This window comes from Salvia splendens, chromosome 10 (assembly GCF_004379255.2).
Source record: "Salvia splendens isolate huo1 chromosome 10, SspV2, whole genome shotgun sequence".
In the NCBI taxonomy this organism is placed as follows: Eukaryota; Viridiplantae; Streptophyta; class Magnoliopsida; order Lamiales; family Lamiaceae; genus Salvia; species Salvia splendens.
In genome coordinates, this window is record NC_056041.1 from 29,018,291 (window position 1) to 29,090,379 (window position 72,089).

At 49.8% G+C, this 72,089-nt stretch overlaps 2 pseudogenes; both read right to left on the minus strand.

The window, feature by feature from the left end:
* Positions 1-29,491: 29,491 nt before the first annotated feature.
* Positions 29,492-30,432, minus strand: LOC121750573 (annotated as a pseudogene).
* Positions 30,433-49,780: 19,348 nt separating this feature from the next.
* Positions 49,781-50,721, minus strand: LOC121751487 (annotated as a pseudogene).
* Positions 50,722-72,089: the final 21,368 nt, after the last annotated feature.

Below are 72,089 nucleotides of genomic sequence, written 5' to 3' on the forward strand. Positions count from 1 at the left end.
CCAATTCGGGCAAGTTGACTATCTCACTCCCCAATGTACTTTTTGGCACACATGCTACGGTCAAATCCTCTTGGGATACGTTTAGGGGTCCGACATCATCCCCTCCAACGGTCATCTCGCTCATGACGGGTCCATGGTCGAAGGGTGGCGCCACCTCCGCCGCCGGTGCATCTCCGTGAACCACCACTTCCATTTGGACCCCATCCTCGGATGTGGGGGCTTTAGGAAGGGCTCCTAGGCCAAGTGCTTCCTTGCTATCAATGGAGCAAGCCGGAAAAAGATTTACCTTGGATTTAAGGCTATCAAGGTCGGGGCTCGGGACGGATGACTCGGGCTCGGAGGTCTCCTCTTCTCCAAAGTCGAGCTTCTTCCTAAGTTGTTTGTCCTCCGGGAGTGGAGAAGGTACGAACCTTTTCCGGCCATGACCTTTTGTGAGAGGTGCCGGCGTGCTCTTCCTACTCTTCTTGCTTTGCATTTTCAAATCTTTGGCCGAGACCTTTGGTGTTGGGTCATCACATGAGTGAAAAATCATAAATTGGTCCGGGATGGACCTAGCCTCCTCGGGGTCTGGTGGGGCCGGGGTTGGGTTCGTGGGGGGGTCCGGCATGGCCAGCCGAGGGTGTGACCGCAGCGCCGAACCAAGGTGGGGAGACGGTGGAGTTGAGGAGGGATGGTGACACGACCGGCGTGGAAAAGGTCTCGGCGGGTTGTGGGGGGGTGAGGTGTGGTGGTCGGCGTGAGGGAGTCGCGGCGGGTCGTGGGTGTGAGTGGGTGGACGGCGAAAAGGATCAAGGTGGGGGAATTGCTAGAGAGAAGGGGGAGCGTCTCTCTCTAGAAAAAGATGGCTTCCAGAAAAACAACTTTATCCATGCAAAAAGAACACTTTTTGAGATTTGCATACAATGATTCTTTTCGTAAGGTATTTAAAACTGCACGCACATGGTTAAGATGTTCATACACATTTTTGCTATAGACAAGAATATCATCATAATAAACAACCACAAATTTTCCAATGAATTTTCTCAAAACATGGTGCATCAATATCATGAAAGTACTTGGTGCATTAGTTAAACCAAAAGGCATTACTAACCTCTCATATAGACCAAATTTTGTTTTAAAGGCTGTTTTCCATTCGTCTCCTTCTCGAATTCGAATTTGATGATAACCACTTTTCATATCGATCTTACTAAACACAAAAGATCCATGCAATTCATCAAGCATATCATCTAGCTTAGGAATAGGATAGCGATACTTTACCGTGATTTTGTTGATTGCTCGGCAGTCGATGCACATCCTCCATGATCCATCTTTCTAAGAAACAATAATTACCGGAACATCACATGGACTCATGCTCACACGGATTTTTCCTTTGTCCAACAACTCTTGCACTTGCCTTTGAATTTCCTTGGTCTCTTCGGGATTGGCTCTATAGGCTGGTCGGTTTGGTAGAACTGCCCCGGGAACAAGGTCAATTTTTTTTTAATCAAACACCTTCACGGTGGAGGGTTCGTGGGTCCCTCATCCCTATATATCAACAAAAGACCATTACAAGTGAATGATTACAATTGGACCAATCTTTCTAATGCTAGGGGAACAAAAAACAATTTACATCACACCCTATTACAATTACACCACAAGAGTAGATAGGGGCCAAGCCGAGGATGGACCGACACCCACATACTCTACGGCGTCCGGTACGAAGCAAGATCGGTGGGCCACATTCCGAGCCTCGAGCTACTCACGGTCATCATCTCTCACCCGAAGATTGGGGACTCCCAATTCATCCATTCGGATGATGGCTCTGATCATTCTTGGAACATTCTGTGGAGACATATGTTGGAAAGTATCTTGTTCCACTCCCATTTTGGCGAGCATATCAGCCGCTTTGTTGCACTCCCTATGTATGAAGGTGGCACGAAATATATGTCTACGTTTGAAGCCATGCAAACGGGCCATGACGCGGCGAACTTGTGCTGGCCCCCAAGTAGTACCATTGAGCAACTTAATAGCTTGTTGTTCCGCATCCGATTTGATCCATATGGGTTGGTTGAAGGCCTTCGCTACCTCTAACCCATGGTGTATGGCCATGAGCTCGGCCTCTAGAGCCGATTGGGCGACGAGGGGGGTTGAGAAGGCTACTAGTAGCTTCCCATCGTGGTCCTGAACTAACCCCCCCTCCCTTGTTTGTTGCCTCGAAGAACGCTCCGTCCGTGTTAAGCTTGATCCACGTGCGTTCCGGGGGGTTCCACTTAACCGACATGACTAGCGGTCTCGGCCCCCTTGTCTCGAAGTGATTCGGGGGATTCATTCTGAGTTTCACTCCCTTCCAATGCTTCGGCTTGATGTGTTCATTGGCCATGTTGTTGTGGATGAACATTTGAACCTGCCAAACAACGTTGTACGGTTTGAACTGGTTTGCTCATGTCGGCTCCTGTTCCTCTCTGCCCAAAGAAACCACATAATGAGGTATGGCATGACTCGACTAAGGTGTCTCCTATCGTGTTGTTGGATCCTTAAAGACCACACTTGCAACCTGTCCGGAATGGTGTCGCTCGACCTAAGGGATGGGCCGAACCAATCGTCGAACTCCCTCCATACACATGCTGCTCCCCACCCCCAGATGAAGAGATGTTGGAGGGACTCGGTGTTAGGCCTCCGTGGGCAGCATTGACATTTCGACGCAAGCTCTATCTTCCTCCATTGGAGCTTGGAATCGACCGGGATCCTATTTGACAAGAGTCGCTAATTAAAGATTGCAATGGATTTTGTGAGGCCAGCCCTCCAAATGTTGTCGAGACCTTGGATTCTCGGCCTCGCGTGCGTAGTCTCCCAAGTAGTAGCCAGTGAGAACTCCCCGAGCCGAGAGAGCTTCCATCGAGGGACGTCCGGTTCTCCCGCAACGATTGGAGTATCAAGGATTTGTGTGATAACCTCTTATGGCATTCCGGCCTGGTTGTGAAGTTGGAGTAGCTTAGCCTCGTCCCAAGTTCCATCCCTAATGTAGTCCGAGACCTTGGCCGTTGGGGCACCCCTATCGTCAAGACAGATTTTTTTTTTTTTTTTTTTTTTTTTTTTTTTTTTTTTTTTAATCAAACACCTCTACGGTGGAGGGTTCGTGGGTCCCTCATCCCTATATTTCCACAAGAGATAATTACAAGGCGTGGCCACACCCAAAAGTGGTGTGCCGTAACAAAATCAAGAGTAGTATGCGGTCCGATCCCACAAGGTTCGGACCTCATCATACTCCTTTCCAAAATACAATTAACCACAAAGCTAGTCACTATTGTCTCCCATCGTCTCATGATCAACTTTGATGCCCGTCCCCGTCTAGGTTTCGGATGTGCGACACTCCCATCTCGTCCAATCTAACCAAGTCCAATAGTTCTCTCGGTGCTGAGTTGTAGTGCATTCGTAGGCCACTGTCTTGGACTAGCCCCATTTTCGCAAGGAAGTCCGCCGCTTTGTTCCCCTCCCTGTGTATGAAGGTGGCTCGGAATTTGAGTTGGCGTTTGAGAATGGTTAGCTGCGCCACCGCTTGCCGAGCGAGTGCCGGCCCCCATCCCGTCCCATTGACCAATTTGATTGCTTGCTCTGCATCTGACTCAATCCAGATTGGTAGGCCGTATTCCTTGGCTATATTTAGCCCGTGAATCATGGCCAACAGCTCCGCTTCTAACGCCGAGTGGGCTTCAAGGGGTGTGCTGACGGCGACGAGCATCTTACCCGAGTGGTCTCGAATAATCCCGCCAGCCCCTGTACTGCCGTTCGCTTCATTATAGGAGCCATCCGTGTTGAGCTTTATCCACGGCTGATCCGGGGGGTTCCATTTGATTGCCATGGCTAGGGGTAGCGCCCTGATTGCCGCCGCTTGTTGAGGAATATTGATTCCAAGTTTAACTCCCTTCCAATGTTTCGGCTTCAAGCTTCCATTAGACATAGCATTTCGAATGAACATGTGGACCTGCCATACCACGTTTTGTGGTTTAAACTGTGTGCCTTGGTGGCGGCTCCTGTTTCTCTCCGACCATATAAACCAAAGTATGAGGTATGGAGTGGCTCGGCTAAGGTGTTTCTTGTTCGGCTGTTGGCACCTTCGCGCCCACACTTCGATTCTCGTAGGGATTGTGTCATTGATATGGATGCGTGGGAACGGGCCTGTGAACCAGCCGTCGAACTCACTCCATACTCTGCGAGCTCCATATCCCTGGATGAAGAGGTGTTGGAGCGACTCAGTGTTCGGTCTGTGGGGGCAGCATTGGCACTTAGAGGCTAGCTCAATCTCCCGCCACTGAAGTTTCGTGTCAACCGGCACCCGATTGGAGAGAAGCCTCCAGATAAAGATGGCTATTGAGTTGGTGAGGCCTACCTTCCAAACGTCCCCCAAACCATGGATGATCGGGTTTCGTCCTCGAAGTGTGTCCCATGTCGAAGCCACCGTGAATTCCCCATGCTTAGAGAGGTTCCACCTCGGGATATCCTGTTCGTCATGGAGGATCGGTGTATTAATGATGCCATCGATAACATGCTGAGGGAGGCCGGCCTGATTGTGAAGGAGTTGAAGCTTGGGCACATCCCAACCACCATTTATAATGAACTCCGAGACCCGGGTGGTTGGTCTTCCCCTATCATCAAGACTAAGTTCCCTCAGAGGGCTATTGCCAAGCCAAATGTCATCCCAGAAGTAGATGTCCCCTTGTCCCACTAGCCATCTCATGTGCAGTTGCGCGAGGGGCCATGCTCTTGAGAGCCTTCTCCACGTAGGGCTACTCCTGCTCGGCAATCTCAAGGTGAGCGGTGTGGAGTTGGAGCAATATTTTGCCATCATGTATCTTGCCCAAAGGGAGTTTTGCTCCCGAAATGTCATCCCAAAAGTAGGCCTCACCCTGACCGATCACCCATCTAATGTGCGGATTTGCTTGATTTCTCACTTTCATTAACCGTTTCCATGTCAGGCTGTTTCTCCCCGAAGGGGAGGCCGCAAGGGGGGAGTTGTTATGACAATACTTGGCCTTCATGTACCTAGCCCATAGGGAGTTTTGCTCTCAGAACCTCCACCATAGTTTGATACTGAAGGCTCGTAGGACTTCATTGGACTTACGAAAGCCGAGACCCCCTTCAGGAGTGGGGAGGCAGATCTGATCCCACCCAATCCAATGTGTCTTTTTTTCTCTCGGTTGACGATCCCCAGAAAAATTGAGCCATCTGCTGATCCCATTGTTTAAGGGCCCCGGACGTTGGTTCGATGGCCTGGAAAATGTACAGTTGCACTGCTTCAAGTGTGCTTTGGAGTAGGGTAAGCCTACCTCCAAAGGAGAGGTGTCGAGGAGCCCACCCCGAGATTCATGCAGCAATCTTTTCCTGAAGGAACATAAACATATTTGTACGTTTGACACCACGATAAATAGGAACTCCAAGGTACAAAAAAGGGAAGGTACCTCGTGCGAAACCTCCTTCATTTTGTATTAGGTTGGCGCACCCTTCATGTTGTTCGACAATGTAGAAATTGCTTTTTGCCAGGTTAATCTGCTGTCTGGAAACCCCCGCGTATGCCTCCAAGTATGTCCGAAGCTGCCGAAGAGGTCCCTCCGCTGCTTATGTGAATATCACAATGTCATCGGCGTAGGCGAGGTGACTTATTTCAATGCAGTGGCGGGTAGCTCTAAAAGTCATCTCTTTCTTTCCCAAAATGAGCTTGTCTAATTCCCTTGAGAGGTAGTCAGCTGCAATCACGAAAAGTGCCGGGGATATTAGATCTCCTTGTCTGAGGCCGCGGGTGGACTTAAAAAACCCGGAAGGGGCGCCATTGACCAGCACCCACGGGGCCGGGAAACCCATCCGGTGTAGCACTTTCAAAAGGAAGGGCCATTGTACTCGGTCGTAGGCCTTAGCCATATCGATTTTGACCGCGACATTAGGGGCCGGCGCACATCTCGAGAGCTCATGGAACATCTCCTGTGCCAAAAGGACATTGTCATTGAGGAGCCTTCCCTTCACAAATCCACTATGGTTTGGTGAGATAACCATAGGGATGAGCGAAGTCATTCTCTTCGACATTATCTTTGTGATAATCTTGTTGACGACGTTGCCCAGGCTAATGGGGCGGTAGTCGCTCCACGACTCCAGCACTAGCTTTTTTGGGATGAGGACTATGCTTGTGGCCGTGACGCTACGTGGGAGGTAGGCACCCCCGAAGAATTGACCAATTGCCGCCACCACGTCCGACCCAACCGTCACCCAACAGGCCTGGTAGAATAAGGCCGTGAATCCATCCGGCCCTGGGGTACTATCCCCGAAGATGTCAAAAACAACTTTTCTAACTTCATCTGAAGATGGGGGCTCAGGTAGTGCAGCCACTTTATCCGAGGGTGGAGTTGGTGAATCAAACCAAGGTATGGCTCGAAAAGTGTGAGGGGGCCCGGGGCCAGGAGGTCTTGGAAGAACTCCACCACCGAGTTTCTGATCTCCATTTCATCCGAGATCTCCCTGCCGCCCATATTGATCTTGTGGATGCGCATGCAAATCCTTTTTTGCTTGACCCAACTTTGGTAGAATTTAGTATTCTTGTCGCCCTCCCCTAGCCATCTTAGGGTAGCCTTTTGGCGCCAGAAATCCTCCTCCATTTTAAGGAGTCGAATGTACTCGGAGATGCATCTATTGATCTCTGTCCTGTTTTCCGGGGTTGGCCTTCCTTCGAAATCACTTTGGGCCATTGCGATTTTCGCCTCCATATCCCTGAGGTTGTTATGAATGTTCCCTAAAGTCTCCTTGTTCCACACCTTTAGGGTTCTCTTTAACCGAGCAAGTTTGATTTGGAAATTGAGGAGTCCTTCGGACTCCGTCGGTTGGATCCAATCTCCCCGTACAAGGTCCTCAAATCCTTCGTGCCTAATCAACATGTTTTGGAATGGCCTTCCCCTGATGTTGTTGCTTGTCACTTTGCATCTTACCAACACAGGCCCGTGGTCCGAGGCAATCCGGGGCAGGTTCGTCACCCGAGTAGTTTCCAAACTTTGTGCCCACCGTTCGTTCACAAGGATTCTATCCAATCTTTCGAAAAGGCCATTCTTGGCCCACGTGAACTCCGACCCAACAAAGCTCGGGTCTAGTATCCTGCAGTCCTCAATGGCCTCCGCAAAGTCCACCATTTCGGCTTGGCGGTTTGTGTCACTCCCTACTCTATCTCGAGGATGGAGAATGGTGTTGAAGTCCCCTCCGATCATCCAAGGTGTGCCCTCCATGAGTATAGAGCACTCCCTCAATTCATCCCATAAATGGAGTCGTTCGGACCTAGTGCATTTTGCGTAAATCGCCGAGACACACAAGTGGCTAGCTAGGCGAGGGGATCCAAAACGGCCGAATAAGGCCTGATCCGTATCTCTCTCGGCCACGAAGCTGACCCCCTCCTCAACGAACACCCAAATCTTCCCATTTCTATTCGAGCCTTGAAAAGCCAGCCCCAAAGCCTTTGAGAACTTCTCCGGGTTAGGGCTTGTGAGTGGCTCCATTATTGCAAGAAAATGAATATTATGAGTTTTAATTAATCTTTTAAGAATATTTTGGGTAGGCGCGTTAGCAACTCCCCTAATGTTCCAAAACATAAAGTTGACAGACATGATTAAAGGGGAAGTATCTTACCCGGTGACCGTGAGAGGTCCCCCTGAAATTCCACCATTTGTAGTTGTTCCTCTCCTAGGTACTCCTCCTCATTCATGAGCATAGGATCTTCCCCATCGGCTGCATGAATGGTTCGGGGTATCCCCTCTACATCTCCCTCCCCCTCCAATCCATCATCATCTTCTAAGAAATCTTCATTCTCCATGAGAGAGTAATATTGGTTGGAGCTTAGGACATTTCGGGATGCTTGGGACCCTCGCCCCCTTGCCGAGGATAACCTCATCGCCCCCCATCCGCGGGAGTTCTCGCCGCGCCCCGTGCACCACCCCTCCAACTAGTGAATGCCCCCCGTCTTGAGGGCGTGTATCCATTCGTTGCTCCATGAAATTCACCTCCAAGAGGGGTGGAACTAGCGAGCACTCCAATGGTTTTATCGAAGATTTCTCGACCATAGGAGCTCTCACCACCCTCAAGAACGCATGCGTCCGGGACCACCTCAAAGTTACCATGCACTTCGCCCATGATATCCGGACCCGACCACTCCCTCGGCTCGGATTCATTAGCCGAGGTTCCGGCTTTGGCTGCCCCTTCGGCCCTTTGTTTCTCTTTTGATGTTTCCACTCGTTAGTACTAGCCATTTGCTTTTGTTGTTCCTTTGTGTCCCTTCCACCTTGACTTTCATGGTGTGGCTGTCTCGGTGTTACATTATTGTAGTTCCTCTTCGGGGGACGCTCAACCTTGCCCGCCGCATAACACACCTCACTTTTATGCCCAACATGCCTACATTCCATGCAATAGGCCGGGATCTTGTCCCATTTCACTTTTTGCACCGTCTCACGTCCACAAATATCTAGAATAAACTCCTCGGGAGGTGGCTTCATGATGTCAATCTCAATGCAAATACGAGCAAACGAGAGTCTCAACTTGTTGGCCGTAGCACGATCCACTTGTATCGGGGTTCCAAGCAATTTACCGATGGCAAAAAGGGCGGAGTGATAAAAAAGGTGGATTGGGAGGCCAATGAGATTGCACCAAATTGCCGCGATCGGTGACTCACAATACGCATCAAAATCCGGGGACCATTTGAAAACCCTCATGGGATGACGATCAATAAACCACACCGGAGTGCCTTTCGGTCCACTAAGCAATCGGGCATAATCCGCCATATCCTCAAATTGAACAAGTATATGCTTAGCATTAATATATTTCCATGTATAACCTCGAGTGGGAATAGAGTGGGAGAACTTACCCACAATGGCGTGCCCAAGGCTCGTGGCTAGCTTTTGGACTTCCGCTCCGGAGAAGTAAATTGCCGTGATGCCATTGGAAGTGGTCGCAAAGCCAATATTTGGAATGTTCTCCGGCTCAAACACTTTCGGCCCTTCGGGGTTCGGCGACACCCGAACCATATCCGCCATGTTCTTGGGTGCGCTTGTGTGCCACACGCCATCCTCATTTCCTTCGGGTCGGAGGTTACTCAATGGGGCCTTCTGCCGTGCCACCCAAGCGTTGCCTATTGGCTCGGAACCAGCCAAAGCTTGGGGCCCAACCGTGCTCGAGCACGCCGGACATCGACGTGTCATCATCAGTCGGGGAACCTGCCGTGACTCGATGTGGTGGATCGTCCGGATTTTGCGGCCGGATGCGGCCGACCACTTTCAAAGGCATCTCGGATTTTGCGGGTCCGGCCTCGTTCAAGGGACGGGAAATCCTCCAACGATGGGCCATTTGCTACCGAGGGAGGTTCGGGGGAAGGTCCGAAAGCCCATGGGAGGAAGAGGTTCGGTCCGGCATTTCCTGCTAGGTCCGCCGGCCAATTGTCTCCGAGAAGGGGCTGCGCATGGGCTGTAACGGCTATGTGCTCACGTGATGTCTCGGCTTGGCAAGCCACCAAACAACTTTCGGAAAGTGATTTTGTTGTTGTATCCATTTCGGGCAATTTGACTTTCACATCCAGGACACTTGTACCTTCTTTGGACTATCCACCATGCACCTTGGTACTAGGGGAAGTGTGTCCCTATCATCGCCGGTGAACTCCACGTCGCCGATGGGGTTCTGATCGAGGTCCGGCACCGCCGCGGCCGCCGCGGCTGTTCCGTCACCAGTGGAGGTTTCGTCCACCAAGGTGACTTCCTCGTCAATATTTGTAGTCATGGTGCCCCTAGGGGAAGAGTTCCCCATTTCATCCATGTGGTGGCTCGCCAGAAAGATGGACACCTTGCATTTTGGTGACCCGGTGGTGGGACTATCTTCTTTACCAAACACAAGCTTCTTATGGAGCTTCTTGTCCTCCGGGAGTGGTGAAGGGACAAATCGGGGCTTGTCGCAGGGTCCGGCGGAGGTTCCGCCATGGCCGAGCCGAGAGCACCTTCACCGAGCAAGGGGCAAGGTTCGGGGGAGTGGAAATCAAGGGTGGCGACGGGTTTTGGGGTGGATGATGGAGGAGAAAAGCACGGAGTAGTAAGGGCGCACGACGAGATTGGAGCCGTGTGGTTCAATGTTCGGCGATTGGGGAGGGAAGGGGTGGTGTGGTGGCCGGCGTGGTGAGAACCGTGGGGGGGTCATGGGGGAGAGGTGGTGGGAGGCGGCGGGAGTTAGGGTGAGGGGATTGTTAGAGAAAAGGAAGAGCGTCTCTCTCTAAAATCGAAGCTAGCTAAGAGAGTAGGATTGATTAGTCTCACTCCTGGGAACAAGGTCAATTTGGTGTTCAATACCTCTTAATGAAGGTAATCCACTTGATTCTTCCACGGGAAAAACATCTTCGAATTCCTGTAAAAGAGACACAAAAGTACTTGGCAAAGAAGTGGTTAATTTGTTAGTGGTAAACAAGGACTGTTTGTACACTAAGATGAAAACACTCTCTTTTTCAACTATTGCACTCTTTATTTCTTTTGCTCCCACATAAAAATTCTTTTTTTTTCATTCTGACTCTTTTCCAATGCCCTCGCCTTTTTTTCTCTCATTCTTACTTTTCTCTCGACTCTTTTTTTCACTTTACTCTTTTTCAATGCCCTCACTTTTTTTTCTCTCAACCTCACGAGCTCTCCTTGATTGTGAAAATTTCTGTTGGTCCTCTTGAACTTGTTGATGTGTCAATGAGACAAGCATAATAGACTTGTTGTTGTGCTTGAAGGTGTAGTGGTTGTGAAATCCATCATTAGTCACCCTACGATCAAACTGCCATGGCCTCCCCAAAAGAATGTGACTTGCATGCATTGGCACAACATCACGAAGAACATCATCTTTATAATTGCCAATTGAAAACGAAATTAGAACACTCTTAGTCACTCGAATTTCTCCACATTCATTAAGCCATTGTAGCTTGTATGGATTAGGATGTTTTTCCATTGTTAAGCTCAACTTTTCCACCATTTCAGAACTTGCAACATTTGCAAAACTACCACCATCAATAATCATTATGCAAAGTTTACCTTGGACCAAACACCTTGTGTGGAATATGTTCACTCCTTCCTTGGAATGTTGGGATCTTCAGTTTGATGCTTATCGAATCACCATCAACTTCATTGGTACGCCCTCTTCTACCGTTTTCATGTCTCTCATTTCGATGCCTATATGAAGCATTATCCTCTCCTCCACTCTCTTCTTCCTCGTTATTGTTTGCATTTGCTTGAAGTTCCAGCCTCTCCAAGCGCTCTGAAACACTTTTCAGAACACGTCCAAGCCTTGTAAAATGTTGTTGCATTGCTTGCAACGTAGGATCAATTTGATTGTCATCAGTAGAATCCATCCTACAGTTCACTCGTGTATCACACAAAAATACACCTCACAAAACACTCATGTATATCGCTCGTTGGCTTTTACCTCCCCTCAAATAATCTCACCACTCAAGGCTTTTACCACTCTTTCTCTTTTGCAAAGATAACACAAGTAAAAAATAAATCAAGAACAAACAAGAACTAATAACGACCAACCAAACTTCAACCCTTGAATGAAGGATGAAAGGAAATGGTCAAGAAAAAAATATGAGGTGAAATATGTATTTGGGGTTTTATTCGTTTTTTTTTTCTTTTTTTTGTTTTTTTTTTCTTTTTTTTCAAGGATATGAAAGATAAACAATGTAAGATAAAACTAAGGATAGATCAATACCAGTTGGCTCTTGATACCAAATAATATAGATTGGGATACGACGAAGGACCCGTTGGATATATTGATCCAAGAACCCCACGTATAAGGTTTGGCAGCGGACTCCCTTGATTGATAATTTGGTTTGATCCACTTCCAGAGCTTGGAAAATCTCGACCCGTTGGCTATATGATTAGCCAAGAACCTCGGTATGGTTGAACGCCACAAGAACTTCAACTCACAAGAAAAAGTCTATTTTCGTATTTGAGCAATAGTTTTTTTTTTTTTCAAAAGCACCACGAGGGTGGAGGGTTAAGGCGGACCCACACCTGTGCATTAAAAAGGGGCAATTGCAACAACAACCATAAACACCGAGCCGTCCAAAAGTGACGACTCGTCACAACCAATTAGAGTACAACGAGGGCCTCTCTAACAACTAGAGTGGTCATCTATATACTCTTAGGGCACCTATTACAATTACTATGATGCAGCCTTTGCATCAACAAAATCCTGAGTCGGCCCTCAGTTAAGGCTCTAGAGAGAGACGCTCTTCCTTCTCTCTAGCAACCCCCCCTCCGTGAACGGCCCCCACCCCTCCGACGACCAACCCGCCCCACGCCGACCTCCACACCCCCTCTCGGCCACTATCCACCACCCCTCAAGTCCCAAAAAATCATCGCTCTCTGGCCGTCTCGTTCCCGAACAAGGCTCCACCATTTTTCCTTTCATTTTTCGGCAGGGTTGTGACTCGCTCCTTGCGCCGCCATGCCGGACCAACCGCGGGACCCCTCGCCGGGGTCCGAGGAACCTCGCACCATCTCCGACAAACAGATGGTTTTCCGGTCGGCTGAGGATCCACTTCCTAAAGCCCCGAGCAAGAAGTTGAAGATTAAGGCCGCCAAACTTCGAAGCCACACCCGTAAAGACACACCGGCACCGCCCTCAAAAGGAGATGGACGTAAGAGATTTGACAACTCTCCCCTCGCGGAAGACAAACAACTTCGGAAGAGGCTATCGTTTGGCATTGAAGATAGCCCCGACCTCAAGAACTTGAAATGCAAGGTAAGTCTTGCTTCGTCCTTCTTGGAACTTGATGAGGATATGAATCCGAATATGGTAGGATGAGCCTTCTCCACCGACGGTGGGAAAGTGATCCTGGATCCCGTTGGCCTAGCTAACAAGGATGATGACGTGCCGTCACCGAAATCCGGCCAGACGTCCGGCGGCTCAATGATTCTCGTCGGCCAAGGTGAGGACGACTCCCCATGCTCTCCACAAGAAGACAAGGCTGCACCATGTGAAGTCCAAGAGCCCTTGGTGGAAGTGCAAGTCAACTTACCCCAATTGGACAAAAGAACAAATGCTCCTTTTGAAAGTACATTGGCCTCCTTCCAATCCAAGATTTCACGTGAGCCACTAGCCGTTGCCATCTCTAGGCAGCCGTACCATGACAAAAATTTGGATCTTGCCTCTTTAGATGCGCCGGAGAAGATGGACATCATGGTGGCGCAGCCCCTCCTCGCCGGAGCCCAGCCGGAGGATGTCCGGACGATGACGACCTCGCATCTTCCTCTCTCGCCGACAATGGACATAACCCCGGACATGTCAAGGCCACAACGCGACCACCTAGTGCACCTTACCTCCTTGAACGCGGCGGAGACAATGGACCTCATGGCGGAGCAACCTCTCCTCGCTGGAAATCAGCCGGAAGTGGCTCACTCGGCGGTGGTCCACCAAATCCTCCCCAAGCCGCCAAATGAACAAGCCTCGAACGTCTTGATGCTACCCTATAATCCTCCCATTGAAGATTTTCCACCCCTCGAACGTGGAAGAACCCGTAAGATTCGAGACACCTTTGAATCCGGAGAGACCCGTACCGGTGCGGCTCGGACATGGCCGCGAGCAAATCCATATGACCTAGGGGCCATCGAGACCGATACTTTGATGCGGGCGTTGGAAGGAGACAAGAACCCGAGTGCCAAGGATGATTGGCGTCGGGACCAACAAAACGGGGCCGGTTGCGGGTCTCCGCCCAAAGTTGGAGGTGCATGGAGCACCCCTCGAGCCGGCATCGATCCCGCCGTGCGACAACCCGTCAAGCCAATCTCTATGGCGGACATGGTTCGAGAGACGCCACCAACCGATGGCCCGCAAGCTTTTGACCCGGAGACCATTCAAAACATCGGATATGCAACAACTTCTAATGGGATCCCGACGATCTACTTCTTGGGTGCGGAGATCCAAAAATTGGCGACAAGCATTGGACACGCCATTGTCGGTAAGTTCTCACACTCTATCCCGGCTTCACATCAAATTCATAAGGCGCTTGAAAATTTGAAATTGTGTCAAGGATTCACTTGGAAGTATCTAAATGCTAAGCATGTTCTTATTCAATGCGAGGACATCGCCGATTACGCAAAGATTCTTGGTGGACCGAAAGGAACGCCTATTTGGTTTGTTGATCGACACCCCATGCGAGTGTTCAAGTGGACTCCAGATTTTGATGCTTATTGTGAATCTCCGATAGCGGCAATTTGGTGCAACTTACTTGGTCTACTAATTCACTTATTAGATCAAGCGGCGCTCTACGCTATTGGCAAACTTTTGGGCACACCGATCCAAATCGACCGGGCCACGGCAAACAAAACTAGGTTGTCTTTTGCTCGACTTTGCGTCAAGATAGACATATCAAAGCCACCCATCGAGGAGATCATTCTAGACATTGGCGGCCGCGAGACGGTGCAACAAGTTAAATGGGACAAGATTCTATCCTATTGCCGGGAGTGCAAACATGTTGGGCACAAAAGTGAGGTATGCTACGCGGTAGGTATGACGGAAAGGCCGATCAAGAGAAACTACAACACCGTTCCTACCAAGCAACCGCAACATGAGGATGGGAATAATCAAGGAACAAGGGATTCCCCAAGACCCTTCATGAATGGAAAGGAGTGGAGAGCCTAGAGAAGAGCAAACAACACGGGTGATCGACACAACAATGGCCCGCGCTGAAGCGAGGCTGTGGAAGCCGAACGGATGGGGCCGGACATTCTTGGAAACCTCCAAGAACCTATTGACCCGGAGGAGGGTGATCATCCCGAGAGAGAAGGAAACCATGACCGGACACACCCCAAACAACGGACGGGGTTTCTTCCCTTTCACTACCCCCGGAGGGACGGTTCCCCTAGTGCCGTAGGGAAGGGGGTGCATTGGCGCAAGGGGTCGGCTGGCCCGGGATTTCAAGGTTCGAGTGGCTCAGCTCGATTGGCTTCGATGGAGAAACTTGAAGCTCGAGGTAAGGAAAGTCACATGAGCACGGACCAATATTATTCGCTCATGGATAATGAAGATTTTGACGGGGATGGGTTCGATGACATTGAGACCATCGAGGTTGAGCGGCAGCTGAATACCGATGCCGAGGACCCCATCATGCTTATCACGGAGGGCGAATCAAGCCGCACCCCGCAAGATCATCAACTCACCAATTTTCAAGGGGGGTCTTCACACCCGCCGGGTACGAACCTCCATTGTTAATTATGTCTTTCAATCTCATGTTTTGGAACGTTAGGGGAATCGCGAATGCGGCCACCCAAAACGTTTTAAAAAGATTAATTAACTCATAATGTTAACTTTCTTGCAATAATGGAGCCGCTCACGGGCCCCAACCCGGAGAAGTTCTCCAAGACCTTGGGGCTGGTTTTCCAAGGCTCAAATCTTAATGGGAAGATTTGGGTGTTTGCTGAAGAGGGCGCAAGCTTTTGTGCCGAGTGCGACACGGAGCAGGTTCTTCATGGTCGGGTTGAGTCCCCTCGCCTTGCGGGACACATTTTCATTTCGGCAGTTTATGCTAAATGCACTATGGGTGAGAGGGTACTCTTGTGGGACAAAATGAGGGAAATTTCAGTGGCTACCGAAGGCACGCCTTGGATTATTGGGGGCGACTTCAACACCATTCTCTCGCCGGGTGATAGAGTGGGAAGTGACTCTAACCGACAAGCTGAAATGGTGGACTTTGCGGAGGCTATTGAAGACTGCAGGGTTCTTGACTCGGGCTATGATGGCTCGGACTTCACGTGGGCCATGAATGGCTTATTTGAGAGGCTCGATAGGGTATTAGTGAATGAATCATGGGCAGAGAGTTTTGAAGCAACTCGGGTTACAAACTTGCCACGGGTTTCTTCGGATCATGGCCCCGTTTTGGACCGGTGTAGAACCCCACGCACCCACTCCGGGGGCAGCCCGTTCCGCTTCCAAAACATGTGGATTAGACACGATAATTTCGCTGATCTGGTTCGGGGAGACTGGAGCCAACCGATGGAGGCTGAGGGACTTCTCAATCTTCAGATCAAACTTGGTCGAATTAAGAAAACCCTGAAGGAGTGGAACAAGGTTGTTTTCGGGAATATTCACAACAACCTTAGGGAATTGGAGGAAAAAATCGTGATGGCCCAAGCTGATTTTGAGAAGAGGCCTTCCCCGGAGAATAGGTCGGAAGTTAACAGATGCATTGCCATGTATATTTGGCTACTAGAGATGGACCCTTAGATGGCTGGCGGAGGGCGACAAGAATACCAAATTCTATCAAAGTTGGGTCAAACAAAAGAGATTACGGATGCGCATCCACAAGATCAATGTAGGGGGGAGAGAACTTTCGGATGATCTCGAGATTCGGAACTCGGCGGTGGAGTTCTTCCAAAATCTCCTTGCCCCGGGTCCTCTCTCGCTCTTGGAGCCGGATTTGAGCTTGATTCAACGCCTCCCACCTTCACCCGAAGTGGACGCTCTTCCGGACCCACCAAGCACGGAGGAAGTGAAAAGAGCCGTTTTTGACATTTCCGGAGATAGCGCACCAGGACCGGTTGGCTTCACAGCCACCTTCTACCAATCATGCTGGGACACGGTTGCTGGAGATGTTGTTGCCTCGATCCAGCAATTTTTTGGGGGAGCCTTCCTACCCCCGAAGCGTCACAGCCACGAGTATTGTCCTCATCCAAAGAAGCTCGCCCCGGACTCGTGGAGCGACTACCGCCCCATCAGTCTTTGCAATGTCTCAAACAAGATCATCACCAAAATCCTCACGAGGCGGCTTACCCCACTTCTCCCACAGGTTATTTCGCCAAACCAGAGCGGGTTCGTGAAAGGGTGGTTGCTAAATGATAGCGTTCTCTTGGCTCAAGAGATGTTCCATGAACTTCCAAGGGGCGCACCGGCCCCCAATGTTGCGGTCAAGATTGATATGGCTAAAGCTTACAACAGAGTCCAGTGGCCCCTTTTGATCAAGGTCATGGAAGGAATGGGTTTCCCGGCCAGGTGGATCTCCATGATGGAGAGGTGCGTGGGATCATGCTGGTTCTCGGTCTTGATTAATGGTATTCCGTCAGGGTTCTTCAAGTCATCCCGTGGTCTCAGACAAGGTGACCCAATTTCACCCGCCTTGTTTATGATCGCTGCGGATTACCTCTCAAGGGCCCTGGACAGACTTATTTTGGGAAAGAAGGAGATGACTTTCAAGGCCTCACGAGGATGTATGGAGATTAGCCACCTTGCCTATGCCGATGATATTGTAATCTTCACTCAAGCGGCGGAAGTACCCCTGAGGCGGCTCAAAGCCTGTCTTGATGAATATGCGGGAATTTCAGGACATCAGATCAACCTCGCAAAAAGTAATTTCTACATCACCGAGAGACACGAGAGGTGCACCGACATCATTCAGGCCGAAGGTGGATTTTCTCGAGGTACCTTCCTTTTCTCTATCTTGGGGTCCCTATTTATCGAGGTGTTAAGCATACAAATATGTTTATGTTCCTTCGGGAAAAGATTGTTGCGAGAGTCACGGGCTGGGCACACCGTCACCTCTGGTTTGGAGGAAGGCTTACTCTCATCAAGAGTACGCTCGAAGCGGTGCCCCTCCACATCTTCCAAGCCATCGAGCCAACCTCTGGGGCTCTCAAACAATTGGATCAACAGATGGCTCGGTTCTTCTGGGGGTCAACAAACGAGAGGAAAAAACACATTGGATCGGATGGGATCAGATCTGCCTCCCGACTTCCGAAGGGGGGCTCGGGGTTCGAAAATCCAAAGAAGTACTCTGAGCCTTCAACATCAAGTTATGGTGGCGATTTCGAGAGCAAAGCTCGCTTTGGGCTAGATATATGAAAATGAAATATTGCAAAAAGACTTCCCCCCTTGCGGCCAACCCCTCTGGGCACAATGATCCTATCTTGATGCTATTACCAAACACAAAAAAGTTTTTTGTGTTTGACAATTTCTATAATGTTATTATATCGACCAAAATGATCCTATCTTGATGCTATTACCAAGCAAAGATCGTACAATCAATCAAAATCTTTTTAGTGAGAGAGGCTCTTCCTTCTCTCTATAATCCCACTCTATAATCTCACGGCCTACATCCCACAACCTCCGCCGGCTCGCTCCCGACGTCTACTCACCCCATCCCATACCCTCACCCCACTCTTACAACCGCTTTCCATCGGCGACGACCCTAAGACCCGAGTAAGCTTCATCGTGTTCTCCAAGAAGCAGCACCTCCAACCTCTGACCCACCATACCACCGTCTCGGATCGAGGCGCGGCACAACCGCCAAGGTTGTACCCCGGCTAGACATGCCGGACCCCACCGCGAACCTACCCCGGCTCCCCCGGATCCCGAAGTGCCAAGGCTCATCCCTGACCACCTCATGGTCTTTCACGCGAGTGAAGACCCCAAGCCGAAGTCTTCGGCGAAAGAATTGAAGTTGAAGAGCAAGATGATCCGGGTGGGGGCTAGGAAGAGCACGCCGGCTCCTCCAACTAAAGGATATGGCCGGAAGAGATTTGTGCCACCCCCACTACCGGAAGACAAGCAACTGAGGAAGAAACTAGACTTTGGACCGGAAGAAGGCTCCGGTGCCGAGACCAACGGCACTAGCCGAGTAGCCAACGTCTCAAGGAGTAAGGTAAGTCTATTCCCGGCTGACCACAACGGCGACATGGTAGGAAAAAGCCAGAAAAAACAACCTAAGGCACCTGTGATCGAAGGAGAAGATGCGATGGCTCATGAAGAACCGACGCCAGCCGCGTTAACCCCCACTGCCGGCGAAGTACCCGACGAAATGGTGATGACCGTTGGGGAAGAAGAAGCCAAAGCAACATGCATATCCCAAGAGGATTTGGCTGACCAATGCGGTCCAAAAAGTGCATTGAGGAGTGAGGGAGTCAACTTACCCGAAATGGGAATAAAACCAAGGGCCCTTTCCGAAAGTGCATTTGTCCCCTACCAAAGTGGTGAGTCACATGTGGTGCATTACTCCTCCATCCCAATGCAGCCAATAGAGACAAAAGAGGGAGATATTCTCCAAATCATCGACTTGGATGTGGCGGAGTCACTTGATGCCGCGACGGCTCAACCATTCCTTGTCGGAACTTCACCGGCGGCAGCCCACACAAACAATGTTGAACACCAGCAACCACGCATTGATAAAGATAGTAACCCACACATGCTTTTCCTTGAGAATGGACCAAACCTAGAAGACTTCCCCCCCTTGGAAAGGGGAAGGACTCGGCAAATCCGAGAGACGTTCGAATCTGGTTCGGCATTGGAGGGAACGGCCGGGACGAAGAACTCTCACCAAAACACGTCTAAGAACACGGTGCTTAAAGGGGCGGCAACCCTACCGGCCAAAGTGGTGCGGGCCAACAAGGAGATGGTGACACCTAAGCCACCCGATGAAACGATGGAAGAGGGGGATTCGAGCACGAACTCACAACCCAAAGCTCAAAGCCCCAAATCAGCCGATAGGATTAAACAACAAGCCGAAGTCCATGGCCGACTTGGTGCGAGAGAAGCCGGCAAATGAAAGCCCGCGAGTATTTGTTCCGGAGAGCATCCAAAGTATAGACTTTGCTTCATCGGTTAATGGGATCCCGTCGATTTACTTCTCCGGATCCGAAATCCAAAAGCTTGCATCAACCCTTGGACATGCAATTGTAGGTAAGTTTTTGCATTCAATTCCGGCTTCCAATCAAATACAAAAGGCGCTTGATAATATTAAATTTCGTCGAGGATATACGTGGAAATATATTAATGCCAAACATATTCTTGTTCAATTTGAGGATTTGGCGGCCTATGCTCGACTACTTAGTGGACCCAAGGGCACGCCGGTGTGGTTCATAGATCGGCACCCGATGAGAGTCTTTAAGTTGACTACGGACTTCGACGCCTATTGTGAGTCTCTGATCGCGGCGATATGGTGCAATCTAATTGGCCTCCCGATCCACCTATATGATCAATCGGCACTCTATGCAATTGGGAAACTCCTTGGAACCCCGATCCAAGTGGATAAAGCTACGGCCAACAAGTCGAGGATATCATTCGCGCGGTTGTGCATTGAGATCGACATTACTAAGCCACCACCCGAAGAGATTATCCTTGACATTTGTGGGCGCACAATGGTGCAGCAAGTTAAGTGGGATAAAATCTCATCCTATTGCCGGGAATGTAAGCACGTGGGCCACAATAGTGATGTTTGCTATGCGTCCGGGAAGGTGGAGCGTCCCCCAAAACGAAACTATAATATAGCTACTCCAAACCGTCACAACAAGGTGGAATGGGAGCCAAGAAGTATATGGATGAATCGAAACAAAACAATGATCTCATGGAATGGAAACAACAAGGGAAATACAAAGCAAAAGAGAGTAACCCGCGACAACACCCAAAGGCTAGTGCGCGCCCGGGACTGGATTGGATGGGGCCTGACTACTTAGGGGAAATGCATAGCGCGGTGGGCAATGACATGACCATGGAGCACGGCCATAACCTTCCTAAGGGGCCGCTCGCCAGAACATCGTCCCTTGATGGTGGACGTAGGGGTAAGGCGAAAGGTGTGGTATTAGCGCGCCAAGGAGCAGCGCCGGCCTCGGACGACCGTGGGTGCTCAAAAGGCTTCTTCAAGCCTTTTGTTCTTGACAACACCGGATCACAAGAAGGACCAAGCCACATGAGCACCAACCGCTATTACACCCTTATGGCCCGAGAAAACTTTATGGAAAATGAGTTTGAAGATGATAAAGAGTGGGTGGAATCCTTTCCACATAATGAAGTTGCCGAGGGGTCCAACCTTGCGCTTATGGAGTCCGAGCCGTATAAAGGGGGAATGACCTCCAAATTGTTGAATTTCAAGGGGGGCCTTCAATCCCGCCGGGTATGCCCCTCTCTTGTTGATCATGTCTTTAAACTTTCTATTTTGGAATGTTAGGGGGATCGCGAATGCATCAACCCAAAACGTCCTTAAAAGACTAATTAAATCCCACAATATTTGCTTTCTTGCAATAATGGAGCCGCTCACTACCCCTAATCCGGACAAGTTTCCAAGAGCGCTGGGGATGTCCTTCAAGGGATCTAACACTAATGGGAAAATCTGGATTTTCGTTGGAGAGGGAATGGATTTTATTGTTGAGGATGACTCGGAACAGCTGCTTCATGGGAGATTTAGTTGTCCGTGGCTTCCTTCTCCTATTCTGCTGTCGGCGGTTTACGCTAAGTGCTCAAGAGGGGAGCGTGTTGCGCTGTGGGAAAAGATGAGGGAAATTACCCGAGTGGAGGAGACTTCAACACAATCCTATCTCTGCGGGATAGGACGGGGAGCGACACAAACCGCCAGGCGGAAATGGTTGATTTTGCTGAAGCTATTGAGGATTGTAGATTACTGGACCCGGGCTATGACGGAGCAGAGTATACTTAGGCTAAAAACGGCCTTATGGAACGATTGGATAGGGTGCTGATTAGTGAAACGAAATCCCAATTATTCGATGCGGTACGAGTCACAAATCTCCCTCGCATCGCATCGGATCATGGACCATTGCTCGTCAGAAGCAGGCTGCCCAGCAACCATGAGGGCGGTAGAGCCTTCCGGTTTCAAAACATGTGGGTGCGACATGGGGGATTTAATGAGCTTGTGCGTGAAGATTGGATGGCCCCCACGGATGCCGAGGGCATCTTCAACTTGAAACTAAAACTCGCAAGGATCAAAGGCGCTCTAAAAAGATGGAACAAAGAGGTCTTCGGGAATATCCATGCCAACCTCAAGAATTGTGAAGAGAACATCGCCGAGGCCCAAGCGGACTTTGAAGGGAACGCATCGGCCAGGAACAGGATGGAGGTCAACAAACGCATTGCCGAGTACATCCTTCTTCTCAAGATGGAAAGCGGCTCTCCGATGGCTGGAAGAGGGGGATAAAAACACCAGGTTCTACCAGCGTTGGGTGAAACAAAAGAGGATTCGCCTTTGAATTCATAAGATCATTGACAATGGGAGGGAACTCACAGATGATACGGATATCAAGGAATCGGCGGTCAGCTTCTTCCAAAACCTCCTTGGGCCCGACTATCCGGAACTAGATGAGCCGGACCTTAGCCTCTTGCAACGGATTCCACCCTCGGAGCACTTAGATGACCTCCCCAAACCGCCGGATGATGACGAGGCTCCTGAGGGCTCGTATACATGGAAGAGGCTCCTGAGGGCTCGTATACTTGCTCACCCACACATGCGTTGGGTGGTGGGAGAAGGAAATGTATCTTTTTGGGATGACTTATGGCTTGGAGATGCTCCTTTGAGGGAACTTAGTATGGACGATAGGGGTGGACCTCTTGTGCGCGTCGCGGATTTCATTATGGAAGGGAAGTGGAACGAGGCCAAATTCAGGCTGATTCAAGCGCAAGCCGGCTTAACACCTCAAGTGGTGCGAAAGATCCTTGACACACCTATCATTCCGGATGGACCGGATGTCCCGAGATGGAGACTATCTCGTAATGGGGAGTTCTCACTCGCCACAACATGGGAAACTACTCGAACCCAAAAACCTACCATCCAAGGCCTTGATGACATTTGGAAAGCGGGCCTTACATCCTCTATGGCCATCTTCATTTTGAGACTCCTATCTAACCGAATCCCGGTGGACACTAAGCTCCAGTGGAGGAAAATGGAGATGGCATCTAAATGCCAATGCTATCCATATCGGCCGGGCATTGAATCCCTGCAGCACCTATTCATCCAAGGGAGTGGAGCTTCCGCCGTTTGGAGGGAATTCGACTCATGGTTCGGGGGTTCTTCACCTCCTCTCCGGATAAATGACACCATCCCTGATAGGCTTAAAGTTTGGGCACAAAGAGTTCGGCAGCCAGGCAGGAAGCACCTCGGCAGGGCAATGCCGTACATCATCCTTTGGTTCCTTTGGGCGGAACGCAATAGGAGTCGCCATCAATCGGTAAGGTTTAAGCCATTTAACGTTGTTTGGCAGGTGCAAACGTTCATCAGAAATGGCATGACAAATGGGACTTACAAACCGAAGCACTGGAAGGGAGTTCTCCTTAAAGTCAATATTCCGAATCAGGCTGAGCCACGGAGGTCTAGGCCGCTTGCGATGGCCATCGAGTGGAACCCACCAAAACAACCATGGATCAAACTCAATACGGATGGTGCGTACTGTAAGGATACGGACAAAGCCGGAGGAGGAGGGATCGTGAGAGATCATAGGGGACACATGTTCGCAGCCTTTGCGACCCCACTCGAGGCACACTCGGCCCTTGAGGCAGAGCTACTTGCCATTCAAGTAGGGCTGAACCTGGCCATGGAATTCGGGCGACCAATCTGGGTGGAATCGGATGCACAACAAGCAATCAAGCTGATTAATGACTCATGCTGGGGGCCGGCCCACCTCTGCCGAGTGACCTCTCGGATCAAACTCCTCAAGCACCAACAGGACATGCGCTTCACCTTCATCCATCGGGAAGGTAATAGCGCGGGAGATCTCCTTGCTAAAATTGGTATGGAGAGGATTGATTTTTGCAGAATGGGAGCCGGATCAGCACCAAGACACCTCGCAGCAATCGTGCGGATGGATGCAATCGGAACCCCAAACATTAGGGTTCAAAATGAGGAGGAAGAATGGGGATGACTGGCGGTAGAGAGGATTGTAGTTTGTTTGGTTTGGGCTATTTGTATTTTGCTTTTGGAAGGGAGTATGATGAGGTCCGGACCTGTAGTCACGGACCGCATACTACTCATGCCTTAGATTTCGGGACACCACTTCTGGGTGTAGCCATGCATTGTACTACTCTCCTTGTGAAATATAGGGATGAGGGACCCACGAACCCTCCACCGTGAAGGTGTTTGAATAAAAAAAAAAAAACCCCCTCCGGGCACAACAGCCCAACTTGGAAAAGACTCATGCGCGCGAGACATCAGGCGAACCCTCACATTAGATGGGTGGTGGGCAAAGGAGAAATCTACTTTTGGGATGACATTTGGGTGAGCGACTCCACTCTTCGGTCCCTTAGTTTTGACGATAGAAGCGCCCACTCTTCCTTGGTCGAGGACTTTCTCATGGATGGCGAGTGGAATGAAGCCAAGCTCCAACAACTCCACGACCAGGCTAGACTACCACAGCAGGTAATATCTCAGATTCTCGATACTTCGGTCATTGCATGGGAGCCGGACACCCCGAGGTGGTCCCTTTCTAGACTCGGAGAGTTCTCGTTAGCAACAACTTGGGACACCATTCGTACACATAGGCCAGGGATTCAGGGGCTCGAGAACATTTGGAAGGCCGGCCTAACCAACTCTATTGCAATCTTTAACTGGCGCCTCTTGTCGAACCGCATCCCGGTCGATACCAAACTCCAATGGAGGAGGATTGATCTGACCTCAAAATGCCAATGCTGCCCCAGGAGCCCGAACATCAAATCCCTACAACACCTCTTCATTCAAGGCCGGGGAACAACCAGTGTGTGGCGGGAGTTCGACGGGTGGTTCGGGGGTTCGGCCCCTCTCCTTCGGATAAACGACACCATTCCGGATAGGCTCGAGGCTGGTCGCAACGGATGCAACAAGAAGATAGGAAGCACCTCTGCCGAGTCATGCCGTACCTCATCCTGTGGTTCATCTGGGCGGAACGAAACAGAAGCCAGCATGAGCTTGTCCAATTCAAACCGTACAACGTGGTGTGGCAAGTCTAGATGTACATCCACAACAACATGGCCAATGGGAACATTAAGTCGAAACATTGGAAAGGAGTGCATCTGGGAATGAGTATTCCGTGCCAACCAAGGCGGCCGAGACCAATGGGGATGTCGGTCAAGTGGCACCCCCCCGAGGGCTCGTGGATTAAAGTCAATACGGATGGGGCATTCATCGAAATTTCGGGTAAAGCAGGAGGGGGAGGAGTGGTACGCCACTGGACCGGGAAGTTGCTCGCGGCCTTTTCAACCACCCTCGACGCGCACTCTGCTTTGGAGGCCGAACTGATGGCCGCTCATCACGGACTTGAGCTCGCAAAGGAACTTGAGCAACCCATATGGATCGAGACGGACTCTGAACAAGTTGCCAAATTCCTAAATGGTAAGTCGTGGGGACCGGTACATGTCCGCCGGGTCATGGCACGGATCTTCCTCTTCAAGCGCCGGCACGCCATGCGCGCTTCCTTTATTCCCCGAGAGGGGAACCAAGCGGCGGATATGCTTACAAAGATGGGCCTCGACCATCAAAGTTTCCTCCAGTTCTCCGCCCAAACAGCCCCAAGACCCCTTAAGGACATCATTCGAATGGAAGAAATGGGAATACCCAACATCCGAGTCAGGTGCGAAGACCATGACTAGTACAGGTGCCGCGGAAGGAAGGATAATTGGACGCTGGAGAGTACGATGGGGTCGGGCCAACCTGGGCATGTCCCCGTCCTACTCTTATAGTGTATTTGTTCTTGTGGTTTTTGTAAATGTTTTTGGTTCCCTAGACATAGTCGGATTAGCCTTCTTGTACTCCCCTGATTGTAACAAATTTTGTCAGGCAATATAGGGATGAGGGACCCACGAACCCTCCACCGTGAAGGTGTTTGATTAAAAAAAAAATCAACAAAATCCTGAGTCGATCTCCTAAATAAGTCCCGCGATAGGAATACCTCCACAAGGGACGCATCCTCCTGGGTCAAGGTCCTCAATGAATCCTCCCGTCTCCCGCTCAGGGGGCCCACCTTCTCCTTCAAATGCCATGTATCAATGTGTTGCACTTTGAGGTGCACGTCACCCTCATGAACCTTGCCTTTCCTCTTTCTCGACACCAATTGGAATCCATCATCATCCACACTTGGTTGACAGCTGATAGCCACTCTTGTCTTCGACGATTCTTCAACCGTTGATCCCTCCATGTTCCTCATTTGGTCGGTTCCTTCTTTGGCCTTGATCGAATGCCCATTACATGATGAAGTCCCTACCCATGTGTCCACCTCTGGGCGCCACTCTCGGCGGGTGATCCTGGAGACATGGCTCGAGTAAAAGAGATGCGTCGGTATGCCCACAATATTGCACCAAATGGTTACAATCGGTGACTCGAAGAATGTATCGAAGTCCGGTGCCCACTTGAATACCCTCATCGGGTGACCCTCAACATACCAAATCGGGCTCCCATTAGGTCCATTTAACACCTTAACATAATCGGCCATCTCTTGGAATTGGATTAAAACATGCTTCGCATTCAAGTGTTTCCAACTAAAAGAGCCAACTAGCCCCAAACCTCCTAGGCTCTTTTGTATTTGGTAAGTAGTTGGGAGCGAATGGGTGAATTTTCCAATGACAGCTAGCCCTAGTTTCTCCGAGAGGTAATCCGCTTCTAAGTCGGAAAAGGAGAGGGATGGTGTACCTTCAAAACAACCGGCTATCCCCATGGCTTTGATCTTGGTGGCGTCCAAAGAGATTGGCTCGGCTTTGTGGAAACTTTGCGTGGCTTGTGCTCCTTCCGCGGACCCCACCCCCACACGAGAGAGGGTTTCTTTCGCCGCCTTCCAAGCTCCCGCCGGCGGGGAAGCACCGGGGGGGCCGACCCCCTTGACATTCACCATTGACTAGAGGGGGGGAGAGGGCGTGTATCACATGGGGTTGAATTTGAATTCAAAATGTCATTTACCAAGAATGGGCCAACATTTCCTTCCCCATGCAAAGTAGCTTTTGGCCTTTCCTTTTTTTGTGAATCACATGCAGCCACATCCAAGCATGCCACCCCATCTCCCTTAGGATTCACGTGAGGATTTGTACCATCTTTGACCAAATGGTTGGCCAACTCCATCCTCATGTGTGATTCACCATTATTCCAGCCATCCAGCGCCGGAGAAGTTCCGGCCACCTCCTCGCAATCGGGTCCAGCCATGTCGCACGTCGGGGCATTCCCTTGTTTCGCCATTTGAGCTAGAGAGCTCAAAATCTCCTCAACGAGGGAGTGCTCGGTTTCCGGCGACCCCTTCTCCTCACCATGGAGCTCAGCGAGAAGATTGTCCGCCATTTCAAATACCATCTTCTTCTTGGTCCTACTCACCCCCGAATCTGATTCAAAGCCGGCACGTTTGAGAGCTCGGTGTGCTTTCTCCGGGTAAGGCGTGCCCACCCTCTTTGATTTTGGCCGTGCAATCAATGGGAAGGTCCACTCCGGCGAGTATATGGGCTGCCTCGTTTGTGACAAGGTCGTGCCCTCCCCCTCCGGTCGCTCACCTCCGAATTTCACCATGCTATCAGGAGCCACCACATGTCACCACCGGCCGAAAGATTGTTGCCTTGGCCGGGAGACCGCGCGTCCCCTTGGGAGGTTCGTCGACGGGAGACCGCCTAGGTTGTCGTCGACCACAAAGTTTAGAGAGAGAAGTTAGAGAGAAGGGAGAGCTCGTATTTGATCAATAGTGTCCTCAAATGACATGCTTACAAGCCTATTTATAGGCTAGAATGGACTCTTGAAAGTCTCACATCATTAGTACAACTTAAGACACTTAAAATGACTCATAATAAAAGAAAAGTAACTCCTAAACCTTTGGTGTAACTCTAGGACATCTAAAGTCACTTATTTAGCATAAAATGTAACTAAAAAAGACCCTTCATTTTGACTACTCCAACTTGGACGAGAATGCATCATGTATCATCAATTTGGGCCTCCAAAATGTGATATGTAGTGCCTCCAAACTTCATGCCTTGGGCTGCCCACTAACTTGAATAATATTCACCACTTGGCCCAATGTAGAATGGTCTTGGAATTGGGTTTTTATTTCAGCAACTAAAAGCAACATGGACTCCTTTATCTTCTTAGCTCTAGCTCTTGTAATTGGCCCACTTTGAATGATCAATGGATCCATCTTCTTGTCCTTGTAGATCAGCTTGGGTGTGTCTCCATCACCGTTGTTGGAAAGTTCTCATACTCGCTCCCATCTTCCTCCCAAATTCAAAAAAGCCTTGGAGGTTTGGGGCTAGTGGGTTCTTTCACTTGGAAATACTTGAATGCTAAGCACATCTTAATCCAATTCCAAGAGATGGCCGACTATGCTACGGTCTTAAATGGTCCCAATGGGAATCCCAATTGGTATGTTGATATCCACCCGATGAGGGTGTTCAAGTGGGCGCCGGACTTGGATACATTCTTCGAGTCGCCGGTTGTTGCCGTTTGGTGTAACATCATGGGAATCCCGGCGCATCTTCTTGAGGAATCGGCTCTCATGGAAATCGGTAAACTCCTAGGCAAGCCACTACAAGCCGACCATGCCACAATCCACCAAAGCAGGCTTTCCTTCACGAGGATTTGTGTAGAGATTGAAGAGATCATCCTCAATATCCGAGGTACAGACTCAAGGAACAAAGTGGCATGGGACCGTATCCCCTTGTTTTGTGCCAATTGTAAACATGTTGGGCATGTGAAAGAAGATTGTCATGCATTGGAAAGAAAGGCTCGGGGTGGAGGCAAGGATCGCCGAGCACCAACCAAGGAGAACTATTCGAGCCATGGTCCCGAGATCAACCTCCGTGAGTGGTGCACAAAGGCGGATATTTGGTCCGGTACTTCATCGATCATTGGACACTCGGAGAAGGCTAAAGATTGTAGCAACCAAGCGAAGAACTTTGAGGGTAGATCGGGTGTGGAACCGGTGAAGTCAAGAGCAGCTACTAGGAGTCAACCAAGTGTGGACGAGGATGGGTTCCAATTGGTGTCGAGAAAGAGGAAGGGAAAGGTACATGAGGGCGATATGCACACTAAAGCTCCACACATCGATAATTGGCATTTGAAGGAGAATGTTGCTACGGTAACATTTGGGAGTGATAAACCGGGTATGAATGAGTCATGCATTAGCTCAATGAGTGTAGCATGCGGACTCCCCAACCGGGAGATTGCGGGCTTCATCGAGGACCTTGACCCAGGAGAGTGTGTCCCTTGCGGAGGTATCCCTATTGCGGGCCTTAATTAGGCGATGGACTAAGGTTTTGGGGATGCAAAGGCTGCATCAAAATTGTAATAGGGTTTTTGAGAGTACATAAATGACCACTCTAGTTGTTAGGGAGGCCCTCGTTGTACTCTAATTGTAATGGCGAGTCGTCACATTTGGGGGACTCGGGTTTTTTTTTTTGTCGATTAAATTTTCAGGTGGAATACCGCAGAGGCAGTTAATGCTTTGTTCTGCGGATTACAGGCAATATATTTGATAAAATCTCAAACAAAATATCCTACAAAGTTTATCAGAACATTGCAACTAGGCCTCTGAAGACTCAATACAACGAACACTTGACGTATAAAACAACATTTTTCGAACAAACTTGATTCATAGTGACCCGCAGAGAAACTCATACATAGCTGGAACAACTTTGGTCACATATTTTCATCTTCTTAACTGGGATCTTTAAAGAACGACAAAGTGGAACCTGTGTGTTCTCTGAAGCTGAGGTGCTTGTAATCCAAAACTATAATGTTAGATCTCAGATATGATTCATGCACACGTGAGTTTATAGCTCGTGACCTTCATCAGAAACCATTTGTGAGGGCAAAAACTCGCCCAGCCAAAGGAGGTGGGAGTGCAGAAAGGGCGTTTTCAATGACATCCAATTGATACCAAGCAGAAAAGTGAATAAGAAGAATTGCTTTGTTCTCAAACCTATCTGCATGACTAATTATCTCGGACAAATGAGTATGTCCATAATCTTTTGCATTCTCCACCATGCATAAATTATCCACGTATGTGCTCTCCATAATGAGAATCTTTGCCCTCAATGCATCGGCATTGTCTATATATCAGTAATGAAATCTGACATAGTGTCCCCTGTAAATGCAATTTCAGGTATTGTGTATGTGTTTGTAATCTCGACACCTAACAACCTCAGACTTTTTAACTCAGCTCCAGGTCGCCCAGAATATTCCTGCTTGAGTTTTTGTTTCACAGAATAAACTATGTATCCCTGGCTTGGAATAACATGATAGGTTTTAAAAGCTCTCACTTTCAAGTCCTTTCTTACACAAAACTCTTCGCCCACATCTAGACCAACCAGAGTATGCTCAAGTTCGGAATGATTCATGGCCATGTGCACTTCAAAAAGCTTTTCCACACTTTCCTTGATAACTTTTGGCACGATGATCGTTGGTGGCGCCATTCTGTATAAGCCACGTGTAGCAACGTACATTGGTAGTCCTCCAATGTGGTCCATATGGCCGTGGGAGATGAAGAGGAACTGCTGCGAAATGGCATGCTGGGGGCACTTAACAATATCAAATGCCAAGTTGAGAGACGGCATAATCACCCAAGTCTCGTGCCCCGCGATCGACAATCCCCCGATTGGATAGCCCTTTATTTGGAGGTCTTCCGCGCCAGCTCTGTTCTTCTTCTTCTTCTGCTGTTTTTGATTATCAAATCTCGCATCGATTGACTCCCACGCAATTTCAGCGCTGGACGCCATTGAAATCGAAATTTGCAAGTGACGACTCGTCACAACCAATTAGAGTACAACGAGGGCCTCTCTAACAACTAGAGTGGTCATCTATATACTCTTAGGGCACCTATTACAATTACTATGATGCAGCCTTTGCATCAACAAAATCCTGAGTCGGCCCTCAGTTAAGGCTCTAGAGAGAGACGCTCTTCCTTCTCTCTAGCAATCCCCCCTCCGTGAACGGCCCCCACCCCTCCGACGACCAACCCGCCCCACGCCGACCTCCACACCCCCTCTCGGCCACTATCCACCACCCCTCAAGTCCCAAAAAATCGTCGCTCTCCGGCCGTCTCATTCCCGAACAAGGCTCCACCATTTTTCCTTTCATTTTTCGGCAGGGTTGTGACTCGCTCCTTGCGCCGCCATGCCGGACCAACCGCGGGACCCCTCGCCGGGGTCCGAGGAACCTCGCACCATCTCCGACAAACAGATGGTTTTCCGGTCGGCTGAGGATCCACTTCCTAAAGCCCCGAGCAAGAAGTTGAAGATTAAGGCCGCCAAACTTCGAAGCCACACCCGTAAAGACACACCGGCACCGCCCTCAAAAGGAGATGGACGTAAGAGATTTGACAACTCTGACCTCGCGGAAGACAAACAACTTCGGAAGAGGCTATCGTTTGGCATTGAAGATAGCCCCGACCTCAAGAACTTGAAATGCAAGGTAAGTCTTGCTTCGTCCTTCTTGGAACTTGATGAGGATATGAATCCGAATATGGTAGGACGAGCCTTCTCCACCGACGGTGGGAAAGTGATCCTGGATCCCGTTGGCCAAGCTAACAAGGATGACGACGTGCCGTCACCGAAATCCGGCCAGACGTCCGGCGGCTCAATGATTCTCATCGGCCAAGGTGAGGACGACTCCCCATGCTCTCCACAAGAAGACAAGGCTGCACCATGTGAAGTCCAAGAGCCCTTGGTGGAAGTGCAAGTCAACTTACCCCAATTGGAAAAAAGAACAAATGCTCCTTTTGAAAGTACATTGGCCTCCTTCTAATCCAAGATTTCACGTGAGCCACTAGCCGTTGCCATCTCTAGGCAGCCGAACCATGACAACAATTTGGATCTTGCCTCTTTAGATGCGCCGGAGAAGATGGACACCATGGTGGCGCAGCCCCTCCTCGCCGGAGCCCAGCCGGAGGATGTCCGGACGATGACGACCTCGCATCTTCCTCTCTCGCCGACAATGGACATAACCCCGGACATGTCAAGGCCACAACGCGACAACCTAGTGCACCTTACCTCCTTGAACGCGGCGGAGACAATGGACCTCATGGCGGAGCAACCTCTCCTCGCTGGAAATCAGCCGGAAGTGGCTCACTCGGCGGTGGTCCACCAAATCCTCCCCAAGCCGCCAAATGAACAAGCCTCGAACGTCTTGATGCTACCCTATAATCCTCCCATTGAAGATTTTCCACCCCTCGAACGTGGAAGAACCCGTAAGATTCGAGACACCTTTGAATCCGGAGAGACCCGTACCGGTGCGGCTCGGACATGGCCGCGAGCAAATCCCAATGACCTAGGGGCCATCGAGACCGATACTTTGATGCGGGCGTTGGAAGGAGACAAGAACCCGAGTGCCAAGGATGATTGGCGTCGGGACCAACAAAACGGGGCCGGTTGCGGGTCTCCGCCCAAAGTTGGAGGTGCATGGAGCACCCCTCGAGCCGGCATCGATCCCGCCGTGCGACAACCCGTCAAGCCAATCTCTATGGCGGACATGGTTCGAGAGACGCCACCAACCGATGGCCCGCAAGCTTTTGACCCGGAGACCATTCAAAACATCGGATATGCAACAACTTCTAATGGGATCCCGACGATCTACTTCTTGGGTGCGGAGATCCAAAAATTGGCGACAAGCATTGGACACGCCATTGTCGGTAAGTTCTCACACTCTATCCCGGCTTCACATCAAATTCATAAGGCGCTTGAAAATTTGAAATTGTGTCAAGGATTCACTTGGAAGTATCTAAATGCTAAGCATGTTCTTATTCAATGCGAGGACATCGCCGATTACGCAAAGATTCTTGGTGGACCGAAAGGAACGCCTATTTGGTTTGTTGATCGACACCCCATGCGAGTGTTCAAGTGGACTCCAGATTTTGATGCTTATTGTGAATCTCCGATAGCGGCAATTTGGTGCAACTTACTTGGTCTACTAATTCACTTATTAGATCAAGCGGCGCTCTACGCTATTGGCAAACTTTTGGGCACACCGATCCAAATCGACCGGGCCACGGCAAACAAAACTAGGTTGTCTTTTGCTCGACTTTGCGTCAAGATAGACATATCAAAGCCACCCATCGAGGAGATCATTCTAGACATTGGCAGCCGCGAGACGGTGCAACAAGTTAAATGGGACAAGATTCCATCCTATTGCCGGGAGTGCAAACACGTTGGGCACAAAAGTGAGGTATGCTACGCGGTAGGTATGACGGAAAGGCCGATCAAGAGAAACTACAACACCGTTCCTACCAAGCAACCGCAACATGAGGATGGGAATAATCAAGGAACAAGGGATTCCCCAAGACCCTTCATGAATGGAAAGGAGTGGAGAGCCTAGAGAAGAGCAAAACAACACGGGTGATCGACACAACAATGGCCCGCGCTCAAGCGAGGCTGTGGAAGCCGAACGGATGGGGCCGGACATTCTTGGAAACCTCCAAGAACCTATTGACCCGGAGGAGGGTGATCATCCCGAGAGAGAAGGAAACCATGACCGGACACACCCCAAACAACGGACGGGGTTTCTTCCCTTTCACTACCCCCGGAGGGATGGTTCCCCTAGTGCCGCAGGGAAGGGGGTGCACGGGTGCAAGGGGTCGGCTGGCCCGGGATTTCAAGGTTCGAGTGGCTCAGCTCAATTGCCTTCGATGGAGAAACTTGAAGCTCGAGGTAAGGAAAGTCACATGAGCACGAACCAATATTATTCGCTCATGGATAATGAAGATTTTGACGGGGATGGGTTCGATGACATTGAGACCATCGAGGTTGAGCGGCAGCTGAATACCGATGTCGAGGACCCCATCATGCTTATCACGGAGGGCGAATCAAGCCGCATCCCGCAAGATCATCAACTCACCAATTTTCAAGGGGGGTCTTCACACCCGCCGGGTACGAACCTCCATTGTTAATTATGTCTTTCAATCTCATGTTTTGGAACGTTAGGGGAATCGCGAATGCGGCCACCCAAAACGTTTTAAAAAGATTAATTAAGTCTCATAATGTTAACTTTCTTGCAATAATGGAGCCGCTCACGGGCCCCCAACCCGGAGAAGTTCTCCAAGACCTTGGGGCTGGTTTTCCAAGGCTCAAATCTTAATGGGAAGATTTGGGTGTTTGCTGAAGAGGGCGCAAGCTTTTGTGCCGAGTGCGACACGGAGCAGGTTCTTCATGGTCGGGTTGAGTCCCCTCGCCTTGCGGGACACATTTTCATTTCGGCAGTTTATGCTAAATGCACAAGGGGTGAGAGGGTACTCTTGTGGGACAAAATGTGGGAAATTTCAGTGGCGGTAGGCACGCCTTGGATTATTGGGGGCGACTTCAACACCATTCTCTCGCCGGGTGATAGAGTGGGAAGTGACTCTAACCGACAAGCTGAAATGGTGGACTTTGCGGAGGCTATTGAAGACTGCAGGGTTCTTGACTCGGGCTATGATGGCTCGGACTTCACGTGGGCCATGAATGGCTTATTTGAGAGGCTCGATAGGGTATTAGTGAATGAATCATGGGCAGAGAGTTTTGAAGCAACTCGGGTTACAAACTTGCCACGGGTTTCTTCGGATCATGGCCCCGTTTTGGTCCGGTGTAGAACCCCACGCACCCACTCCGGGGGCAGCCCGTTCCGCTTCCAAAACATGTGGATTAGACACGATAATTTCGCTGATCTGGTTCGGGGAGACTGGAGCCAACCGATGGAGGCTGAGGGACTTCTCAATCTTCAGATCAAACTTGGTCGAATTAAGAAAACCCTGAAGGAGTGGAACAAGGTTGTTTTCGGGAATATTCACAACAACCTTAGGGAATTGGAGGAAAAAATCGTGATGGCCCAAGCTGATTTTGAGAAGAGGCCTTCCCCGGAGAATAGGTCGGAAGTTAACAGATGCATTGCCATGTATATTTGGCTACTAGAGATGGAGGAGGATTTTTGGCGACAAAAAGCAACCCTTAGATGGCTTGCGGAGGGCGACAAGAATACCAAATTCTATCAAAGTTGGGTCAAACAAAAGAGATTACGGATGCGCATCCAAAAGATCAATGTAGGGGGGAGAGAACTTTCGGATGATCTCGAGATTTGGAACTCGGCGGTGGAGTTCTTCCAAAATCTCCTTGCCCTGGGTCCTCTCTCGCTCTTGGAGCCGGATTTGAGCTTGATTCAACGCCTCCCACCTTCACCCGAAGTGGACGCTCTTCCGGACCCACCAAGCACGGAGGAAGTGAAAAGAGCCGTTTTTGACATTTTCGGAGATAGCGCACCAGGACCGGTTGGCTTCACAGCCACCTTCTACCAATCATGCTGGGACACGGTTGGTAGAGATGTTGTTGCCGCGATCCAGCAATTTTTTGGGGGAACCTTCCTACCCCCGAAGCGTCACGGCCACGAGTATAGTCCTCATCCAAAGAAGCTCGCCCCGGACTCGTGGAGCGACTACCGCCCCATCAGCCTTTGCAATGTCTCAAACAAGATCATCACCAAAATCCTCACGAGGCGGCTTACCCCACTTCTCCCACAGGTTATTTCGCCAAACCAGAGCGGGTTCGTGAAAGGGTGGTTGCTAAATGATAGCGTTCTCTTGGCTCAAGAGATGTTCCATTAACTTCCAAGGGGCGCACCGGCCCCCAATGTTGCGGTCAAGATTGATATGGCTAAAGCTTACGACAGAGTCCAGTGGCCCCTTTTGATCAAGGTCATGGAAGGAATGGGTTTCCCGGCCAGGTGGATCTCCATGATGGAGAGGTGCGTGGGATCATGCTGGTTCTCGGTCTTGATTAATGGTATTCCGTCAGGGTTCTTCAAGTCATCCCGTGGTCTCAGACAAGGTGACCCAATTTCACCCGCCTTGTTTATGATCGCTGCGGATTACCTCTCAAGGGCCCTGGACAGACTTATTTTGGGAAAGAAGGAGATGACTTTCAAGGCCTCACGAGGATGTATGGAGATTAGCCACCTTGCCTATGCCGATGATATTGTAATCTTCACTCAAGCGGCGGAAGTACCCCTGAGGCGGCTCAAAGCCTGTCTTGATGAATATGCGGGAATTTCAGGACATCAGATCAACCTCGCAAAAAGTAATTTCTACATCACCGAGAGACACGAGAGGTGCACCGACATCATTCAGGCCGAAGGTGGATTTTCTCGAGGTACCTTCCTTTTCTCTATCTTGGGGTCCCTATTTATCGAGGTGTTAAGCATACAAATATGTTTATGTTCCTTCGGGAAAAGATTGTTGCGAGAGTCACGGGTTGGGCACACCGTCACCTCTGGTTTGGAGGAAGGCTTACTCTCATCAAGAGTACGCTCGAAGCGGTGCCCCTCCACATCTTCCAAGCCATCGAGCCAACCTCCGTGGCTCTCAAACAATTGGATCAACAGATGGCTCGGTTCTTCTGGGGGTCAACAAATGAGAGGAAAAAAACACATTGGATCGGATGGGATCAGATCTGCCTCCCGACTTCCGAAGGGGGGCTCGGGGTTCGAAAATCCAAAGAAGTACTCTGAGCCTTAAACATCAAGTTATGGTGGCGATTTCGAGAGCAAAGCTCGCTTTGGGCTAGATATATGAAAATGAAATATTGCAAAAAGACTTCCCCCCTTGCGGCCAACCCCTCCGGGCACAATGATCCTATCTTGATGCTATTACCAAACACAAAAAAGTTTTTTGTGTTTGACAATTTCTATAATGTTATTATATCGACCAAAATGATCCTATCTTGATGCTATTACCAAGCAAAGAACGTACAATCAATCAAAATCTTTTTAGTGAGAGAGGCTCCTCCTTCTCTCTACAATCCCACTCTATAATCTCACGGCCTACATCCCACAACCTCCGCCGGCTCGCTCCCAACGTCTACTCACCCCATCCCATACCCTCACCCCACTCTTACAACCGCTTTCCATCGGCGACGACCCTAAGACCCGAGTAAGCTTCATCGTGTTCTCCAAGAAGCAGCACCTCCAACCTCTGACCCACCATACCACCGTCTCGGATCGAGGCGCGGCACAACCGCCAAGGTTGTACCCCGGCTAGACATGCCGGACCCCACCGCGAACCTACCCCGGCTCCCCCGGATCCCGAAGTGCCAAGGCTCATCCCTGACCACCTCATGGTCTTTCACGCGAGCGAAGACCCCAAGCCGAAGTCTTCGGCGAAAGAATTGAAGTTGAAGAGCAAGATGATCCGGGTGGGGGCTAGGAAGAGCACGCCGGCTCCTCCAACTAAAGGATATGGCCGGAAGAGATTTGTGCCACCCCCACTACCGGAAGACAAGCAACTGAGGAAGAAACTAGACTTTAGACCGGAAGAAGGCTCCGGTGCCGAGACCAACGGCACTAGCCGAGTAGCCAACGTCTCAAGGAGTAAGGTAAGTCTATTCCCGGCTGACCACAACGGCGACATGGTAGGAAAAAGCCAGAAAAAACAACCTAAGGCACCTGTGATCGAAGGAGAAGATGCGATGGCTCATGAAGAACCGCCGGCAGCCGCGTCAACCCCCACTGCCGGCGAAGTACCCGACGAAATGGTGATGACCGTTGGGGAAGAAGAAGCCAAAGCAACATGCATATCCCAAGAGGATTTGGCTGACCAATGCGGTCCAAAAAGTGCATTGAGGAGTGAGGGAGTCAACTTACCCGAAATGGGAATAAAACCAAGGTCCCTTTTCGAAAGTGCATTTGTCCCCTACCAAAGTGGTGAGTCACATGTGGTGCATTACTCCTCCATCCCAATGCAGCCAATAGAGACAAAAGAGGGAGATATTCTCCAAATCATCGACTTGGATGTGGCGGAGTCACTTGATGCGGCGACGGCTCAACCATTCCTTGTCGGAACTTCACCGGCGGCGGCCCACACAAACAATGTTGAACACCAGCAACCACGCATTGATAAAGATAGTAACCCACGCATGCTTTTCCTTGAGAATGGACCAAACCTAGAAGACTTCCCCCCCTTGGAAAGGGGAAGGACTCGGCAAATCCGAGAGACGTTCGAATCTGGTTCGGCATTGGAGGGAACGGCCGGGACGAAGAACTCTCACCAAAACACGTCTAAGAACACGGTGCTTAAGGGGGCGGCAACCCTACCGGCCAAAGTGGTGCGGGCCAACAAGGAGATGGAGACACCTAAGCCACCCGATGAAACGATGGAAGAGGGGGATTCGAGCACGAACTCACAACCCAAAGCTCAAAGCCCCAAATCAGCCGAGAGGATTAACAACAAGCCGAAGTCCATGGCCGACTTGGTGTGAGAGAAGCCGGCAAATGAAAGCCCGCGAGTATTTGTTCCGGAGAGCATCCAAAGTATAGACTTTGCTTCATCGGTTAATGGGATCCCGTCGATTTACTTCTCCGAATCCGAAATCCAAAAGCTTGCATCAACCCTTGGACATGCAATTGTAGGTAAGTTTTCGCATTCAATTCCGGCTTCCAATCAAATACAAAAGGCGCTTGATAATATTAAATTTCGTCGAGGATATACGTGGAAATATATTAATGCCAAACATATTCTTGTTCAATTTGAGGATTTGGCGGACTATGCTCGACTACTTAGTGGACCCAAGGGCACGCCGGTGTGGTTCATAGATCGGCACCCGATGAGAGTCTTTAAGTGGACTACGGACTTCGACGCCTATTGTGAGTCTCCGATCGCGTCGATATGGTGCAATCTAATTGGCCTCCCGATCCACCTATATGATCAATCGACACTCTATGCAATTGGGAAACTCCTTGGAACCCCGATCCAAGTGGATAAAGCTACGGCCAACAAGTCGAGGATATCATTCGCGCGGTTGTGCATTGAGATCGACATTACTAAGCCACCACCCGAAGAGATTATCCTTGACATTTGTGGGCGCACAATGGTGCAGCAAGTTAAGTGGGATAAAATCTCGTCCTATTGCCGGGAATGTAAGCACGTGGGCCACAATAGTGATGTTTGCTATGCGTCCGGGAAGGTGGAGCGTCCCCCAAGACGAAACTATAATATAGCTACTCCAAAACCGTCACAACAAGGTGGAATGGGAGCCAAGAAGTATATGGATGAATCGAAACAAAACAATGATCTCATGGAATGGAAACAACAAGGGAAATACAAAGCAAAAGAGAGTAACCCGCGACAACACCCAAAGGCTAGTGCGCGCCCGGGACCGGATTGGATGGGGCCCGACTACTTAGGGGAAATGCATAGCGCGGTGGGAAATGACATGACCATGGAGCACGGCCATAACCTTCCTAAGGGGCCGCTCGCCAAAACATCGTCCCTTGATGGTGGACGTAGGGGTAAGGCGAAAGGTGTGGTATTAGCGCGCCAAGGAGCAGCGCCGGCCTCGGACGACCGTGGGTGCTCAAAAGGCTTCTTCAAGCCTTTTGTTCTTGACAACACCGGATCACAAGAAGGACCAAGCCACATGAGCACCAACCGCTATTACACCCTTATGGCCCGAGAAAACTTTACGGAAAATGAGTTTGAAGATGATAAAGAGTGGGAGGAATCCTTTCCACATAATGAAGTTGCCGAGGGGTCCAACCTTGCGCTTATGGAGTCCGAGCCGTATAAAGGGGGGAATGACCTCCAAATTGTTGAATTTCAAGGGGGGCCTTCAATCCCGCCGGGTATGCCCCTCTCTTGTTGATCATGTCTTTAAACTTTCTATTTTGGAATGTTAGGGGGATCGCGAATGCGTCAACCCAAAACGTCCTTAAAAGACTAATTAAATCCCACAATATTTGCTTTCTTGCAATAATGGAGCCGCTCACTACCCCTAATCCGGACAAGTTTTCAAGAGCGCTGGGGATGTCCTTCAAGGGATCTAACACTAATGGGAAAATCTGGATTTTCGTTGGAGAGGGAATGGATTTTATTGTTGAGGATGACTCGGAACAGCTGCTTCATGGGAGATTTAGTTGTCCGTGGCTTCCTTCTCCTATTCTGCTGTCGGCGGTTTACGCTAAGTGCTCAAGAGGGGAGCGTGTTGCGCTGTGGGAAAAGATGAGGGAAATTACTCAAGTGGAGGAGACTTCAACACAATCCTATCTCTGCGGGATAGGACGGGGAGCGACACAAACCGCCAGGCGGAAATGGTTGATTTTGCTGAAGCTATTGAGGATTGTAGATTACTGGACCCGGGCTATGACGGAGCAGAGTATACTTAGGCTAAGAACGGCCTTATGGAACGATTGGATAGGGTGCTGATTAGTGAAACGAAATCCCAATTATTCGATGCGGTACGAGTCACAAATCTCCCTCGCATCGCATCGGATCATGGACCATTGCTCGTCAGAAGCAGGCTGCCCAGCAACCATGAGGGCAGTAGAGCCTTCCGGTTTCAAAACATGTGGGTGCGACATGGGGGATTTAATGAGCTTGTGCGTGAAGATTGGATGGCCCCCACGGATGCCGAGGGCATCTTCAACTTGAAACTAAAACTCGCAAGGATCAAAGGCGCTCTAAAAAGATGGAACAAAGAGGTCTTCGGGAATATCCATGCCAACCTCAAGAATTGTGAAGAGAACATCGCCGAGGCCCAAGCGGACTTTGAAGGGAACGCATTGGCCAGGAACAGGATGGAGGTCAACAAACGCATTGCCGAGTACATCCTTCTTCTCAAGATGGAAAGCGGCTCTCCGATGGCTGGAAGAGGGGGATAAAAACACCAGGTTCTACCAGCGTTGGGTGAAACAAAAGAGGATTCGCCTTCGAATTCATAAGATCATTGACAATGGGAGGGAACTCACAGATGATACGGATATCAAGGAATCGGCGGTCAGCTTCTTCCAAAACCTCCTTGGGCCCGACTATCCGGAACTAGATGGGCCGGACCTTAGCCTCTTGCAACGGATTCCACCCTCGGAGCACTTACATGACCTCCCCAAACCGCCGGATGATGACGAGGTTAAACATGCCGTTTTTGATATCTCGCCCAATAGTGCACCCGGGCCGGATGGTTTCTCGGCCTTATTCTATCAAGCTTGCTGGGGCATCATCGGACCGGACGTTGTAAGCGCGGTTAGACAATTCTTTAATGGGGCCTACCTCCCGCGGAGTGTCACGGCCACGAGCATTGTGCTCATTCCGAAGAAACCACTACCCGAGACATGGGGAGACTACAGGCCCATTAGTCTTTGTAATGTGATCAACAAGGTAATAACTAAGATCCTCACGAAGCGACTCGCCCCATTCCTACCAAGTATCGTGGCCCCAAATCAAAGCGGATTCGTGAAGGGAAGATTGTTAAATGATAATGTGCTCCTTGCACAAGAAATGTTCCATGAGATCCAAAGAAATAACCCAGCCCCCGATTGTGGCTATAAAGATCGATATGGCTAAGGCTTATGATCGAGTACAATGGCCTTTTCTGATCAAGGTCCTCAAGCACATGGGTTTCCCGGAAGCATGGGTGACGATCGTCGAAAAGTGTATTGGAACATGCTGGTTCTCGATCCTCATTAATGGTGCGCCGGTGGGTTTCTTTAAGTCTACCCGTGGGCTCAGGCAAGGAGATCCCATATCCCCAGCCCTCTTCGTGCTAGCTGCGGACTATCTCTCGAGATCACTTGACAATCTTAACCTTGGTTGCAAAGAGATGACGTTCAAAGCCACCCGAGGCAGCTTGGAGATCAGCCACCTCGCATATGCCGACGATGTCATCATCTTTAGACAAGCAGCCGCAACACCTCTTAGGAGACTACGCGCACGCCTGGACCACTATGCCGCGGTTTCCGGACAACAAATCAATCTTGGAAAGAGTAACTTCTACATTGCGGAGGCCAATGAAAGTTGGGCAAATTCAATCCAAAGTGAAGGAGGCTTCTCTAGAGGTACATTCCCTTTTCTATACCTTGGGGTACCTATTTATAGAGGGGTGAAGCGTACGAATATGTTCTTGTTCCTATGGGAGAAAGTCTCGGTGAGAATCTCTGGGTGGGCCCATAGGCACCTCTCCTTTGGAGGGAGACTCACACTGATCAAAAGCACGTTGGAAGCGATCCCACTTCATATCTTCCAAGCAATTGAACTAACGGGAGGTGCCCTCAAGCAACTAGACCAACAGCTGGCTCGGTTCTTCTGGGGATCGAGCAATGAGAAGAAAAAGATACATTGGATTAGTTGGGACCAGGTTTGTCTACCCACGGCCGAAGGAGGATTGGGAATCCGGAAGGTTAAAGAGGTGCTCCGGGCATTCAACATCAAGCTATGGTGGTGGTTCCGGGAACAAAACTCCCTTTGGGCAAAATATATGACGGCTAGAGTGATGGGTGGAAGTAGCCCTACATGGAAGAGGCTCCTGAGGGCTCGAATACTTGCTCACCCACACATGCGTTGGGTGGTGGGAGAAGGAAATGTATCTTTTTGGGATGACTTATGGCTTGGAGATGCTCCTTTGAGGGAACTTAGTATGGACGATAGGGGTGGACCTCTTGTGCGCGTCGCGGATTTCATTATGGAAGGGAAGTGGAACGAGGCCAAATTGAGGCTGATTCAAGCGCAAGCCGGCTTAACACCTCAAGTGGTGCGAAAGATCCTTGACACACCTATCATTCCGGAGGGACCGGATGTCCCGAGATGGAGACTATCTCGTAATGGGGAGTTCTCACTCGCCACAACATGGGAAACTACTCGAACCCAAAAACCTACCATCCAAGGCCTTGATGACATTTGGAAAGCGGGCCTTACATCCTCTATGGCCATCTTCATTTGGAGACTCCTATCTAATCGAATCCCGGTGGACACTAAGCTCCAGTGGAGGAAAATGGAGATTGCATCTAAATGCCAATGCTATCCATATCGGCCGGGCATTGAATCCCTGCAGCACCTATTCATCCAAGGGAGTGGAGCTTCCGCCGTTTGGAGGGAATTCGACTCATGGTTCGGGGGTTCTTCACCTCCTCTCCGGATAAATGACACCATCCCTGATAGGCTTTAAGTTTGGGCACAAAGAGTTCGGCAGCCAGGCAGGAAGCACCTCGGCAGGGCAATGCCGTACATCATCCTTTGGTTCCTTTGGGCGGAACGCAATAGGAGTCGCCATCAATCGGTAAGGTTTAAGCCATTTAACGTTGTTTGGCAGGTGCAAACGTTCATCAGAAAATGGCATGACAAATGGGACTTACAAACCGAAGCACTGGAAGGGAGTTCTCCTTAAAGTCAATATTCCGAATCAGGCTGAGCCACGGAGGTCTAGGCCGCTTGCGATGGCCATCGAGTGGAACCCACCAAAACAACCATGGATCAAACTCAATACGGATGGTGCGTACTGTGAGGATACGGACAAAGCCGGAGGAGGAGGGATCGTGAGAGATCATAAGGGACACATGTTGGCAGCCTTTGCGACCCCACTCGAGGCACACTCGGCCCTTGAGGCAGAGCTACTTGCCATTCAAGTAGGGCTGAACCTGGCCATGGAATTCGGGCGACCAATCTGGGTGGAATCGGATGCACAACAAGCAATCAAGCTGATTAATGACTCATGTTGGGGGCCGGCCCACCTCTGCCGAGTGACCTCGCGGATCAAACTCCTCAAGCACGAACAGGACATGCGCTTCACCTTCATCCATCGGGAAGGTAATAGCGCGGGAGATCTCCTTGCTAAAATTGGTATGGAGAGGATTGATTTTTGCAGAATGGGAGCCGGATCAGCACCAAGACACCTCGCAGCAATCGTGCGGATGGATGCAATCGGAACCCCAAACATTAGGGTTCAAAATGAGGAGGAAGAATGGGGATGACTGGCGGTAGAGAGGATTGTAGTTTGTTTGGTTTGGGCTATTTGTATTTTGCTTTTGGAAGGGAGTATGATGAGGTCCGGACCTGTAGTCACGGACCGCATACTACTCATGCCTTGTGAAAATATAGGGATGAGGGACCCACGAACCCTCCACCGTGAAGGTGTTTGAATAAAAAAAAAAAAACCCCTCCGGGCACAACAGCCCAACTTGGAAAAGACTCATGCGCGCGAGACATCAGGCGAACCCTCACATTAGATGGGTGGTGGGCAAAGGAGAAATCTACTTTTGGGATGACATTTGGGTGAGCGACTCCACTCTTCGGTCCCTTAGTTTTGACGATAGAAGCGCCCACTCTTCCTTGGTCGAGGACTTTCTCATGGATGGCGAGTGGAATGAAGCCAAGCTCCAACAACTCCACGACCAGGCTAGACTACCACAGCAGGTAATATCTCAGATTCTCGATACTTCGGTCATTGCATGGGAGCCGGACACCCCGAGGTGGTCCCTTTCTAGACTCGGAGAGTTCTCGTTAGCAACAACTTGGGACACCATTCGTACACATAGGCCAGGGATTCAGGGGCTCGAGAACATTTGGAAGGCCGGCCTAACCAACTCTATTGCAATCTTTAACTGGCGCCTCTTGTCGAACCGCATCCCGGTCTATACCAAACTCCAATGGAGGAGGATTGATCTGACCTCAAAATGCCAATGCTGCCCCAGGAGCCCGAACATCAAATCCCTACAACACCTCTTCATTCAAGGCCGGGGAACAACCAGTATGTGGCGGGAGTTCGACGGGTGGTTCGGGGGTTCGGCCCCTCTCCTTCGGATAAACGACACCATTCCGGATAGGCTCGAGGCTGGTCGCAACGGATGCAACAAGAAGATAGGAAGCACCTCTGCCGAGTCATGCCGTACCTCATCCTGTGGTTCATCTGGGCGGAACGAAACAGAAGCCGGCATGAGCTTGTCCAATTCAAACCGTACAACGTGGTGTGGCAAGTCCAGATGTGTACATCCACAACAACATGGCCAATGGGAACATTAAGTCGAAACACTGGAAAGGAGTGCATCTGGGAATGAGTATTCCGTGCCAACCAAGGCTGCCGAGACCAATGGGGATGTCGGTCAAGTGGCACCCCCCCGAGGGCTCGTGGATTAAAGTCAATACGGATGGGGCATTCATCGAAATTTCGGGTAAAGCAGGAGGGGGAGGAGTGGTACGCCACTGGACCGGGAAGTTGCTCGCGGCCTTTTCAACCACCCTCGACGCGCACTCTGCTTTGGAGGCCGAACTGATGGCCGCTCATCACGGACTTGAGCTCGCAAAGGAACTTGAGCAACCCATATGGATCGAGACGGACTCTGAACAAGTTGCGAAATTCCTAAATGGTAAGTCGTGGGGACCGGTACATGTCCGCCGGGTCATGGCACGGATCTTCCTCTTCAAGCGCCGGCACACCATGCGCGCTTCCTTTATTCCCCGAGAGGGGAACCAAGCGGCGGATATGCTTACAAAGATGGGCCTCGACCATCAAAGTTTCCTCCGGTTCTCCGCCCAAACAGCCCCAAGACCCCTTAAGGACATCATTCGAATGGAAGAAATGGGAATACCCAACATCCGAGTCAGGTGCGAAGACCATGACTATTACAGGTGCCGCGGAAGGAAGGATAATTGGACGCTGGAGAGTACGATGGGGTCGGGCCAACCTGGGCATGTCCCCGTCCTATTCTTATAGTGTATTTGTTCTTGTGGTTTTTGTAAATGTTTTTGGTTCCCTAGACATAGTCGGATTAGCCTTCTTGTACTCCCCTGATTGTAACAAATTTTGTCAGGCAATATAGGGATGAGGGACCCACGAACCCTCCACCGTGAAGGTGTTTGATTAAAAAAAAATCAACAAAATCCTGAGTCGATCTCCTAAATAAGTCCCGCGATAGGAATACCTCCACAAGGGACGCATCCTCCTGGGTCAAGGTCCTCAATGAATCCTCCCGTCTCCCGCTCGGGGGGCCCACCTTCTCCTTCAAATGCCATGTATCAATGTGTTGCACTTTGAGGTGCACGTCACCCTCATGAACCTTGCCTTTCCTCTTTCTCGACACCAATTGGAATCCATCATCATCCACACTTGGTTGACAGCTGATAGCCACTCTTGTCTTCGACGATTCTTCAACCGTTGATCCCTCCATGTTCCTCATTTGGTCGGTTCCTTCTTTGGCCTTGATCGAATGCCCATTACATGATGAAGTCCCTACCCATGTGTCCACCTCTGGGCGCCACTCTCGGCGGGTGATCCTGGAGACATGGCTCGAGTAAAAGAGATGCGCCAGTATGCCCACAATATTGCACCAAATGGCTACAATCGGTGACTCGAAGAATGTATCGAAGTCCGGTGCCCACTTGAATACCCTCACGGGTGACCCTCAACATACCAAATCGGGCTCCCATTACGTCCATTTAACACCTTAACATAATCGGCCATCTCTTGGAATTGGATTAAAACATGCTTCGCATTCAAGTGCTTCCAACTAAAAGAGCCAACTAGCCCCAAACCTCCTAGGCTCTTTTGTATTTGGTAAGTAGTTGGGAGCGAATGGGTGAATTTTCCAATGACAGCTAGCCCTAGTTTCCCCGAGAGGTAATCCGCTTCTAAGTCGGAAAAGGAGAGGATGGTGTACCTTCAAAACAACCAGCTATCCCCATGGCTTTGATCTTGGTGGCGTCCAAAGAGATTGGCTCGGCTTTGTGGAAACTTTGCGTGGCTGGTGCTCCTTCCGCGGACCCCACCCCCACACGAGAGAGGGTTTCTTTCGCCGCCTTCCAAGCTCCCGCCGGCGGGGAAGCACCGAGGGGGCCGACCCCCTTGACATTCACCATTGACTAGAGGGAGGGTGAGAGGGCGTGTATCACATGGGGTTGAATTTGAATTCAAAATGTCATTTACCAAGAATGGGCCAACATTTCCTTCCCCATGCAAAGTAGCTTTTGGCCTTTCCTTTTTTTGTGAATCACATGCAGCCACATCCAAGCATGCCACCCCATCTCCCTTAGGATTCACGTGAGGATTTATACCATCTTTGACCAAATGGTTGGCCAACTCCATCCTCATGTGTGATTCACCATTATTCCAGCCATCCAGCGCCGGAGAAGTTCCGGCCACCTCCTCGCAATCGGGTCCAGCCATGTCGCACGTCGGGGCATTCCCTTGTTTTGCCATTTGAGCTAGAGAGCTCAAAATCTCCTCAACGAGGGAGTGCTCGGTTTCCGGCGACCCCTTCTCCTCACCATGGAGCTCAGCGAGAAGATTGTCCGCCATTTCAAATACCATCTTCTTCTTGGTCCTACTCACCCCCGAATCTGATTCAAAGCCGGCACGTTTGAGAGCTCGGTGTGCTTTCTCCGGGTAAGGCGTGCCCACCCTCTTTGATTTTGGCCGTGCAATCAATGGGAAGGTCCACTCCGGCGAGTATATGGGCTGCCTCGTTTGTGACAAGGTCGTGCCCTCCCCCTCCGGTCGCTCACCTCCGAATTTCACCATGCTATCAGGAGCCACCACATGTCACCACCGGCCGAAAGATTGTTGCCTTGGCCGGGAGACCGCGCGTCCCCTTGGGAGGTTCGTCGACGGGAGACCGCCTAGGTTGTCGTCGACCACAAAGTTTAGAGAGAGAAGTTAGAGAGAAGGGAGAGCTCGTATTTGATCAATAGTGTCCTCAAATGACATGCTTACAAGCCTATTTATAGGCTAGAATGGACTCTAGAAAGTCTCACATCATTAGTACAACTTAAGACACTTAAAATGACTCATAATAAAAGAAAAGTAACTCCTAAACCTTTGGTGTAACTCTAGGACATCTAAAGTCACTTATTTAGCATAAAATGTAACTAAAAAAGACCCTTCATTTTGACTACTCCAACTTGGACGAGAATGCATCATGTATCATCAATTTGGGCCTCCAAAATGTGATATGTAGTGCCTCCAAACTTCATGCCTTGGGCTGCCCACTAACTTGAATAATATTCACAACTTGGCCCAATGTAGAATGGTCTTGGAATTGGGTTTTTATTTCAGCAACTAAAAGCAACATGGACTCCTTTATCTTCTTAGCTCTAGCTCTTGTAATTGGCCCACTTTGAATGATCAATGGATCCATCTTCTTGTCCTTGTAGATCAGCTTGGGTGTGTCTCCATCACCGTTGTTGGAAAGTTCTCATACTCGCTCCCATCTTCCTCCCAAATTCAAAAAAGCCTTGGAGGTTTGGGGCTAGTGGGTTCTTTCACTTGGAAATACTTGAATGCTAAGCACATCTTAATCCAATTCCAAGAGATGGCCGACTATGCTACGGTCTTAAATGGTCCCAATGGGAATCCCAATTGGTATGTTGATATCCACCCGATGAGGGTGTTCAAGTGGGCGCTGGACTTGGATACATTCTTCGAGTCGCCGGTTGTTGCCGTTTGGTGTAACGTCATGGGAATCCCGGCGCATCTTCTTGAGGAATCGGCTCTCATGGAAATCGGTAAACTCCTAGGCAAGCCACTACAAGCCGACCATGCCACAATCCACCAAAGCAGGCTTTCCTTCACGAGGATTTGTGTAGAGATTGAAGAGATCATCCTCAATATCCGAGGTACAGACTCAAGGAACAAAGTGGCATGGGTCGGCTCAATCTATACATATATAATTCAATCGCCTAAACCCTAGCTTGATCTTCGCCATTACTCTGCGTAGCTGCTTGAAGCTCTCTCCAGTTTCTCGCTGCGATCCCACTTTCTACAGCAAAGATGGTTCTTTCAAACGATTACGATTTGCTCAACCCACCGGTTGAGCTTGAGAAGATGAAGCACAAGCTCAAGCGTCTCGTCCAATCCCCAAACTCATTCTTCATGGATGTTAGGTGCATGGGTTGCTTCAACATAACCACTGTTTTCAGCCAATCCCAAACCGTTGTTGTGTGCGGAAACTGCCAAACGGTGCTCTGCCAACCGACTGGTGGCCGAGCCCGCCTCACCGAGGGCTGCTCCTTCCGAAAAAAGGGCGATTGAAGAACATAGACTGAGTCAAGAGGTTTTTTGGGTTGGATGTTTTTTGACATGTAATGCTCCTCTCAAGAACATAGCCCTTGAAGTTATGTTATCCTAGTTTTGAATTGTGTTACATTATATATTTACAACTGACCAGTTTTATGTGATATTTTCTCACATTCAAAAAAAAAAAAAAAAGGAACAAAGTGGCATGGGACCGTATCCCCTTGTTTTGTGCCAATTGTAAACATGTTGGGCATGTGAAAGAAGATTGTCATGCATCGGAAAGAAAGGCTCAGGGTGGAGGCAAGGATCGCCGAGCACCAACCAAGGAGAACTATTCGAGCCATGGTCCCGAGATCAACCTCCGTGAGTGGTGCACAAAGGCGGATATTTGGTCCGGCACTTCATCGATCATTGGACACTCGGAGAAGGCTAAAGATTGTAGCAACCAAGCGAAGAACTTTGAGGGTAGATCGAGTGTGGAACCGGTGAAGTCAAGAGCAGCTACTAGGAGTCAACCAAGTGTGGACGAGGATGGGTTCCAATTGGTGTCGAGAAAGAGGAAGGGAAAGGTACATGAGGGCGATATGCACACCAAAGCTCCACACATCGATAATTGGCATTTGAAGGAGAATGTTGCTACGGTAACATTTGGGAGTGATAAACCGGGTATGAATGAGTCATGCATTAGCTCAATGAGTGTAGCATGCGGACTCCCCAACCGGGAGATTGCGGGCTTCATCGAGGACCTTGACCCAGGAGAGTGTGTCCCTTGCGGAGGTATCCCTATTGCGGGCCTTAATTAGGCGATGGACTAAGGTTTTGGGGATGCAAAGGCTGTATCAAAATTGTAATAGGGTTTTTGAGAGTACATAAATGACCACTCTAGTTGTTAGGGAGGCCCTCGTTGTACTCTAATTGTAATGGCGAGTCGTCACATTTGGGCGACTCGGGTTTTTTTTTTTTTTGTCGATTAAATTTTCGGGTGGAATACCGCAGAGGCAGTTAATGCTTTGTTCTGCGGATTACAGGCAATATATTTGATAAAATCTCAAACAAAATATCCTACAAAGTTTATCAGAACATTGCAACTAGGCCTCTGAAGACTCAATACAACGAACACTTGACGTATAAAACAACATTTTTCGAACAAACTTGATTCATAGTGACCCGCAGAGAAACTCATACATAGCTGGAACAACTTTGGTCACATATTTTCATCTTCTTAACTGGGATCTTTAAAGAACGACAAAGTGGAACCTGTGTGTTCTCTGAAGCTGAGGTGCTTGTAATCCAAAACTATAATGTTAGATCTCAGATATGATTCATGCACACGTGAGTTTATAGCTCGTGACCTTCATCAGAAACCATTTGTGAGGGCAAAAACTCGCCCAGCCAAAGGAGGTGGGAGTGCAGAAAGGGCGTTTTCAATGACATCCAATTGATACCAAGCAGAAAAGTGAATAAGAAGAATTGCTTTGTTCTCAAACCTATCTGCATGACTAATTATCTCGGACAAATGAGTATGTCCATAATCTTTTGCATTCTCCACCATGCATAAATTATCCACGTATGTGCTCTCCATAATGAGAATCTTTGCCCTCAATGCATCGGCATTGTCTATATATCAGTAATGAAATCTGACATAGTGTCCCCTGTAAATGCAATTTCAGGTATTGTGTATGTGTTTGTAATCTCGACACCTAACAACCTCAGACTTTTTAACTCAGCTCCAGGTCGCCCAGAATATTCCTGCTTGAGTTTTTGTTTCACAGAATAAACTATGTATCCCTGGCTTGGAATAACATGATAGGTTTTAAAAGCTCTCACTTTCAAGTCCTTTCTTACACAAAACTCTTCGCCCACATCTAGACCAACCAGAGTATGCTCAAGTTCGGAATGATCCATGGCCATGTGCACTTCAAAAAGCTTTTCCACACTTTCCTTGATAACTTTTGGCACGATGATCGTTGGTGGCGCCATTCTGTATAAGCCACGTGTAGCAACGTACATTGGTAGTCCTCCAATGTGGTCCATATGGCCGTGGGAGATGAAGAGGAACTGCTGCGAAATGGCGCGCTGGGGGCACTTAACAATATCAAATGCCAAGTTGAGAGACGGCATAATCACCCAAGTCTCGTGCCCCGCGATTGACAATCCCCCGATTGGATAGCCCTTTATTTGGAGGTCTTCCGCGCCAGCTCTGTTCTTCTTCTTCTTCTGCTGTTTTTGATTATCAAATCTCGCATCGATTGACTCCCACGCAATTTCAGCGCTGGACGCCATTGAAATCGAAATTTGCAAAGAGAATCGACTATCACTTTTGGGCGACTCGGTGTATGTTTTGTTGTTGCAAATGGCTTTTGGTAATGCACAGGTGTGGGTCCGCCTCAACCCTCCACCCCTAGGGGTGTTTATAAAAAATAATTAAAAAAATAAAAAAAAGGTGGAGAGTCTCGCATATCTTTAGGGAAGGAAATAAAGCGGCTGATTTTCTGGCTGAGATGGGCAACAAGGCAGAGATGAGGAATGTTTACACAGAACGTGAAATGCCAGTTAGAGTAAAGGCATTATGCAGATTGGACCAACTCGGACTTCCCAATTTTAGGTTCTGATGGGTACTTGTTTAGTTTTTCCTTTGTAATAGTTTTTTGCAAGACAATCCACTTTTGGGATGGTCTTTGTTAAAACTCTTCGTTCTTTGATGATATATAGGGGATGAGGGTCCTACTTCACCCTCCACCGAGAAAGGTGTTCGATAAAAAAAAAAAGCAAACCATTTCAATCCAGCTGGCTTATACACTTTCATTGTACGATCTCTTTAAGGTAATAGGATACAGACATGATCATTTTGGTCGATATAACACATAGTAATTGTCATATCTTTATAGCTTATTTTATAAGATAAGTCTTATATTTGGGTTTACTTGGCGAACAAGCAAACCATTTCATTCCAATTGACCTATAAACTATTATTGTACGATCACTGTTAGATAATAGCATTTTTTTCCCAAAACACCCCTAGGGGTGGAGGGTTGAGGCGGACCCACACCTGTGCATTACCAAAAACCATTTGCAACAACAAAACAATCACCGAGTCGCCCAAAAGTGACGACTCGCCATGACAAAATAGAATACAACGAGGGCCTCCCTAACAACTAGAGTGGTCATCTAAATACTCTTAAACACCCATAATACTTTTGATGCAGCCTTTGCATCCCCAAAACCTTAGTCCATCACCTAATTAAGGCCCGCAATAGGGATACCTTCGCAAGGGACACACCCTCCTGGGTCAAGGTCCTCGATGAGTCCCTCTATATCCCGGTTGGGGGGCCCACATGCTACACTCATTGAGCTGGTGCTCGACTCATTCGTACCCGATTTAACACTCCCAAATGTCACCATAGCAACATTCTCCTTCAAATGCCAATTATCGAAGTGTGGAGAGCTATGATGTGCATATCGCCCTCATGTGCCTTACCTTTCCTCTTTCTCAACACCAATTGGAAGCCATCCTCGTCCACACTTGGTTGACTCCTACTAGCCACTCTTGGCTTCAACGGTTCCGGACCCGATGTACCCTCAATGTTCTTCGCTTGGTTGCTACAATCTTTAGCCTTCTCCGAATGTCCAATGGTCGATGGAGTGTCGGACCAAGAATCCACCTTTGGGCGCCACTCACGGCGGATGATCTTGGTGGCCTGGCTCAAGTACTCCTCCTTGGTTGGTGCTCGGCGATCCTTGTCTCCACCCCGTGCCTTTCTTCCTGATGGATGGCAATCCTCTTTTACGTGCCTAACATGTTTACAATTGGCACAAAACAAGGGGATACTGTCCCATGCCACTTTGTACCTTGAATCTTTGCCTCGGATGTTGAGGATGATCTCTTCCGTCGGGGGAGTGGAGATGTCAATCTCTACACAAATCCTCGCGAAGGAAAGCCGGCTTTGATGGATTGTGGCATGGTCGGCTTGTAGTGGCTTTCCTAGGAGTTTACCGATTGCCATGAGAGCCGATTCCTCAAAGAGATGCGCCGGGATTTGATATAGATTGGGATACAACGAAGGACCCGTTGGATATATTGATCCAAGAACCCCACGTATAAGGTTTGGCAGCGGACTCCCTTGATTGATAATCTGGTTTGATCCACTTCCAGAGCTTGGAAAACCTCGACCCGTTGGCTATATGATCAGCCAAGAACCTCGGTATGATTGAACGCCACAAGACAAAGTCTATTTTCGTATTTGATCAATGGTGTCCTCAAATGACATGCTTACAAGCCTATTTATAGGCTAGAATGGACACTTGAAAGTCTCACATTATTAGTACAACTTAAAACACTTAAAATGACTCATAATAAAAGAAAAGTAACTCCTAAACCTTTGGTGTAACTCTAGGACATCTAAAGTCACTTATTTAACATAAAATGTAACTAAAAAAGACCCTTCATATTGACTACTCCAACTTGGACGAAAATGCATCATGTATCATCAATTTGGGCCTCCAAAAAGTGATATGTAGTGCCTCCAAACTTCATGCCTTGGGCTCCCCACTAACTTGAATAATATTCACCACTTGGCCCAATGTAAAATGGTCTTGGAATTGGGTTTTTATTTCAGCAACTAAAAGCAACATGGACTCCTTTATCTTCTTAGCTCTAGCTCTTGTAATTGGTCCACTTTGAATGATCAATGGATCCATCTTCTTTTTTTTATATATATAAACACCTTTACGGTGGAGGGTTCGTGGGTCCCTCATCCCTATATTTCATCATCAAAAGAGGTTACAATCGAGGATTACACGGGCCAAACAATCTAGAGCTAAGAGTACAAAAATAAAACAAACACACTAGGGCAAAATCATCAAAGAGTACGGTGGGGACAAGCCTGGTCGGGTTCGACACCTACGTACTCTCCGGCCTACAATCAACTCCCGACCGTTGTATCCTTTCTTGCGGAAGGCCCCTTCAACACTTGCACTACTCTCGGACGTCACTACTCATTCGGAGGTTGGGGATTCCCATAACGTCCAATCGAACAATGGCTTTGAGCAATCTTGGGGCGTTGTCTGCGGTCATTCGGCTCAAGGCGGTTTGCTCAAGGCCCATCTTAGCTAGGAAATCGGCCGCTTTGTTGCCCTCCCTGTGGATAAAGGAGGACCGGATGGTGTATTGCTTCTTGAGCATGTGTAGTCGGGCCATTACTTGGCATGTGTGTGCCGGGCCCCATGCTGCCCCTTTGAATAGATCGATGGGTTGTTTAGCATCCGATTCAATCCAAATTGGTTTCTTAAACTCCTTGGCTATTTCCAAACCGTGATAGATGGCTGTAAGTTCGGCCTCTAAGGCCGATTGTGCGACGATGGGAGTGGCGAAGGCTGCAAGCATCTTCCCTTGATGATCCCGAACTATGCCCCCTCCTCCTCCTTGTTTTGTTGTGGTCGAGAAGGCTCCATCCGTGTTGAGTTTAATCCACGATGGGATCGGTGGGTGCCATTTGATCAGCATAGCAACCGGTGTTGGCCATCCTGTCTCAGCACGGCTCGGTATTTCCATTCTAGGTCTTATCCCGATCCAATGCTTCATTCTTATGCCCCCATTCTCCATACTATTCCGGATGAACATTTGGACTTGCCAAATCACATTGGTAGGTTTAAATTGTACCTGTTCATGACGGCTTCGGTTACGTTCTGCCCATATGAACCAAAAGATGAGATATGGCAGGACCCGGCAAATATGTTTCATGCCCGGTTGGTGCGATCTTCGAGACCACACTTCCAGCCGTTCCGGTATAGTATCATTGATCCGGATGTGTGGGGGCGAACCTTCAAACCATCCATCAAATTCTCTCCATACTATGGTTGCCCCCCAGCCTTGGATGAAGTGGTGTTGGAGGGACTCCGTGTTCGGCCTTTGAGGGCAGCATTGGCATTTTGATGCCATTTCAATATTTCGCCATTGAAGTTTGGAGTCGACCGGAATTTGGTTTGAAAGAAGCCTCCAGTTGAAGATTGCAATTGACTTCGTGAGTCCGGCCAACTAAATCTCCTCAAGACGTTGAATTCTCGGTCCTCTTGTTCGGAATGTCTCCCAAGTTTTGGCCACCGAGAAGTCCCCTAGCCGAGAGAGGGACCATCTCGGGATGTCCAACTCCCTAACCACAATTGGGGGTGTGGTGAGGAACCATGAAGGTGAGATTCTTGTTGTTTTTTCCACTAATCTCATGAGTAAATCAGGACTGGAGGCTGAAGTTATGTCCTTACTTCTGGGCGTGACCTTGGCCAAACAATACGGGAACCAGATTTGGATAGAGATAGATGCGGAGATAGTTGTTCGATGGTTGGGATTGGAGCTTCTAGGCTCGGCCGAGGTTTGTACCAGCCTGGCTAAAATTAGACGCGAACTGAGAGGAATTAGGTGGAGAGTCTCGCATAAACGAGTCTTGGGCACATTGCAAAAAAGTCCACAATCTGAAAGTGATCTCCCTTCTCTCTAACTTCTCTCTCTAAAATCCTCAACGTCGACGGTAACCTAGGCGGCTTCCCCGCCGATGGGTCAACCGAGGGGACATGCACGGTTTCTCGGCCAAGGCTCACTTTCTCGGTCGGTGGTGATATGCGCTCGTACCCGCCTACATGGTGAAGGTCGGTGGTGAGTTGCCGGTGGAGGAGGCCACGTCCGTGGCACATGCGTTGCAAACACTCCCTATGCCGGAATGGACCTTCTCAACGATGGCTCGACCAAAAACAAAGAGGATAGGTACCCCAGACCCGGTGAAATCACGGCAAGCCCTCAACCCCGCCGGCCTTGAAACGGGTTCGGAGGTGAGTAGGGCTAAGAAGAAGATGGTTTTTGAAATGGCGGACAACCTTCTCGCCGAACTCCATGGTGAGGGGAAGGAGTCGCCGAAAAATAAGCAAGCCCTTGTTGGGGAGATGTTGAACGCCTTAGCTCAAATGGCTAAGGAAGGGAGCACGCCAACGTGCAAAATGGATGGACCCGATAGCGAGGGGGTGGCCGGAATTTTGCCGGCGCCGGCCAGCCGGGACCATGATGTTAATACAATGAGATGGTGATGGTCAACCATCAGCACGTTGAAGGTACAAGGGACCACGTGACTCCTAGCCTTGGTGTGGGGGTGACATGTGAGGATGTGGATGCATGTGACTCACAAATGAAGGAAAGGCCAAAGTCTACTTTGCATGGGGAAGTAATTGTATGTCCATTTGTGGTAAGTGACAATTTGAATTCAAATTCAACTCCATGTGCCACACACCCTCCTCCCCTACCACTCGGCCATGATGAATGCAAGGGGGACCGACCTCCCGATGCACAGCCGCTGGAAAACTCACCGGAAAAGCTGGTGCCGCCGGCGGGAGCTTGGAAGGCGGCGAAAGTACTCCTCCCCCGTGTGGGGGGGGGGGGTGGGGAGCATGGAAGGAGCATCAGCCGTGCACAAACCCCATAAGGCCGAGCCAATCCCTTTGGTTGACACCAAGATCAAAGCCGTGGGGAAAGCCAGCTGTTTAGAAGGTACACCAACCCTTACCTTCTCCGATTTAGATACGGAATACCTCTCGGAGAAGCTAGGGCTAGCCGTTTGACATAGATTGGGATACGACGAAGGACCCGTTGGATATATTGATCCAAGAACCCCACGTATAAGGTTTGGCAGCGGACTCCCTTGGTTGATAATTTGGTTTGATCCACTTCCAGAGCTTGGAAAATCTCGACCCGTTGGCTATATGATCAGCTAAGAACCTCGGTATGATTGAACGCCACAAGAACTGGCTCAAAGTATCTTGATAAGTTCCAAACAAGTGAAAAACTCTACAAAGTCTATTTTCTTATTTAATCAATGGTGTCCTCAAAGACATGCTTACAAGCCTATTTATAGGCTAGAATGGACTCTTGAAAGTCTCACATCATTAGTACAACTTAAGACACTTAAAATGACTCATAATAAAAGAAAAGTAACTCCTAAACCTTTGGTGTAACTCTAGGACATCTAAAGTCACTTATTTAACATAAAATGTAACTAAAAAAAAACCCTTCACTTTGACTACTCCAACTTGGACGAAAATGCATCATGTATCATCAATTTGGGCCTCCAAAATGTGATATGTAATGCCTCCAAACTTCATGCCTTGGGCTGCCCACTAACTTGAATAATATTCTCCACTTGGCCCAATGTAGAATGGTCTTGGAATTGAGTTTTTGTTTCAGCAACTAAAACCAACATGTACTCCTTTATCTTCTTAGCTCTAGCTCTTGTAATTGGCCCACTTTGAATGATCAATGGATCCATCTTCTTGTCCTTGTAGATCAGCTTGGGTGTGTCTCCATCATTCCCTTCTTTTTCAAGAGGATTCGTCCTCGAATCTAATTCACCAACATAAGGAGATAAATCAGAAACATTGAAAGTAGCACTTACATTAAACTCACCAGGTAAGTCTAGTTTGTAAGCATTATCATTGACTTTTGCAATCACTTGGAATGGTCCATCTCCTCTTGGCTGCAACTTGGACTTTCTTTTCGAAGGAAATCTCTCCTTTCTCATATGCAACCAAACCCAATCTCCCGGCTCAAAGATGACTTGTTTCCGACCCTTGTTGGCTTGATTTGCATATTGTTCTGTCCTCTTTTCAATGTTGAGTCTTACCCTTTCATGCAATCTTTTCACCATTTCAGCCTTAGCTTTTCCATCAAGACTTGCACGTTCTTCAATAGGTATTGGAATCAAATCTAGTGGACTCAATGGATTAAAACCATACACAACTTCAAATGGAGAAAAGTTAGTAGCAGAATGAACACTTCGATTATATGCAAATTCAGCAAAAGGTAAGGATTCCTACCAACTTTTCAAGTTCTTTTTAACTATAGTTCGTAGTAATTGAGACACAGTCCTATTAACTACTTCAGTTTGTCCATCAGTTTGTGGATTTTTTTTTATTTTAAACACCACGAGGGTGGAGGGTTAAGGCAGACCCACACCTGTGCATTGCCAAGACCATTGCAACGAACAAACAAAACACCAAGCCGCCCAAAAGTGACGACTCGCAAAGACCTATTAGAGTACAACGAGGGCCTCCCTATCAGCTAGAGTGGTCATCTAAATACTCTTAACAACCCTTTTACAATTACAATGATGCGATCTTTGCAAAACCAAAACCTAAGACCATTTCCTAATTGAGACCCGCAATAGGGATACCTCCGCATGGGACGGTTCCTCCTGGGTCAAGGTCCTCGATGAAACCCTCCATCTCCCGGCTGGGGAGCCCACAAGAGACATTCATTGAGCCAATACCCGGCTCATTCGCATCCGAATTACCACTCCCAAACGTCACCGTAGCAACGTTCTCCTTCAAACGCCAATCATCAATGTGGTGGCCTTTGGTAATCAAATCTCCCTCGTGCACCTTGCCTTTCCTCTTCCTCGACACCACTTGGAACCCATCCTTGTCCACACTTTACACCACAAGAGTAGATAGGGGTCAAGCCGAGGATGGACCGACACCCACATACTCTACGGCGTCCGGTACGAAGCAAGATCGGTGGGCCACATTCCGAGCCTCGAGCTACTCACGGTCATCATCTCTCACCCGAAGATTGGGGACTCCCAATTCATCCATTCGGATGATGGCTCTTATCATTCTTGGAACATTCTGTGGAGACATATGTTGGAAAGTATCTTGTTCCACTCCCATTTTGGCGAGCATATCAGCCGCTTTGTTGCACTCCCTATGTATGAAGGTGGCACTAAATATATGTCTACGTTTGAAGCCATGCAAACGGGCCATGACGCGGCGAACTTGTGCTGGCCCCCAAGTAGTACCATTGAGCAACTTAATAGCTTGTTCCGCATCCGATTTGATCCATATGGGTTGGTTGAAGGCCTTCGCTACCTCTAACCCATGGTGTATGGCCATGAGCTCGGCCTCTAGAGCCGATTGGGCGACGAGGGGGGTTGAGAAGGCTACTAGTAGCTTCCCATCGTGGTCCTGAACTAACCCCCCTCCCTTGTTTGTTGCCTCGAAGAACGCTCCGTCCGTGTTAAGCTTGATCCACGTGCGTTCCGGGGGGTTCCACTTAACCGACATGACTAGCGGTCTCGGCCCCGTTGTCTCGAAGTGATTCGGGGGATTCATTCTGAGTTTCACTCCCTTCCAATGCTTCGGCTTGATGTGTTCATTGGCCATGTTGTTGTGGATGAACATTTGAACCTGCCAAACAACGTTGTACGGTTTGAACTGGTTTGCTCATGTCGGCTCCTGTTCCTCTCTGCCCAAAGAAACCACAGAATGAGGTATGGCATGACTCGACTAAGGTGTCTCCTATCGTGTTGTTGGATCCTTAAAGACCACACTTGCAACCTGTCCGGAATGGTGTCGCTCGCCCTAAGGGATGGGCCGAACCAATCGTCGAACTCCCTCCATACACATGCTGCTCCCCACCCCCGGATGAAGAGATGTTGGAGGGACTCGGTGTTAGGCCTCCGTGGGCAGCATTGACATTTCGACACAAGCTCTATCTTCCTCCATTGGAGCTTGGAATCGACCAGGATCCTATTTGACAAGAGTCGCCAATTAAAGATTGCAATGGATTTTGTGAGGCCAGCCCTCCAAATGTTGTCGAGACCTTGGATTCTCGGCCTCTGCGTGCGTAGTCTCCCAAGTAGTAGCTAGCGAGAACTCCCCGAGTCGAGAGAGCTTCCATCGAGGGACGTCCGGTTCTCCCGCAACGATTGGAGTATCAAGGATTTGTGTGATAACCGCTTATGGCATTCCGGCCTGGTTGTGAAGTTGGAGTAGCTTAGCCTCGTCCCAAGTTCCATCCCTAATGTAGTCCGAGACCTTGGCCGTTGGGGCACCCCTATCGTCAAGACAGATTTCGCGAAGGGGAGAGTCACCAAGCCAAATGTCATCCTAAAAGTAGGCCTCACCCTGACCGATCACCCATCTAATGTGCGGATTTGCTTGATTTCTCACTTTCATTAACCGTTTCCATGTCGGGCTGTTTCTCCCCGAAGGGGAGGCCGCAAGGGGGGAGTTGTTATGACAATACTTGGCCTTCATGTACCTAGCCCATAGGGAGTTTTGCTCTCAGAACCTCCACCATAGTTTGATACTGAAGGCTCGTAGGACTTCTTTGGACTTACGAAAGCCGAGACCCCCTTCAGGAGTGGGGAGGCAGATCTGATCCCACCCAATCCAATGTGTCTTTTTTTCTCTCGGTTGACGATCCCCAGAAAAATTGAGCCATCTGCTGATCCAATTGTTTAAGGGCCCCGGACGTTGGTTCGATGGCCTGGAAAATGTACAGTTGCACTGCTTCAAGTGTGCTTTGGAGTAGGGTAAGCCTACCTCCAAAGGAGAGGTGTCGAGGAGCCCACCCCGAGATTCATTCAGCAATCTTTTCCCGAAGGAACATAAACATATTTGTACGTTTGACACCACGATAAATAGGAACTCCAAGGTACAAAAAAGGGAAGGTACCTCGTGCGAAGCCTCCTTCATTTTGTATTAGGTTGGCGCACCCTTCATGTTGTTCGGCAATGTTGAAATTGCTTTTTGCCAGGTTAATCTGCTGTCTGGAAACCCCCGCGTATGCCTCCAAGCATGTCCGAACCTGCCGAAGAGGTCCCTCCGCTGCTTATGTGAATATCACAATGTTATCGGCGTAGGCGAGGTGACTTATTTCAATGCAGTGGCGGGTAGCTCTAAAAGTCATCTCTTTCTTTCCCAAAATGAGCTTGTCTAATTCCCTTGAGAGGTAGTCAGCTGCAATCACGAAAAGTGCCGGGGATATTGGATCTCCTTGTCTGAGGCCGCGGGTGGACTTAAAAAACACGGAAGGGGCGCCATTGACCAGCACCGAGAACCAACACGAGCCCACACATCTCTCAATCATAGAAACCCACGGGGCCGGGAAACCCATCCGGTGTAGCACTTTCAAAAGGAAGGGCAATTGTACTCGGTCGTAGGCCTTAGCCATATCGATTTTGACCGCGACATTAGGGGCCGGTGCACATCTCGAGAGCTCATGGAACATCTCCTGTGCCAAAAGGACATTGTCATTGAGGAGCCTTCCCTTCACAAATCCACTATGGTTTGGTGAGATAACCATAGGGATGAGCGAAGTCATTCTCTTCGACATTATCTTTGTGATAATCTTGTTGACGACGTTGCACAGGCTAATGGGGCGGTAGTCGCTCCACGACTCCAGCACTAGCTTTTTTGGGATGAGGACTATGCTTGTGGCCGTGACGCTACGTGGGAGGTAGGCACCCCCGAAGAATTGACCAATTGCCGCCACCACGTCCGACCCAACCGTCACCCAACAGGCCTGGTAAAATAAGGCCGTGAATCCATCCGGCCCTGGGGTACTATCCCCGGAGATGTCAAAAACAACTTTTCTAACTTCATCTGAAGATGGGGGCTCAGGTAGTGCAGCCACTTTATCCGAGGGTGGAGTTGGTGAATCAAACCAAGGTATGGCTCGGAAAAGTGTGAGGGGGCCCGGGGCCAGGAGGTCTTGGAAGAACTCCACCACCGAGTTTCTGATCTCCATTTCATCCGAGATCTCCCTGCCGCCCACATTGATCTTGTGGATGCACATGCAAATCCTTTTTTGCTTGACCCAACTTTGGTAGAATTTAGTATTCTTGTCGCCCTCCCCTAGCCATCTTAGGGTAGCCTTTTGGCGCCAGAAATCCTCCTCCATTTTAAGGAGTCGAATGTACTCGGAGATGCATCTATTGATCTCTGTCCTGTTTTCCGGGGTTGGCCTTCCTTCGAAATCACTTTGGGCCATTGCGATTTTCGCCTCCATATCCCTGAGGTTGTTATGAATGTTCCCTAAAGTCTCCTTGTTCCACACCTTTAGGGTTCTCTTTAACCGAGCAAGTTTGATTTAGAAATTGAGGAGGCCTTCGGACTCCGTCGGTTGGATCCAATCTCCCCGTACAAGGTCCTCAAATCCTTCGTGCCTAATCAACATGTTTTGGAATGGCCTTCCCCTGATGTTGTTGCTTGTCACTTTGCATCTTACCAACACAGGCCCGTGGTCCGAGGCAATCCGGGGCAGGTTCGTCACCCGAGTAGTTTCCAAACTTTGTGCCCACCGTTCGTTCACAAGGATTCTATCCAATCTTTCGAAAAGGCCATTCTTGGCCCACGTGAACTCCGACCCAACAAAGCCCGGGTCTAGTATCCTGCAGTCCTCAATGGCCTCCGCAAAGTCCACCATTTCGGCTTGGCGGTTTGTGTCACTCCCTACTCTATCTCGAGGATGGAGAATGGTGTTGAAGTCCCCTCCGATCATCCAAGGTGTGCCCTCCATGAGTATAGAGCACTCCCTCAATTCATCCCATAAATGGAGTCGTTCGGACCTAGTGCATTTTGCGTAAATCGCCGAGACACACAAGTGGCTAGCTAGGCGAGGGGATCCAAAACGGCCGAATAAGGCCTGATCCGTATCTCTCTCGGCCACGAAGCTGACCCCCTCCTCAACGAAGACCCAAATCTTCCCATTTCTATTCGAGCCTTGAAAAGCCAGCCCCAAAGCCTTTGAGAACTTCTCCGGGTTAGGGCTTGTGAGTGGCTCCATTATTGCAAGAAAATGAATATTATGAGATTTAATTAATCTTTTAAGAACATTTTGGGTAGGCGCGTTAGCAACTCCCCTAATGTTCCAAAACATAAAGTTGACAGACATGATTAAAGGGGAAGTATCTTACCCGGTGACCGTGAGAGGTCCCCCTGAAATTCCACCATTTGTAGTTGTTCCTCTCCTAGGTACTCCTCCTCATTCATGAGCATAGGATCTTCCCCATCGGCTGCATGAATGGTTCGGGGTATCCCCTCTACATCTCCCTCCCCCTCCAATCCATCATCATCTTCTAAGAAATCTTCATTCTCCATGAGAGAGTAATATTGGTTGGAGCTTAGGACATTTCGGGATGCTTGGGACCCTCGCCCCCTTGCCGTGGATAACCTCATCGCCCCCCATCCGCGGGAGTTCTCGCCGCGCCCCGTGCACCACCCCTCCAACTAGTGAATGCCCCCCGTCTTGAGGGCGTGTATCCATGCGTTGCTCCATGAAATTCACCTCCAAGAGGGGTGGAACTAGCGAGCACTCCAATGGTTTTATCGAAGATTTCTCGACCATAGGAGCTCTCACCACCCTCAAGAACGCATGCGTCCGGGACCACCTCAAAGTTACCATGCACTTCGCCCATGATATCCAGACCCGACCACTCCCTCGGCTCGGATTCATTAGCCGAGGTTCCGGCTTTGGCTGCCCCTTCGGCCCTTTGTTTCTCTTTTGATGTTTCCACTCGTTAGTACTAGCCATTTGCTTTTGTTGTTCCTTTGTGTCCCTTCCACCTTGACTTTCATGGTGTGGCTGTCTCGGTGTTACATTATTGTAGTTCCTCTTCGGGGGACGCTCAACCTTGCCCACCGCATAACACACCTCACTTTTATGCCCAACATGCCTACATTCCATGCAATAGGCCGGGATCTTGTCCCATTTCACTTTTTGCACCGTCTCACGTCCACAAATATCTAGAATAAACTCCTCGGGAGGTGGCTTCATGATGTCAATCTCAATGCAAATACGAGCAAACGAGAGTCTCAACTTGTTGGCCGTAGCACGATCCACTTGTATCGGGGTTCCAAGCAATTTACCGATGGCAAAAAGGGCGGAGTGATAAAAAAGGTGGATTGGGAGGCCAATGAGATTGCACCAAATTGCCGCGATCGGTGACTCACAATACGCATCAAAATCCGGGGACCATTTGAAAACCCTCATGGGATGACGATCAATAAACCACACCGGAGTGCCTTTCGGTCCACTAAGCAATCGGGCATAATCCGCCATATCCTCAAATTGAACAAGTATATGCTTAGCATTAATATATTTCCATGTATAACCTCGAGTGAATTTGATATTATCTAAGGCCTTTTGTATTTGGTATGAAGTGGGAATAGAGTGGGAGAACTTACCCACAATGGCGTGCCCAAGGCTCGTGGCTAGCTTTTGGACTTCCGCTCCGGAGAAGTAAATTGCCGTGATGCCATTGGAAGTGGTCGCAAAGCCAATATTTGGAATGTTCTCCGGCTCAAACACTTTCGGCCCTTCGGGGTTCGGCGACACCCGAACCATATCCGCCATGTTCTTGGGTGCGCTTGTGTGCCACACGCCATCCTCATTTCCTTCGGGACGGAGGTTACTCAATGGGGCTTTCTGCCGTGCCACCCAAGCATTGCCTACTGGCTCGGAACCAGCCAAAGCTTGGGGCCCAACCGTGCTCGAGCACGCCGGACATCGACGTGTCATCATCAGCCGGGGAACCTGCCGTGACTCGATGTGGTGGAGCGTCCGGCTTTGGAGGTTGGCTCAGATGCGGCCGACCACTTTCAAAGGCATCTCGGATTTTGCGGGTCCGGCCTCGTTCAAGGGACGGGAAATCCTCCAACGATGGGCCATTTGCTACCGAGGGAGGTTCGGGGGAAGGTCCGAAAGCCCATGGGAGGAAGAGGTTCGGTCCGGCATTTCCTGCTAGGTCCGCCGGCCAATTGTCTCCTAGAAGGGGCTGCACATGGGCTGTAACGGCTATGTGCTCACGTGATGTCTCAGCTTTTTTTTTTTTTTTTTTTTTTTTTTTTTTTTTAATCAAACACCTTTACGGTGGAGGGTTCGTGGGTCCCTCATCCCTATATTTCAAAATGAGGTAATTACAAAGCGCGGCCACACCCGAAGGTGGTGTGCCAAGACAAAAACCAAGAGTAGTATGCGGTCCGATCCCACAAGGGTCGGACCTCATCATACTCCCGACAAAATTACAAGAAGCAAGTGAAAACAATTCTAGTCCCCGTCCCTTCCTAGGGTACGAACATGTGAAAGGCCCATTTGATCCATGCGGACGAGGTCCGCAAGCTCTCTCGGCACCGAGTCTTGTTGCATTTGTTGGCCTCTATCTCTCCCTAGTCCCATTCTCGCAAGGAAATCCGCCGCCTTGTTTCCCTCCCGGTGAATGAAGGTGGCACGGAATTTAAGTTGGCGCTTAAGAAGGATCAGATGCGCCATGGCTTCCCGGGCTAGCGCCGGTCCCCATCCTGCCCCATTAATCAATTTGATAGCTTGTTCGGCGTCTGATTCGATCCAAATAGGGAGGCCAAATTCCTTGGCGATGTTCAGCCCGTGGATCATTGCCAACAATTCCGCCTCCAGAGCCGATTGTGCTTCAAAAGGGATGCAAAAGGCCACAAGCATTTTACCCGAGAAATCGCGAATGACTCCTCCCCCTCCTGCTTTGTTGATCGCTTCATTGAAGGAACCATCCGTATTCACTTTAATCCAAGGGGGGTCCGGTGGCTCCCATTTGATCGCCATGGCGAGAGGCAACGCCCGAATGGCTTCCGCTTGTTGAGGGATGTTAATTCCAAGTTTAACTCCTCGCCAGTGCTTCGGCTTCAGGCACCCGTTTACCATAGAATTCCGGATGTACATGTGGACCTGCCATATTACATTGTGGGGTTTAAATCTTGTGTCTTGGTGTCGGCTCCTATTCCTCTCCGACCAGATGAACCATAGGATGAGGTAGGGCATGGCTCGGCTAAGGTGCTTCCTATTCGGCTGATTGCATCTTTGCATCCAAACTTCAATTCTCGTTGGGATTGTGTCATTGATTGAAAGGCGGGGGGATGTACCTTCAAACCATTCATCAAATTCTCTCCATACTCTACGGGCTCCGAATCCCTGAATGAAGAGGTGCTGGAGGGACTCAATGTTCGGTCGAATTGGGCAGCATTGGCACTTAGAGGCTAGCTCAATCTCCCGCCATTGAAGTTTTGTGTCAACCGGCACCCGATTGGAGAGAAGCCTCCAGATAAAGATGGCTATTGAGTTGGTGAGTCCCGCCTTCCAAACATCCCCCAAACCTTGGATGATCGGGTTTCGCCCTCGGAGTGTGTCCCATGTCGAAGCCACCGTGAATTCCCCATGCTTAGAGAGATTCCACCTAAGGATATCCTGTTCGTCATGGAGGATCGGTGTATTAATGATGCCATCGATAACATGCTGAGGAAGGCCGGCCTGATTGTGAAGGAGTTGGAGCTTGGGCACATCCCAAACACCATTTGTAATGAACTCCGACACCCGGGTGGTTGGTCTTCCCCTATCATCTAGGCTAATTTCCCTCAGAGGACTATTACCAAACCAAATGTCATCCCAGAAGTAGATGTCCCCTTGTCCCACTAGCCATCTCATGTGCGGTTGCGCGAGGGGCCAGGCTTTTGAGAGCCTTCTCCACGTAGGGCTACTCCTGCTCGGCAGTCTCAAGGTGAGCGGTGTGGAGTTGGTGCAATATTTTGCCATCATGTATCTTGCCCAAAGGGAGTTTTGCTCCCGAAAGCGCCACCAAAGTTTGATATTGAAGGCGCGGAGGACCTCCTTAGTTTTTCGGATCCCAAGGCCTCCTTCTTCAGTGGGGCGGCACATTTGTTCCCATCCAATCCAATGGGTCCGCTTCTTCTCATTCGTAGACCCCCAAAAGAATCGGGCCATTTGTTGATCAAGTTGCTTTAGGGTACCGGTCGTGGGCTCGACAGCTTGGAAGATGTGCAAGGGGATCGCTTCAAGAGTGCTCTTAATCAACGTGAGCCTTCCTCCAAAAGAGAGATGACGGTGTGCCCATCCTGAAATCCTTCTTGCAATCTTTTCCCGTAGGAAGAGGAACATGTCCGTGCGCTTGACTCCACGGTAGATAGGGACACCGAGGTATAGAAAAGGAAAGGCCCCTCTAGAGAAGCCTCCTTCCGCCTGGATCAAGTTTGCCCAATGCTCATGGTTTTCGGCGATATAGAAATTACTCTTGGCAAGGCTGACTTGTTGGCCGGAGACTCTTTCATACTTCTCGAGACAAGCTCTTAGCCGGCGCATAGGCATTGCCGCCGCTTGAGTGAAGATAATTATGTCGTCCGCATAGGCTAGATGGCTGATCTCCATGCATCTCCGGGAGGCTTTGAACGTCATGTCCTTTTGGCCAAGGATGAGCTTATCTAAGGCTCGGGACAGGTATTCCGCAGCGATCACGAACAGAGCAGGGGAGATCGGGTCTCCTTGTCGAAGTCCTCGAGTTGATCTAAAGAAGCCCGAGGGTGCCCCGTTAACAAGAACCGAGAACCAGCAATAGCCAATACACCTCTCCATAAGTGAAATCCATGGATCCGGGAATCCCATACGGCGTAAAACTTTGAAGAGGAAGGGCCATTGGACCCTATCATAGGCTTTAGCCATGTCAATCTTAACAGCCACATTAGGCGCTGGAGAGCATCTCGCAAGCTCATGGAACATTTCTTGAGCCAGTAGAGCGTTGTCATTAAGGAGCCGGCCTTTGACAAACCCACTTTGGTTTGGGGAGATGACCTGTGGAAGGAAGGGGGAGAGGCGAGAGGTGAGTACCTTGGTAATGATCTTGTTTAAGACATTGCAAAGACTAATGGGTCGGTAGTCGGTCCATGACTCTGGCGAGGCCTTCTTTGGGATAAGGACAATGCTTGTGGCCGTGATGCTCCTTGGCAGGAAGGCCCCTCTGAAGAACTGCCTGATTGCTTCCACTACCTCCGGCCCCACAATGTGCCAGCAGGCTTGATAGAAAGTGGCCGAGAAGCCGTCGGGTCCGGGTGCACTATCTCCGGAAATGCAAAAGGTGGCACTCTTGACCTCATCCGCACTTGGGGTGTCTGCGATGCCAACAAACTGCTCGGCTGGGTGGGCCTGCTGGATTAGGTCGAGGTCTGGATCTTCAAGTGTCGGATTGTTGGGGGCAAGGAGTTGTTGGTAAAACTCCACTGCGGACTTTTTAATCTCGGCTTCCTCGGTGAGCTCCTGCCCATTGGCACGAATTGAGTGGATGCGGAGACGGACCCTCTTTTGTTTCACCCAGCTTTGATAGAACCGGGTATTTTTATCTCCCTCGGCAAGCCACCTCAAGGCTGCCTTCTGTCGCCAAAAATCTTCTTCCATTCTCAACAAAAGGATGTACTCGGCAATGTGTTTGTTGATTGCTGTCCTGTGATTCGGTGTCGGCCTTGCCTCGAAACTAGCTTGAGCCACAGCAATTTCTTCCTCCTTTTCCTTTAGGTTAGCATGGATGTTCCCAAAAACCTCTTTGTTCCACTCCTTAAGAGCCTTTTTAACTCTGGCCTGCTTGATTTGAATGTTTAGGAGTCCAACCGCCCCCGTGGGCTCCTCCCATGTTTTTTGCACTACGGCCATGAATCCTTCATGCCGGATCCACATGTTCTGGAACCTGAAAGCCTTGGCTCCAGCGGATGTGTTCAGCTTCGTGCACCTAGCAAGAACTGGTCCATGGTCCGAGGCAACCCGGGGGAGATTCGTTACCCGGGTAGCCTCGAAGGTCTTAGTCCATTCCTCACTGACAAGCACTCTATCCAACCTTTCAAAAAGGCCATTCTTGGCCCATGTGAATGCCGCTCCATCAAATCCAGGATCAAGCAGCCTACAGTCTTCCGTTGCCTCCGCAAAATCAACCATCTCGGCTTGCCGGTTGGTATCACTTCCGACTCTGTCATGGTGTGATAGGATGGTGTTGAAATCACCACCGATGATCCAAGGTGTTCCCTCGAGAGGCCCGGCGAACTCCCTCATCTTGTCCCATAAGTGATGTCTTTCGACCCTTGTGCATTTGGCGTACACGGCTGAAATGGCCACCGGTCTAGCAAGGCGGTGGGACTTGAGGCGCCCGTGAAGAATTTGTTCCGAGTCATCCTCAATATCAAAGGTGGACCCCTCTTCCGCAAACAACCAAATCTTCCCGTTCGTGTTCGAACCAATGTAGGGTAGCCCCAAGGCTTTGGAGAATCGGTCCGGGTCCGGGGGAGTGAGCGGTTCCATTATTGCAAGAAATAAAACATTATGACAACTAATAAATCTTTTTAAAACGTTTTGAGTGGGCGCGTTCGCGATCCCCCTCACGTTCCAAAACATGAAATTGTAAGACATCATTGACAAGAAGGGTGCGTACCCAAAGAGGATGAAGGCCCTCCTTGATAGTCAATGCGGTGTTGCTCTTTGTTCGGGGCGGCCTCCTCGGCGTCGACGGCCGGAATGTTGCCTCCAAACCTCTCGTCCCCCCCGTACAACTCCATGGGGTCTTCGTCCACATCCCCACAATTCTCAACATCAAATTCTCCATTCGCCATGAGAGAGTAATATTGGTTAGTGCTCATGTGGTTCTTTGCCGAAAAGAACCCACGCCCCCTTGTCATAGCATGGCGCGCGCCTCCTCTCGGATTCCTTCGATAATCTGGTGAAACCGAGCGCCTCGCATTGGGGGAGCCCCACTCCACTTCCATGTTCCCACGTGTTGTTGGTGGTTCGGTGGTGGGGTACGAAAGGTTCCCCCCGTTCGGCGGGGACTTCCCAACCTCGGGCTTGAGCCCCGCATTTTGAGTTCCGGAGCTCGATCTGCTCCCCAAAGTAGAGTCACCCATAATGTCCGGTCCCTCCCAAGAAATATCACCGGTATCCTCCCCATTTGTTTTGTTATTGTTTGGTCGATCACCGGCCTTGCCTTGTTTCTTCCCATGACGTTTCCATTCATTGGAGTTGGGGACATTCTTCCCCGTATCTTGTTTCCCCTTCTCGGTTTGTCTCTCGGGTTGTGGCTGTTTTGGCGGGCCGTTGTGGTAATTTCTCTTCGGCGGCCGTTCCTTCTTGCCCGTCGCATAGCACACCTCACTTGAATGGCCGACGTGTTTGCATTCTTGGCAATATGATGGTATTTTGTCCCATCGGACTCGCTGCACCGTTTCTCGCCCACCAAGGTCAAGGATTATCTCTTCGGGAGGCGGTTTTGTGATGTCTATCTCGACGCAAATTCGGGCAAATGAAAGTCGAGTCTTGTTTGCCGTGGCTCGATCAATTTGTATTGGAGTGCCGAGAAGCTTGCCGATGGCGAATAAGGCAGATTGGTCGAAAAGATGAATGGGGAGGCCAATTAGGTTGCACCAAATTGCCGCAATGGGGGACTCGCAATATGCATCAAAGTCCGGGGACCATTTGAAGACCCTCATCGGGTGTCGGTCAATGAGCCATACGGGCGTACCCTTTGGGCCTCCAAGGATTCGGGCATAGTCCGCCAAGTCCTCGCATTGAATGAGAATGTGTTTAGCATTAATGTACTTCCAACTAAATCCACACCGAAGTTTAATATTATTAAGGGTCTTTTGGATTTGAAGTCCCGTGGGGATAGAGTGAGAGAACTTACCCACAATGGCGTGGCCCATGCGCTCAGCTAGCTTTTGAGTTTCCGCTCCGGAGAAGTAAATGGCCGGGATGCCGTCGGACACAGAGGCAAATCCAATATTTTGGAGCTTATCCGGCTCAAAGGCTTGAGGGCCGATAGGGTCAGTCGAGCTTTTAAGCATGTCCGCCAAAGTTTTCGGCCGGTCGGGGTGGCTTGAGGCGCCTTCACCCCCGCCTTGTAGAGTGTTACTCGCCGAGCCCAAAGGTGTACCCTTAAACAAGTCCGCCATCGATTTCGGCCATGACGAGGCCCCCGGGGTATCATCTACCCCCCCATGTTGATTAACTTCATTCAGCCCTTGTTTTGCGGCATCCGCCGTGGACATAGGTGTGGCCTTGTTGTGCTCGGCTTTTCCACTCCTCTTCGGGTTGTTGTGCTCGGCTTTTCCATTCTCGGTTAGGGTCTTCTCGGCACCTACGTTGCCGTTGTGTGCCCTTCTCGGCTTTTCCATTCTCGGCTTTTTGGCTTTTCCCTTCTCGGTGTGGATCTTCTCGGCCTTTTCATTCTCGGTGTGGATCTTCTCGGCCTTTTCATTCTCGGTGTGGATCTTCTCGGCCTTTTCATTCTCGATGTGGATCTTCTCGGCCTTTTCATTCTCGGTGTGGATCTTCTCGGCCTTTTCATTCTCGGTGTGGATCTTCTCGGCATCATCCATAGGCGTATCGTTGGGTGTTGGTGTTTCCCTTGTCACTACAACCATCTCGGCACTAGGCGTGGCCTTGTTCGTCGTCTCGGTAACAAGCTTTTCTCGGTTGGCGTTAGGGTTCGACTTAGGCCGCGGCTGGCCGAGCTCCGCACAATAATGATTCGAGCTGGCCTCAAACGAAGCTCGGATCTTGCTAGTTCGTCCTCGTTCGAGAGGAGGGAAGTCCTCAAGAGAAGGTCCACTCCCATCCCAAGGAGTGTGTGTGATACTTTGCATGTATCCCGAAGAGTTTTGGGGGAACTCCGGAGGTTTGTAACTGGCCGCCAGTAGGTTTCCGGTACGAAGAGGCTGCGCCGCCGCTGCGTCCAGCATTTCCACCGAGTCCAACGCTGCAAGGTGTAGGATCTCATCTAGTTTTGGGTTCCTTGGTGGAGATCCAAACGATGCAGCTCGTGCCATACAAGAGGGGAAAGGGGAGAAGGCACTTTCAAGGGGAGCTATTGTACTTGCTAACATTTTAGGCAAGTTTGCTTTTGTACCTGATGGCTTAGGTAGGAAAGGTGGATTGGTGCTTTCCAAGTCAACTTTTGTACCTGCCTCAAGATTAGGTAGGTTTGCTTTTCCACTTTCCAATGGGGCAGGGACAACACATGGGGCAGCTTGAACTTCACGTGACCTAGCAAGCTTTGGTTGGGGATTGTGGAGGGGGGGGACTTCGCCGGAAACGGCCATAAGCTCGACGGCGGGAGCAGCAGATTCCGGCGGGCCGCCTCCTTCCGGTACGGTTGTACCGTTGGGGCCATCGAACTCTTCTTCACATTCATTCCAATGCTCCGTTTCCTCTTCCTTCTTATGAGGCAATACGGGGTCCTCCATCCTGGAAGAGACCCCCAAGTCGAGGGACGGAGTCGCTGGGAACAGGGATCCTTTGCATTTGGGACTACCGGTCGCAGGTCCTTCCTCCTCACCGAAGTCTATCTTCTTCCTTAGTTGCTTGTCCTCGGGCATCGGAGACGGGACAAATCTCTTACGACCATTGCCTTTAGTAGGAGGCGCCGGCGTACTTTTCCGGCCTTTGAGCTTTGCTTTAGCAGTTTTTAGTTCCATGGATTTGGTAGGACGTTGAAGGGAAGCGGCGTCGCCAGCTCGGAAGACCATTTGCTGATCGGAGAGGACCCGAGCTCCCTCATCCCCGGAACCAATGTCAGGCAAATGGACCGGATTAATGGCCGGAGTGTCTCTCTTTTCATCGGGGTCCGGCGGCTGCCCCATTGTTTCGGCCAGCCGAGAGGGCTTCGGCAAGGTGTGGCCGAGACGTGGAGTAGAGATTGACGGGAGCCGCGAGCCATGTCCGACGATGAAGTCGCTTTCGTCGGGGATGGGCCGGGGGTGACAAGCGGAGTGGGATTGGGAGGAGGACGGCAGGGTGGTAACCACCAAGGAGGATGAAGAAAGGTGATGAACCGTTGGACGAGGGAGTGGTGGCTGGGGGCGGCGAATGTCGTCGGGTGGCGAGGTGGTGGTGGGAGATTAGCGGCGGAGGTCAAAGGTGGTACAGTAGGGTGGAGTATTTTAGAGAGAAGGAGGAGCTTCTCTCACTACAATAGTCATTCTAAAGGTCTTAAGTTACGTGATGTCTCAGCTTGGCAAGCCACCAAACAACTTTCGGAAAG